General features: G+C 46.4%; 2 protein-coding genes and 1 pseudogene across 9 annotated transcripts in view; all 3 read left to right on the top strand.

Moving 5' to 3' along the window:
• The window catches only part of ASB11 (ankyrin repeat and SOCS box containing 11), a 24,816-nt gene extending 12,647 nt beyond the window's left edge, over window positions 1–12,169 (top strand). For 4 of the 5 annotated variants that reach the window (XM_027054546.2, XM_053202099.1, XM_027054548.2 and 1 more), the window contains 4 exons: window positions 2,794–2,944; window positions 7,168–7,302; window positions 8,411–8,602; window positions 11,588–12,169. In XM_027054546.2, coding sequence (XP_026910347.1) covers window positions 2,794–2,944; window positions 7,168–7,302; window positions 8,411–8,602; window positions 11,588–11,712 — 603 coding nt within the window. In that variant the 3' untranslated portion in view covers window positions 11,713–12,169. The remainder of the gene's footprint in view (window positions 1–2,793; window positions 2,945–7,167; window positions 7,303–8,410; window positions 8,603–11,587) is intronic. The other variant, XM_027054547.2, reaches the window with a different exon arrangement.
• An 8,044-nt stretch (window positions 12,170–20,213) lies between these two features.
• ASB9 (ankyrin repeat and SOCS box containing 9) lies at window positions 20,214–47,725 on the top strand. 4 transcript variants are annotated; one of them, XM_027054539.2, is made up of 7 exons: window positions 20,214–21,084; window positions 28,413–28,492; window positions 36,613–36,720; window positions 39,813–39,963; window positions 41,846–41,980; window positions 43,692–43,951; window positions 47,501–47,725. In XM_027054539.2, the coding sequence occupies exons 1-6, from the start codon at window positions 20,994–20,996 to the stop codon at window positions 43,913–43,915; spliced, it is 789 nt and encodes a 262-aa protein (XP_026910340.1). In that variant the 5' UTR covers window positions 20,214–20,993; the 3' UTR covers window positions 43,916–43,951; window positions 47,501–47,725. The 4 variants fall into 4 exon arrangements, with proteins under 4 accessions (XP_026910340.1, XP_026910339.1, XP_026910338.1 ...); XM_027054538.2 differs by having other exon boundaries at window positions 20,218–21,021; window positions 43,692–43,883; XM_027054537.2 differs by having other exon boundaries at window positions 20,223–21,084; window positions 43,692–43,883.
• An 18,099-nt stretch (window positions 47,726–65,824) lies between these two features.
• LOC106974223 (beta-hexosaminidase subunit beta-like) overlaps window positions 65,825–70,977 on the top strand; it is an 8,298-nt pseudogene continuing 3,145 nt past the window's right edge.

Here is a 70,977-nt window from a genome sequence, read left to right as displayed (position 1 = left end):
AGTACAATTTAAAAGAGCGACAACAAAAACGCTCTTAATTCAACACCGTAAACCAACGACTATTTTTATTGAGCAAAATCATCAAATTAAATAAGCTTTTAATAAGTAATACATTGAAAAAACCCGACAGAATTAACTTTATCTTATTTTAAAATTCTATCCTTATGTACCTTTTTCTCTTTTTAGGTTTATTTTAGTTTTAAATTATCGTTTTTAACTCTGGTATAGTTAACATATAGTGTTTTATTAGTTTCAGGTGTACAATATAGTGACTCAACAATGCCATACACCCCCCAGTATCCTTATTTCAAACATGAGTGGCTGAGGTGCTGTGTGTAATTGATATCACAACAGAACTGTGAAATTACAACTTTTGAAAATCTCAGTGACATTCATTTAGTTGCCAGATACCATTTTGTTGCTAATTTCCACTTTTTAACTCAGTCCTCGTGTTGTTTCACGAGCTGCAATGTTTTTAGGTGCTTAACTGAAGCTGTTCTTTGCATTTTATATGGAAGTTGGGTCTCTCTATGTCGAACTGAATATAAAAGCCTTTCTTGGGCAAAGTGATTTTCCCCATGCCACAGTGGTCGTGTGTTTTTATGCGGTGGTGCTTCCTGAAGTTACTGGGTAGTCAACTCACATGTAGTGACGGGGTGAGGCTGGGTGAGGGCCGTTTCCTTTCGTTGGCGGGAGATAGCAAACCACATCGGGTTGTGGAGGAGTGTGTGCTGGTACAACTCTGGGAGTTTTTGTGGGAGACAAAAAAAAAAGAGTCAGACGCAGTCCCTTGTGTTTGGCCATCTTTTGAGGAAACAGTCGATGAAGATTGTGTTATTTAACATTTAAATCAGAAGGAGACAAGGAATAAAAGAGAGTTGGTCAATCAGTAGGAAATTCCTCAAACTTGGCAGGCCCGTGGGTGCCTCAAACTCCGTGCATCTGAAACTTGTGCTTCTGGTGTCCTTCCCCGGGGGACGGGCTCCCCTTGCAGCCGGTCTCAGAGGCCAGGTGAAACACATTCCTGCGTTCCCCCGTTCCAGAGCTGGGATCATCCTACTTCTCCCATCTCCCTGACTAATTAATCACCACATCCTGCTAATTTTGCTTCCTCAGTATTTCTCAAGTCTGTACTCTCTTTTGCCTTGCGCCTGTGGTGCTCGAAAGCATTTATTATTTTTTAAAACATTTTTAATGTTTATTTGAGAGAGAGACAGGGGGAACAAGAGGGGGAGGGGCAGAGAGAGGGAGACACAGAATCCGAAGCAGGCTCCAGGCTCTGAGCTGTCAGCACAGAGCCCGGTGCGGGGCTCGAACTCCCAGATGGAGAGATCTTGACCTGGGCTGAAGTCAGACGCTTAACTGACTGAGCCACCCAGGCGCCCAAGCATTTATTATTGTATCAAAATGATCTCTTTCTGTGTTTGTCTTCCCTGATAGAATTCACCCTGTTCAGGAGACGCAAGTTGCCTTACTCGCCTTTGTTTCTGAAACACTGGAACCTAATAGGTGCTCAATAAATGTTTGCTGCCCTGACCTGAGAAATTGAGGAAATCAAATTAGAAGACTTCGGGACTGAGGATGAGGATGATTCTCAGTAACAACAAATCAAACCAGTTCCACCAAATATTTTTTCAGTACAAATGTAAATAGGTTAGAAAATCCCTAGGCTGTATGAATTTGCACACTACCTCCCCTGTCCTTGTCTGTCACCGCCACCTTAGCCTCTCCTCCTTCACTTTCCAATATAATGGGGGCTACCCTGGGACTGTGGAGAGGGAGCTTTTTTGTTTGTTTCTGAGACCAGAAAATTTGGGATCCTGATTCTCACACGCCCGCATCCTCAGTTGTTGAGGCAAGAGCCTCGCCACCGGAAGGCCTTGGTCCCCTGATGTCCTGGCCAACCTATTGCTAATACCCAAAGATGCCCTCCAGCTGTGTTGCTTCTCAGGTGCCTCCCGCATCCCTAGAAGGCACCCGGGGTGGTTGGAGACCCCATGTTGATGGCTCTTTTCTTTGTGCCTTTGGCTTGATCGTGATCTCTTTAGGAGTCACTGCTGGCACACGCAATCGGTACGGACTAGAGCAGACCAGTGAGAGAACTTGTGGCAAGACGGACAGAACTGCGGGGCAATTGCTGAGGAGATTTTTTGCAAGCGCAGATTTGGGGACCTGGCTTCTCCGGTACTTTCGGTGCCCACCCCATTGGTTCATGATTGGGATGGGGAGTCAGCCCCGTAGGAACGGCCAATGAAAATAACTGTCGTTGTAAATGTTTACTAAATGCTCACCGGGCACCAGGCAGTGTTCTTAGTGTTGAACATGTGGTGACTCACTTGATGCACCCAATAACTTCATGAGGCAGAGTCTTTAATGATCCTCATTTTACAGGTAAGGAAACAGGCACAGAAAGTTAATAACCCGACCGAGGCTTCTGAACAAATAGAAGAGAGAACGCTGGGATTTGAACCCAAGCTAATGGTACCAGCGGCCATGCTCCTAACCACCAAACGGGCCCCCCCTCCTCCATGGTTAGGAGGCTCGTAAGAAGCTCTGGAATACCCATGCATACATTTGAAAAGCTCTGTCCCATTTTGTCCCACTTGGGATATTATTTGTAGGTGAGAGTTGACAGATTGCTGGCATTTAAAAAACATGGTACCGTAGTGACGTGGAGTTCCCTCGCTCATCCACCGGCATGGGAAATTTCTCCAGTCAGATGCATAGGAATAAACACTTGGCAACGGTGAGAGAAAAATCGCAAATCCTCTGGGCCTCTTCGCTCATTGTTAGGTCAACGGAGTGACGGTCCACGGAGCCACGCCCCTCTTCAACGCGTGCCGGAGCGGCAGTGCTGCGTGCGTCCACGTGCTGCTGGAGTTTGGAGCCAAGGCCCAACTGGAGGCGCACTTGGCTTCACCCATCCACGAGGCAGTGAAGAGAGGTGAGTCGGCCGTCACAATGCACACCAACTGGTGGGCTCGCTCCGATCTGCGCGAATCAGTGGTATAGTGTTCGCCACGCCCTTTCTGCCTGCCATGTCCAATTTCCTAGGGAGTCGGTCTCTCGGCAGGCCCCTCTGGAAACTCTTTGCTGGTGTTTTGGTGGCTCCGACTGCAGGGGTGACTTCCATGAGTCGTACGTTGCGTATGTCTTGTCTTTACTAGGAAAGAGCAGCTCATTTCCCAAAGCCCATAAAGCATCAGGCACTAAAATAAATTATGAAAGTGTCTGAAAGCCAAGGCTGATGGTATCCCTAATGGACGATTCAACATAACTGCCCACAACCAGCAGTATACTCTAGACGAGCTGCTGACTTCAAGGTCATTAGGTATTGAAAAAAGGTTGCAACTTTAAAAACATCGCATTAGAAACCTTCAGGTTGATTCTAGCTTCCCGTGTTCTCAGTTACTTTTGAAATGAGGGAAAAGAGTAAAATCGAGGTCTTTAAAAACTTGATGCATTGGCTAGACAGAACAAGAAGACACCTTTGAAAGGTCAAGGCCATTTCTCAAAGGTCACACTGACAGAGCAGCATTTCTGTCACCCACTGGTGGAGTTATTCTCTTATATTGAGATCAGAAATACAGTGGGGAAGTTAGAATGCTGTAGAACAGTGATCTTTGCGGGTCTAATTCGGGATGAAAGTCTTCATTTCAAAAGGCAATAGTGAAAGATTTGCCCCAGGTTATTAAATATGTCACTTGGTAATTTTTTTTTTTTTTTTTGCAGCGGACTACTTTTTTCCTCTGCTTTTATTTTTGTTCCATTTCTTTAACAATTGAAGTCTAATTAGCGTACAGTGTTCTATTAGTTTCAGGCGTACAATATAATGAGTTAACAATTCTGTGCATTACTCAGTGTTACTCCTGATTGCCTTCATCTCTTTCACCGCCCCCCCTCCCCCCCCCCCCCCCCCGTAATCATCAGTGTGTTCTCTGTATTTGAGTCTGGTTTTCTTTTTGTCTTTTTGCCCCCTTTGTTTATGGATTACTTGAAATGCAACAAAAGACCTAAATCTCAATGTATCCATGGTTTTGATGTCTTATACATATTTAATAAACATCTATTGATTAATAACCGAGGTTGGTCATTTCCCAAACTTCAAGTAGATCCTTTAAGTTGAAGGAAAATGGTCTCCTTTGGAAATGATTGATCTAAAAGTTTAAAAAATTGTCTTACTATTGATTTGAAGTGAAAATTAATCTGATATTTGCATTTCCATCCAAACATTTAAAAATGGATACATATTGGGAATGGTTTGAATTATTTAATTCGTGGATGGTTTTATGTTGGGGTGTTTGGTATCTATGGACCTACAGAATACATACGTACTTATAAATACACTAATTCATGTGTCTCTACATACTTTTTTTTCTGTATCTAAAAGCATGTTAGGAACCAACATCCACAGAATGGAAGAGAAAATAGCAAATTCATTATTTTAGATACTGTTACATTAGTGTCCATCATTTATATATTAATTTTTTAAAACTTCTGTGAGTACTTAAATTTAACTCAGACCAGGCTCAGTTTCTTCCACAAAGAAAAAGAAAAACAAAAGTAAAAGGGCAGGAATTATTTTTTATTTTAAGTTTATTTATTTTGAGAGAGCAAGTGAGTGGGGGAGGGGCAGAGAGAGAGAGAGAGAGAGAGGGTGAGAGAGAATCCCAGGCAGGCTTCACGCTGTCAGCATGGAGCCCGATGTGGGGTTTGAACCCATGAACTGTGAGATCATTACCTGAGCTGAAACCAAGGCGCCTTTGGACAGGAATTATTTTAAAATGTTTATTAGAGAATTTTTACATCCATATTCATCAGGGATATTGGCCTGTAGTTCTCTTTTTTTGCTGGGTCTCTGTCTGGTTTAGGAATCAAAGTAATGCTGGCTTCATAGAATGAGTCTGGAAGTTTTCCTTCCCTTTCTATTTTTTGGAACATCTTGAGAAGGATAGGTATTATCTCTGCTTTAAATGTCTGGTAGAACTCCCCTGGGAAGCCATCTGGTCCAGGACTCTTATTTGTTGGGAGATTTTTGATAACTGATTCAATTTCTTCGCTGGTTATGGGTATGTTCAAGCTTTCTATTTCTTCCTATTTGAGTTTTGGAAGTGTGTGGGTGCTTAGGAATTTGTCCATTTCTTCCAGGTTGTCCAGTTTGTTGGCATATAATTTTTCATAATATTCCCCGATAATTGCTTGTATCTCTGAGGGATTGATTGTAATAATTCCATTTTCATTCATGATTTTATCTATTTGGGTCATCTCCCTTTTCTTTTTAAGGAGCCTGGCTAGAGGTTTATCAATTTTGTTTATTTTTTCAAAAAACCAACTCTTGGTTTCGTTGATCTGCTCTACAGTTTTTTAGATTTTATATTGTTTATTTCTGCTCTAATCTTTATTATTTCTCTTCTGCTGGGTTTGGGGTGTCTTTGCTGTTCTGCTTCTATTTCCTTTAGGTGTGCTGTTAGATTTTGTATTTGGGATTTTTCTTGTTTCTTGAGATAGGCCTGGATTGCAATGTATTTTCCTCTCAGGACTGCCTTCGCTGCGTCCCAAAGCGTTTGGATTGTGTATTTCCATTTTCATTTGTTTCCATATTTTTTTTTTAATTTTTTTCACGTTTATTTATTTTTGAGACAGAGAGAGACAGAGCATGAACAGGGGAGGGGCAGAGAGAGAGGGAGACACAGAATCGGAAGCAGGCTCCAGGCTCTGAGCCATCAGCCCAGAGCCCGATGCGGGGCTCGAACTCACGGACCGTGAGATTGTGACCTGAGCTGAAGTCGGACACTTAACCAACTGAGCCACCCAGGCGCCCCATGTTTCCATATATTTTTAAATTTCTTCTCTACTTGCCTGGTTTGACCCATTCATTCTTTAGTAGGGTGTTCTTTAACCTCCACGTTTTTGGAGGTTTGCAGACTTTTTCCTGTGGTTGATTTCAGATTTCATAATGCTGTGGTCTGAAAGCATGCATGGTATGATCTCAATTCTTTTATACTTATGAAGGGCTGTTTTTTGACCCAGTATGTGATCTATCTTGGAGAATGTTTCATGTGCACTCGAGAAGAAAGTATATTGTCACTTTGGGATGCAGAGTTCTAAATATATCTGTCAAATCCATCTGGTCCACTCGAGTCTATTCGTTGGGCAGCCTCTCCGAGGAGAATGCTTGTTTATGTAGTTGTTGTTAAGCCCTGAATTTGAAAGTGCAGTTACACGTATATTCTATAGTTGGGGCTTTACATATTCTCATAGGTGTCTTCCAGGTTAACCAGAATAAGGAGGTGCAGCCGTACACGGGCCTTGGATTTGAGCACTGGCTTTTGTGGGCCGTTTACCCCTGTGTGTCTTGCAGCCTCTGTTTGTAAACTGGTGGCTTCACCGTGAAGAATGATTCCAGCTGTGCTCCTTGGAGCCCATAGTTTAGATGGAGGCACTGTAAGGGCTGCAAAGAGGAGTTGAACTGGGGACGTATGGGCATTCTTTTCTCTTTAATGGTTTTTATTTTGGACTTTTCTAAGATTTCCAAAAAGATATTTTTTTTCTGCCTAAAAAAAATATCTAGTTTCTCTCTTTTGCTTTTTACACTTATTTATTTTTGAGAGAGAGAGGGAGCGAGAGAGAGGATGTCAAATAGACTCTGAGCTGACAGCGCAGAGCCCGATGTGGGGCTCAATCTCACGAATCGTGAGATCATGACCTGAGCTGAAATCAAGAGACGCTTAACCCACTGAGCCACCCAGGTACCCACCCGGCTAGGCTCTTCCTTTCTTTCTTTCTTTCTTTCTTTCTTTCTTTCTTTCTTTCTTTCTTTCTTTCTTTCTTTCTTTCCTTCCTTCTTTCTTTTTTAATGTTTATTTATTTTTGAGAGAGAGAGCGAGTGAGCGAGCGCGTGCAAGTAGGGGAGGGGCAGAGAGAGGAGACACAGAATCCAAAGAAAGCTCCAGGTTCTGAGCTGTCAGCACAGAGCCCGACGCGGGGCTCGAACCCACAAACCGTGAGGTCATGACCTGAGCCGAAGTCGGACGCTCAACGGATTGAGCCACCTAGGCGCCCCTGGGCTAGGTTTTTTCTAAAGCCCATTCCAGGTAAGCACTTCTGTAGTTCTGTAAATAGTCAATATTTCCCTTACTTGAGTAAGGTTGTCTTTTGTGCCACCAGGTCATAGAGAGTGCATGGAGATTCTTCTGGCAAATAACGTTAACATTGACCAAGAAGTGCCCCAGCTTGGAACTCCCCTGTATGTGGCCTGCACCTACCAGAGGGTAGACTGTGTGAAGAAACTTCTAGAATTAGGTAACTTCCAGAAATCTTTTTATGAGAAGAACCTGTTAACCTTGTTGGTTTTCCATGGCTTTAAAGACTAAGTTCTTGTCAGGCTGGACAAAATTCTGACAGTATTTGCTGTTTGAATGTTTAAAACAGAACTTTTCCAGAGAAATGAGTGTCCACTTCCTTTGGTATTGGCTCCATTTACCTGGTATGGTTCTCTTTGGTGGTTTCAAGAGAGAGCAAGAGTCTCTTTCCCATGAGTCCTAGTGGGAAAAAAAGAATTTTATTGCGTTGGCTCTTTTTGAGTTACCTGCCCATCTCTGAACCAATCATGGTGGCCAAAGGAAATACAGTACGCTGACTGGCTTAGATTTCAGTCTACCTTGTAGTTGTCGGGCTTCCCTGGAAACACGTGAGCCGGGAATCCCAGGGGATGGTTCCTCAGAGGGAGACCTAGGTGTGGTTATCAGGAGGATGCCGGATAGCAAAAATAACAGACATTTGCCATAGACTCCCTTAGATCAATCCTGCTAAGGTATTTAGTAACTTCCTTCATTCTAAAAGGTAGATACAGACACTGGGAGTCCAGGAGGGAAAGTAAAATGTCTTGAAACTATTACTTGATTAAAGATTCCCCAAACTTCACCGCTGACATTAGAGGCTGTACTAAGAACTTTTAAATAAGAATTTTTATCTCCAAGATTTTTTTTTTTTTGTCTTTTTCATCCCCTATCATTTACTACTCCCTGTCGGAGTTGAGAAAACTTTTTCTTGGAGCCCGGAATAACATAAGTACCAAATAATCTTAACTTTATCCTTTGCCAAAAAACAAAATAATTCTGTGTAAAAGGCGCTGCAGGTATTTCATTTTGTCTGTTGCACGGTTTGTATGGAAAAGCAAGGAACGTATTTTAAGTGCCTAAAAATGTCTCTCTTCACTCTTCTCACCCAGATCCTTTGAAACAGTTTCAGTAGCCACTGCTGAGGCTCTAGGCTTGGGTCAGACATTTTCGAAGATTGGCCCAGCATGTCATGAGATTCAAGATGCTTTCCTCCACAGCTGCTGTATTTTAGGCCTGTCGTATTCCCACATCAACGTTCAGCGTTGACTCGTGTCATTTGCTTTCTCAAGGAGCCAGCGTGGACCGCGGCCAGAGTCTGGACACCCCGCTTCACGCCGCTGCGAGGCAGTCCAGCGTGGAAGTCGTCCACCTGCTAGCGGACTATGGGGCTCCCCTGAAGTGCAGAAATGCCGAGGGGAAAAGTGCGTTGGATCTGGCGGCTCCAAAAAGCGGTGTGGAGCAGGCCCTCCTGCTCCGGGAAGGTAACGAAGGGCTGGGTGTCCAGTTCTCTCCCGGAAGCCCATCCTCTGTCTCCCCTCCCTGTCTTATCTCCAGACTTCCTTACCTCTTTTCTCTTTCTCCTTGGGAGTGGCATGTGGGAGGCAGCAGGCGTCGCTGGCGTCACCGAGATGGGATTCGATAGGCGTATGTGTTCACTTGTAACGGAAGGGCATTTATGCAACCGGGAGGTTGCTGTGTATTTTTCGTGATGAGAAAATACTCTGAGAACTCTTTTCACCACGAAAAGGTGAACTGCCACATCTGGCTTGGAATAATTGCCCAGCGGAGTGGACCAAGACCCTGCTTTGTCGTATTTGGAGAAATATTTGTCAGCGGAAGCTAGCAATACTTGAGTTAGAGGCTGTAGGCTGGATACGGAGTGTGTATTTCAGACACTGGACTAGGTGGCCGAGTCGATTGCCTGCCCTCGAGATCAGGGAGCAGGCGGATCTGTGCCCCCCATTGCCTCACTCCCCTTTCCATCGTGGGCCAGTGGAGCTACAGATGCCCGAGGAGACCAGGCGGGTCTCTAAGAGGCTCTGCATTCCAAATTGAGAAGTCAGTCATGCTAAGTCTATACAGAAAGAGAACATTATCCAAGCCTGTACTGATCGTTTGTATGCTTGGGAGACTATTAAAGGTAATGGTAATAAGGGGCACCTGGGTGGCTCAGTCAGTTAAGCATCTGACTGTTGGTTCCGGCTCAGGTCATGATCTCACGGTTTGTGGGATCGAGCCCCGCGTCGGGCTCTATGCTGACAGTGCAGAGCCTGCTTGGGATTCTCTCTTTCCCTCCCTCTCTGCCCCTCCCCTGCTCATTCTCTCTCTCTGTCTCTCACTCTCTCTCAGAATAAATAAACTTAAAAACAGTGATAGTCATTATTCAGTTTTACACGTGTTAGGCGCTGAGCTAAAAAATTTGAAACCTGGATTAATCTCCCTGAATTCTGAAAACTTTAAAGCCGCGAGCACTTTGCAGTAGCTGGTGCTGTCCCGGCTGAAGATAGGACAAGAGAGCATAAAGATACTGGCTTGCAGAGGGTCATATGACTGCTAAGGAGAAGTAGGACCCCAGCCAAGCAGTCTGACTCCAGAACATGCGCTCAGTGTTAGGATGGCCCCGCGCTGAACCTTCTGAAACACTTTCTGGTCAAGAAGGGTTTTATTTTACTCACCAGTTCCGCTTCATGAAACCACCCTCGTGTCTTATACCTTCCAAGTAGAATGCTCGGTTCAGTCATTTCAGGAATGCTTTCTAGGTCAGTGTTTCTTTTTAAAAAAATTTTTTAAATGTTTCCTTTTGAGAGAGAGAGAGCACGAGAGCACAAGCAGGGGAGGGGCAGAGAGAGAGGGAGACACAGAATCCAAAGCAGGCTCCAGGCTCCGAGCCGTCAGCACAGAGCCCGACGCGGGGCTCGAACCCACGGACTGCATGACCATGACCTGAGCCGAAGTCGGACGCTTAACCGACTGAGCCACCCAGACATCCCTCGGTCAGTGCTTCTTAAGTTCTACCATGAGTACGAATCACCTGGTGATCTAATTAGAATGCAGATTTGGGTTCAGGAGGTCTGGGATGGGGCCTAGACTCTATGCACCCACTGGGTTCCCAGGTAGTGCTGTTGAACTGAGGCCACACTTTGAGTACCACTGGTCTAGATTATTCCCAATAGTCGATGTCATTAATGGTTGCTCTTTTATTTGAATCTCCACTTGAAGAACTCTGATCTTCCTTACCGGCTCCCAGTTTGGAAATGCCAGGTCCTTTCCAACTGTTAGCCGAGAATATGGTTTATGGCAATTGCCACATTTCCTCTCTTCTTCCGTCAAAGATGTTTCCAGGTCCAGGATTTAGATTCGTTCTAAGCAGGTGCTTCTGTCTTCTGTCGTCACAAGTACAGCTGCTTGGTCTGGAAGGATGGACACCAGCTGTGTCACAGTTCACTCTGGTATCTGACCTTCTCTAGGCACGCTGGGCGATTTGTCTGCGTTACTGTTTTCCAGAGGAGCTTCGGTTGGGTGACAGGTGGAGATGCTTTCCACTCGCACTTCCCAAGATTTTAACGAAGGGCACTTATGTGCTCTGTCACATAGATCCTCCTTAGAAACCTCAATTCAGGTGTTATCTGGCTATTTGCATATGCAGTGCCCCATTTCTCATGGGTGGCAAGATCCTGTTACAGTAGGATTGTCTTGAGAAGGACAACTTTATGCAGTCCGGTAATCACACAGGTCTACTTGAAGGGATCTTTCCTGATACAGTGAGGCTAGGGAGCACTGGGACATTACAAATGCCTCTGTATAACTAGCGTTCCAGCCAAAGCCTCATTCGTCCTATTCAGCCATATCTGGGGCTCTCGTCACTTTCCTTCAACCACGCAAACCCATGGGCGTGATGACTCTGTGAGCCCCTTTGAGACTGAGGTTTGGGATATAATGGGGGTTAAGTGAGTTGGGTCCTTTCTCTAGATCCTTCATGGAGCTGGGAGCCTTGTGTGAATGGAGGGCCCTTCCGAAAATGACTTGGGACCCAGCCAGCACCGCCTCACGGGCAGCCAGAGCCAGGAGGTCCGGGAGGCCTCTGTGACCTTACAGGCCTTTATGCCCTCCTGGCAGCTGTCCCTCGCTTGGTTCTCCTTGGCTAGTATTATCCCGTTTGTTGGCGCGTGTGATACGTGAATGAGGCGCGTTCCCTTGAGGCCTCATGCTTCATTCCTGACTTGCCTCTGCTTAGCCTCATTCCCCACTATCGCTAACACGCTCACCTTTGGAGGGCTCACCCAAACATGTCGCCGCCCAGAGGGGCACACTGGGATCCCTGTGTGTATTTAGCGTCTGCTACATCGCTCTACGATCCGTGCACGGAGCCAGCTTGTGGAGCATTTCAGCCTCTTCCGGTCCTCTGGTCTCCCCTTCTCCCCCAGCCCCACCACCATGAACTTCACACATTGTAACTTCTTCCCCAGGCCCGCCTGCTCTCTCCCAGCTCTGTCGCCTGTGTGTCCGGAAGTGCTTGGGCCGAGCGTGTCGTCAAACCATCCGTGAACTGCATCTGCCGGAGCTGCTGGAAAGATTCCTGCTATACCGGTAGTCCCAGCTGGCCTTGGGAAGGTACTTGGAAGTGAGCAGGCTACTGCCTGCTGTACCCAGGGTACTTAGTGTAGACACCCAGTGGCTAGGCTCTGAGTACCTTCCAATGAGCAGAGTCAGCTAGTGTTGGTCCCCGAAGAACCTGAACACCCGAGGAGTAGAAACTCCTGGTTAATGCTCTCGTTCCCCAAGGGGCAACCGGAAGCCTTTTGGTTTTTAGCTTTTGTTGTTAAGACACTTTAGAAATCTGTGCAGCGGAGTGAAAATAATCTGTGTTTGAAGATTCGTGGTCTTTAATTATCTAAGGGTCAATATTATGCATATCTTGCAGATACGTGTGAATCTTGGGTGAATAAGAGTCTGACGAGTGTATCTCATGATGTGTTCCTGATGTAGTCCCTCCCTCCTTTGCCCTTTCTTTCTCTGCTTCCATGAATAAACTTCTGCTGTAATTTTGATTTCCTTGCCATTTATATATATACACGCGCGCGTGTGTGTGTGTGTGCGCGCGCTGAGCGCATTCGAAACATCAAAGTTAACAGAGACTTGCAGTTACTGAGGTCTTGGTTGATAAGAGAAATGTTGCTCGTCACTTCTGACATTAAAGGCTGTTCGTTGAAGCACACGGTTCTAGAACAGGGCAACACTGGCTTCTCCCCTATTACCTGAACCCGCAGGCACTGTTTGATGCATGTTGCAACCCAAGCATCCATCAGCTTATTTTCAAAGTCAAGAGCCTCAGGGTTGTTTGAAATAATTATATGTTAATGCCAGTCGCCAAGACACGCTCCGTGCCGGGTCACTATTATTTCTGTGAGCCTGGGTCCAAAGTAAGCATGGCATTTTTAATTGGAGCAACAGCCTTCTCCTCCCCCTCCCTTTTCTTCTTTTCCACTCCCCCCTTCTGCTCTTCCCACTTCTCACCTTTCTTTTCCTCCTCCCCCTCCCTTTTGTGAATTTAGAACTTCGGTAAGTTCTGACGTGGATAAACTTTTAATTGTTGTAAGTACTACTGTCATGTAAAATTAGCTTCTAAGAAGAAAATTTTCTCTCAGCTGATCCTAAGGTTGGTTCCAAACGTGTATTTTTTTTTCTCCAGGTCTTCTAGCCCTTTGATTCTCCACTGGGGATAATTTTGCCCTACCTTCACCCCCCCCCCCCCTCCCCGCTCGGGGACATTTGTCAGTAGAGACACCTTTAGTTGCCACAACTGAGGGAGGGGTGCTACTGACATCTAGTGGGTGGAGGTCAGAGGTGCGGCGAATCATCTTAGGTACACTGGGCAGCTCCCCACAGCAAAGAATTACCAGGCCCAAAATGTCAGTAGTGCTGAGATTGTGAAACACTGCTCTAAATCTGGGCTATTCAGTACCTAAGCCACTAGACACATTCGGCTATTGAGCAGCTGAAATGGTGGCTGGGCTGAACGCAGATGTGATGGAGTATAAAAAATACACCATGTTTTGAAGATGCGGTACAAAATACGTGACATATTTTATTAATAATTTGATGTTGATTACACATTGAAATGATAATTTTTTTTTAAATTTACTGTTTAGAGGGAGAGAGTGTGAGCAGATGAGGGGCAGAGAGAGGGAGACACAGAATCCGAAGCAGGCTCCAGGCTCCGAGCTGCCAGCACAGAGCCCCACGCGGGGCTCGAACCCCCGAACTGCGAGATCATGACCTGAGCTGAAGTCAGACGCTTAATTGACCGAGCCACCCAGGCACCCTTGAAGTGATAATATTTTGAATATATTAGGTTAAATGAAATTCATTATTAAAATTAATTCCACTTCTTTTTTTTACTTTCTTTAATGTGACTGCCATACGATTTTAAATGATACATGTGGCTGGCATGTTTCTGTTAGTGCTGTTCAAGACCTTTTTCTGATTTTCACAACTTTGGAATATCAAATAAGTTAATTAGGGGGGCGCCTGCGTGGCTCAGTAGGTTAAGCGTTTGACTTCGGCTCAGGTCATGATCTCACGGTTCTTGAGTTTGAGCCCTGCGTCAGGCTCTGTGGTGACAGCTCAGAGCCTGGAACCTGCTTCGGATTCTGTGTCTCCCTCTCTCTCTGTTCCTCCCCCACTTGCGCTGTGTCTCTCTCTGTCTCTCAGAAATAAATAAATATAAAAAAACAAGTTAACTATTTGAGGAAGAAATATTACATTCTTTTAAATTCTTATTTAACGTCACATTCCAAAGAACAAATCTTGGTTTTTTGAAAATGTTAAAAAATTTCAAATGCTTATACATTCCAGAATAAAAGGTTCATGAATGTATATGCAAAGGCAGGTCTTTTCTAAGCCTAACATCAAAGTCAGAAACTTGACAAGAAAATACTGGTAAATTAAAATACGTATTGTAGACATTCCAGAGTTAAAATATATATCATAGAACACTCAGGAGTTGGAGGCTTTCTGTCTTCAAAGTGTTCTCCTGAGTTCATTTTTTGGTCAGCTTGCATCTTGTCGGATGTCTGAGCTCCGTGGTAAACCCCACGATGTCCTAGGATAGTCAGTCTATCTATAGCCCCCAGGGACTTGAGAATCCTGCCTGTTCGATCTGCTTTCTGAAACTGCAGACCATGAATTTCATGAATCATTTGTATGGACCTCTCAGCTCTGGTAGGTATGTTTTGTGTCGCGGGGAGCACTTTAATTCTGAACTGAGTCCCGAGAGACCCTTTACCAGACTGATTCTTCTGATTCCAGAAAGATGTGGATGCCGAACTGGTCCAGATCCCTGGACCTTGTCTTGGAATTGTAATGTTTTATGACTTATGACTACAGAGATAGGACATGAAATAGTCTTTAAATTCCCGTTGAGTCCCACATTCCATCAAGTTAGAATTAGGCCATCAGATGGAATCATCTGGTTTATATTGCTTGCTTTTGGAGGTTCTGGTTTTTTTTTAATTAAAAAAAATATTTTATTTATTTTTGATAGAAACAGAGCACAAGTGGGGAAGGGGCAAAGAGAGAAGTTGACACAGAATTGGAAGCAGGCTCCAGGCTCCGAGCTGTCAGCACAGAGCCCGACGCGGGGCTCCAGCTCACAAGTTGCGAGATCACGACCTGAGCTGAAGTCGGACACTCCACTGACTGAGCCACCCACGCGCCCCTGGAGGTTCTTAACGCTATTATAGTTTATTCCATTTTTCACAGGATGTGTGATGTTTTACTCCCCAAATGGTGTAATTCTTTACAATCTCAATCACATCTGAAGTGCTCTAGGGTGACTTTTCAATTAATTCATTCAACACATTTTTACCCAGCATTTATTTTTACCCAGACACTAAGGCTGTGGAAAAGATAGACAGGGTCCTTGCTCCCAGGGTGCTTTCATGGGACTAAGCAACGCACACACATATATGATCGTGTCAGGAAAGTGATAAGAAAAAGAAAGCAGATTAGGGTAAAGAGTGGTGGTGAGAGCTACTGTTTTAGATAAGGTGATTAAGCGAGGTCCCTGTCAGGGTGACTGAATTTTAAAAGGATTTTTCAGGTAGGTGTCTAAAATTGGTTAGTTAATTTTTACTATAAGGTTTTAGTGACTTCTTGCGGTATATCAGGTTTCTTTTGTTTCGTTTCACTTCCTTTGCCTGGTCTGACGTAGTGATGCTGTTTTAAAAGTGTTTTTGATGCCTACTTTCCCCAAAAACCATACTGTAATGATTTTCTAAGTTTCAGACCTTTCGAACCTATCCTATTAAAGGGTTGTGTCCTGTTCTTCAGCTATGTCCGTATTGTTGGAATACTTAGATTTTTTCTGATTTCTGACTCTTACAAACAACACTAGTGTGAACTGGTTTATTTTTTTATTTTATTTTTTTTTAACGTTTTTTTTTTATTTATTTTTGAGACAGAGAGAGACAGAGCATGAACGGGGGAGGGGCAGAGAGAGAGGGAGACACAGAATCGGAAACAGGCTCCAGGCTCTGAGCCATCAGCCCAGAGCCCGACGCGGGGCTCGAACTCACGGACCGCGAGATCGCGACCTGGCTGAAGTCGGACGCTTAACTGACTGCGCCACCCAGGCGCCCCAGGAAAACTATTTAAAATAAGAGTTTAAAATAATTTGAATTTGACACAATGAATCACTTGAAGGGAAAACTATTTTCAAAACTGCATTCACACCCAATATCAGCGATCCATATACCATCTGTTTCTCTATATAGACATCTAATATGCTGATCTGTATACCCTGTGTCTATCATCTGTCTACCCGTTCGTCACTTATCTGACGGTATCCGTCATCTGTCTTATTTCAAAAAAAGTCAGCTTGCCTGTTTTATTTGAAGTTTAAGCCTCAACTCGTTCAAAACCCCTTAAGTTATTTAAAAGGTTCGGTATGTCATTCAGCGTCTCTGTTTTTTGTTTGCCTTTTATTAAGGAGCCATTTCTCCCAAAGTAATTCTCCTCCCTAATACCTGTAATATCGCCGTGTCACATAAACCTGAGGTTTACAGACGGTAACTTTTTTCAGTAACAATGCTCATTGCCGAGCCGATTTGGCGCCCTTAACGTGGTGAGGGATGAATCGTGGAATAATTACAGCTCGTTAGGGAAGGGTGCTCCCAGCACTGGGGGATCTCCCAAGCTCCCCCATCACATGTGGTCACCAGGGACTGCTCCCGCGTGGACATTTGCACGTGGAGTAATCTCCTTCCTTCAGCAGAGCCATACTAGGACGAATACATGGGTCACGCTAAAAATCGCAGCATCCTATTTTAACATGAGTTGAACCGGTGAAAAAATGTATACCTGCTTTGAATTTTTATGTAGTAATTTCCCCCCCAGCACTGTTGTTTTGAAAGTTGTCCAGCTTACAGAAAAGTTACAAGAATAATACAGCGAATATTTGTGTACCCCTCACCTCAGTTCACCAATCGTTAGCATTTTGCCACATTTGCTTATCTCTGTGTATATGCATACACGTGTGTATATGTACATACACATATGCATGTGTGTACACACACCTGTAGAATATATATGCATGTAAGCCACGTATAACTAATACGTATACAAATAATTTTAGATGAGCCATTTGTGAATAAACTGTGGACATCATGATTGTTCACCAGGGCCAAGATTACAGGAGGTGAGTGGGGCAAAAAAATCTAAGGGGGCGGCACCAAGAAACTCTATCATCAAAGTAAATATTTTTAAAAAGTATTTATTTAATTTTGGGAAAGCGCAAGCAGGGGAGGGGTGGAGAGAAGGGGACAGAGGATCCCAAGCGGGCTCTGCACTGACGGGCTGACAGCAGTGAGCCCGATGTGGGACTTGAACTCATGAACTGCGAGATCGTGACCTGAGCTGAAGTCAGATGCTCAACCGACCGAGCCACCCAGGCGCCCCAAAGTAAATATTTTAGTGCAATATTAAAAAAAAAAAAAGATCCAGTGTTAAGGAAAAAAGCCCACGATGACCAAAATGTCAAAAATTTTAACAAAGACAGGTTATTGTTTGTTTTACGGGCTTACATAATTGTGCAACAAGAAGAGTGTTTCCACTCAGCCGAAGGTTCTGGGACTTGTGGCTGTTGGGCGCGTGAGGAATGCCACTGGCTTGTGAACAGATTGGGCAATGTGGTCTTTACGTATACTCCTGGGTTTTGACTGTAGAGCTTGCGTTGGCTTCTTCCATTGGGTGTAAAACGTGTACAAAGGGGCACACATCTCTCCCTTTGTGTCAAGCTGCACGTGGCTCTGCCCCCAGCACTTCAGCGTGCATCTCCTAGGAACACAGAGACTCTTCTGCACAACCTCGGGGCAGCAATCACATGCAGGAGACCTGCCGGCGAGGCACTGTGATGATCTGATCTCAGTCCATATTTAAATTTCAGCGATGGTGGCATTGATGCCTTTTACATCTTGTCCCTGCCCCCCTGCCACACCCCCACTCACGATCTGATCAAAGATCACGCATGTATTTAGTCACCAAGTCACTTTTTTCTTCTTTAAGCTAGAAAGCCTTCCCACCCCCACTCTGGTCTTTCGTGCCGTTGGCATTTTTGAAGAATCCAGCCCCATTGTGGATGTCGACTCTCGGTTTTGATTTGTGAGATTGGTTTCCTCAAGAATACTGCATTATGCCAGCTTTTAAAGGACACATCCTTGTTTGAATCTTATTGTACTGCTAGATGGAGTGGGGACGAGTCATTGCCGTCTCAAGTAGCAACACCAGCTAGCTCAGCATGCAGACAGTTATGCAAGAGCAAGAGAAACAGCGAGGCTTTTTGCGGGAAACACAGATCGTTCCAAATTATCAGAGGGGAGGTGTACCTTTTGGGTTTTAAGGGTCTTGTGCTAGAGAGGTTGCTGGCTGGAATGACCAGAGGTTTCTGCTCCCGGGCCGACTTTGACTGATTGGAGGGGACTTTCCAGGCTCCCCAGGGCCTCGGGAGGAAAGAGTCTCAGAACCCATGAGTGATGTCAGCCGTGGACATCTAGGTGAGGGGGCCGCAGAGGCCCTGGCTAGTGTTAAGACTGTACTGGATAAGGAATGACTGTGGCCTTACCGCTGTAGGCCATACATCAATCTTTTTTCTTACCTAACCTGGACCAAGTTTCCTGAACACATGTGCACGCGCACACACACACACACACACACACACGCACACACACAGGGACGACTAGAAGTCCGTAAGCTTGTTCTCCTCTTGTGGCTTGTCGTAAGCCAACCTGTTCTCCTATAATCACGGCTCATATGCTTGCCATTCAACTTTGTCCTGAAATCCCTATAAATGCATGACTTTGTCTTGTAATCGTTTTTGAATTCCTGACTGGAAGTGTTGTTAAACAGTTAAAAAAAAAAAAAAAGTCAGTTCCCATTCTCCAATATTCACGAGGGGTGACCAACATTATAAATCCAGTGAGAAGGTTAAAAGCTGATTAATTCCCTCCCAGGTACTAAGGCAACAACTCGGAAATCCTCTTTATTGTCACGTTGGACAATAAACTTAAATTTGAATCTGGGAAGATGTTATCTTCTCGGAGTTTAATTAAAAGTAAATAAAGAAGCTGTACCATGAAGATTTTGCTCAAAGAATGGCGATAATAGCCAGGTTCCCCATTGTGCCTCTCTGTTGAACTCCTTATCATTCGGTCTACGTTGGGAGTAAATTTCTCAGTCTCTGCCAAAGACAAGTTTGATAGTTCTTCAAATCTTCTCCTGATGGAGTAGCGTACAATTTATCTGCTTGTGGCCCAGTTAATTCTGCAGAGACCTGGAGGGCAATTTGGCAGTATGTCTGTCAATTTTATCATTTTTTTTTTTTTAGAGAGACGGAGAAAGTGCACGCAAGTGGGATAGAGTGGCAGAGAGAGAAAGAGAGAATGAGAGGGAGGGAGGGAGAATCCCAAGCAGGCTCCATGCTCAGCACAGAGCCCGAGGCAGGGTTTAATCCCACGACCCTGGGATCATGACCTGAGCCGAGATCAAGAGTCGGACACTCCACCGACGGAGCCACTCAGGCGCCACTCTCTCAGTTTTGAACGAACAGCCTCTTTCTTTCAAAACGCCATCTGTATTGAGATAATTGTAGATTTCACGCGGTCGTAAGCCATCATACAAGCAGCTGTCCTGTAGCTCTGCCCACTTTCCCCAGTGACAGCTTTCTGCAAGCCTGCAGTGCAGTGGAGATGTGCACGGACACTGATACAAGTCACTGATCTTCAGAATTCTCCCGTTTGGCTTGTACTCACTTCTGTGTGTGTCTTTGCTCCCGCAGCAATCATGGCATGTGCACGAGTGCACCTGCGAGCCAGCATTTCCACTCAGGAATCTCTCCTCCAGAAACCCTTGCACCCGTGCACAGAGCCACTTAAACAAAATTATGGACCGCGGTGGTAATATAGTAACAGAAGAGATGGTAACATTCTGCCTCCATCATGGGGGAACAGTAAAGTAGTTTTGAGCCATATGGCATGCAGCACCGTAATGGAGAGAGGGACAGCCATACGTGCTAAAATGGAAAGATCTCCAAGACAGAAGAAGTGTCACGGGCAGAGAGCGATATGGTAATGCAATGGCGTTCGTGTGAAAAATTGTAAAGGGATAAATGCGTATACGTGCGTGTGCACGGAAATGCATTTTGAAATATGGAGGACACGCCTCCAACTGTGAACGATGGCTGCCACGTGTTCCAGTTGAGGACCCATAAATCTGAAATAGTGAGGCTGCGTCTTTGGCGTTAAAAAAAAAAATCTGCAGTCACTTCAGAGACAGACCATGCTCGACACTAACTCAGGGACTCCCCTAACTGCAAGCAAAGGTCCCCTTCCACCCAGAAAAGAGGCGCACAGCGAGTCTAGGGATGGCCTCAGCCTGAACCAGCACCCGGGGGTGGGGGGAAAGTGGGTTCCCCTGAGAAGACAAGTGTACTGCAACCCACTGTTCTGGAAAGGCGAACAGGCGAAAACTTTTTATAATTAACAAAGTAGCAGGTTTCTTCCACATACCCGGGGCCACCTGGCAATCCATTTTCCAGCAGCAACTGTTAATTATTTATTTAGAAGTCAAAATATAATGTGTGGAGGGAGGGTGAAGGGACATGTAGTGAAGTCCCTGTAGTCAGAGGGAAGAAAATAGAAGTTCTTTCCCAAGGAGCATTTTTGTAACATATAGGCACATTTTCCCATAAGAAACTCCCAGAAAAATTGAAACCACATGTGCAGATGGCGTGTTGCTGTGCAAGCAATTCAGCGGGGCTGCAGCGAAACCAGCTTTCTCAGCTCTTGGGTTCTGGGGCTTTGTCAACAATGAGAAGCCCCCCCCTCACCCCCCAGAACAAGCAGATCCCAGCAGAGTGAACACAACAGTGCAGCCGGGAGTGGTTTCCTTCACCCCCACCCTGTTCCCTGTGCTCTCCAAAAGTTACAAACTGGCTTTCCTTCCTGATAAACCCCAAGGCTTCCTCACTGATTGGTCTCAGATTGGGAAAGGACGTGACATCAGCAACTTTGCAGACTTGGGCTGGGGGGCTGTTGTGAGCTTTGGCCAGCCTCCAGCCAGCTAGGTGGAGCGTGTGTATGTGTGTGTGTGCGTGCGTGTGTGTACACGCGCGAGCGCACGTCTGGGCGCGTGCGTCTGTCTGACCACAGGTAGTGCTCAGATTACCCTGCCTGTACTGTTCTCTGCTGTTCTCTACCGTCTGCCCAGGACGGTGCGGCTCAGCCAGCCACAGCACTGGAATCCCAGGAGCATGGAATTTGGAGTTCTGTGAACAACTGAAGTGGAACACGGACCTCTCCTGGCCTAGGAAACAGCACCATGGACGGCAAGCCAGGGGGCAGGAGCAGTAAGTCCTTGAGACCAGAAGACAATCCTGACACCAGTTTCTTTTCAAACCCATGGATGGGGGGTGAGTCCAGGGGCTCCGGAATCAGAGTGCTGGGGGGCTGGCTGATGCGATTAGGAGAGAAGAGGGCGGGGTGATTTCAGTGGCTCCATCTGAGGTGTGTCCAGGGGGCAGCTACCGGACAGATGGCCACCGCTTGCTGGTATATATCCTTCACATGCTTGTCAATAACACCTATACCTCTATCTGCAGAGTCCTAGAGACCACACAAAGTCAACTGTCACCGTTTACTCACCAGTAAAAACTTGAACTCCGAGGAATTATACTGTGTGGGTCAAATGTATCACATATATCACACTGGAGGCACAAAAGTTCCTTATAACTAGGACATTTTTACTGCCAAAACATTTATGAAAAGGTCTTAGGTATTTGGCGTTTAGGTGGGGCTGGCTTTATAAATGATGTTCAGACATTGAGCACTGATTGATTCGCCTTGAAAGCAGACTGTTGTTTGTTTGTTTTAACTTTGGAGAAGCGTCTTTCAGGTGTGATTCTCAACTGTTAGGTGGTGTCCTTGCCAACTATCAAGATTCATGCCTCTGGGCAACTGTCATTTCTTGTGAGCGTTCAGCAGGTGCCCGCTGACCGAAGGGATGCCAAAAAATGGGTCTAAGCATTAGAGGCGAGATCATTACATTCAGGTTCATATTATCAGCAAAACTGCCCACAATGCTTGTCTATAGCGGTCAGGTAGGACTTACCCCTCTCCTAGAGTGCGGCAGCTGAAAGGGAAAAAACAGAAAAAAATAAAATACAACATGCCTTCCCTCTGACTAACTGAGCAGAGAGGACTGCTCATTCATTCATTCATTCATTCATTTTTCCGATTTTGCTCGTCAAAGAAGCAGACTCACTCCACAGTGAGTAGGATTGGGATCTGCAAAGGGAGAACTGGATTAATCAGATTTATTGAGCACAAACTTGGAGCAGTAGAAAGCAGAGTGGCCCCCAAAATTACTTCACAAAAATGAATTTGATAACTGTACTTTTAAAGCAGCAAATTGTATTTCCAGGTCAATATGGGAAAGAATCCATAATTTGGAAGACTTCCCCACCTGATTTTTTTACACCTAAGTATTAGGTTTATTTTTATTTCCACTCAAGAGAGGGGTGCCAAGCCATTTTCACTGATTAGGGTTTCTAAAGATCCTAATCCAACTCCGTCTGGGGCCCAATTGGTGGGTAGGGGAGGGCGGGTGTCCACATACTCAAAGGTATGGTGCTTAAAAAGTGGACAAAGTGTCACAACTAGAATGCAGAGAGTCTTAGGGAGGCTGCTGCTGAGAACGAGTCTGGAGAGATGGAACTAGATAATGGAGCTACAAAGGCTAGGTGGCGTTTAGCCTTCATGAGGCAGGCAATTGGGAGCCATCGATGGTTCTGGAGTGGAGATCTGGCAATAATGAAAACCGTAAGTAAATGAATCTGGCAGCCGCAGCCAGGATGGATTGTGGGGTCATGGGAAATTGTTGGGCTAATCCACTGGTTCTCCAACTCTCATGCATATGGAGAGCCACGGGGGAGCCTGCTGCACCGGTGAGTGAGAGAAGCAGGGAGGGGGTCAGGGGTTGTCATTCCACAGGAACTAAAAGGAAGACAAGTTTCCGAAGAAGCAGAAGTCACAAGGTAGTGGCAGGACACCTCTGCTCTCCCACCTCCTCCTCTGCGTCTGACTGGCAAAGTCCTACTCGCCTTCCACACGCAGCCCCGCCGCCGCCACCATGCAGCCCTCCAGGGCTTTCTCCCGGGTGGAACCTCTCTCTCCCCTGCTTGGCGTGAGGCCTGCCGCCGGGCCACCACCTCCATTCCGGCCCAGTCGCCTCTGTTTATGCTTCTGAAGTCTTGACCGTGGCGAAGTGTGGAATGTGAAGCACCCGGAATGCTGTTTCCAAACGGCCACGTAGAGAAGCTCCGAGAAGTTCGGCTCAGGTGAGGCTTATTCCCGGCACGGGGCCGATCGGAGGGGAACCAGTGGCCGGCCTGGGGGAGCTCTGCGGCCCCGGCTCCAGCCTCTCCCTGCGGGTCTGTCTCCACCTCCTACTCTGGAGGAAGGGAGCAAAGGCTGTGCACGAGGCAACCGGCTCCTCGTCGAGATTAACGCTTGAATCCTCTGCCCCAGGAGCAAAATAAGAATGTCTTCCTCCTCCCCCGCCGAACATACCTTGTTACGGGTTGAATTGTGTCCCCCCCCCCCCACCAAAAGACTCGTGGCAGCCCTAACCCCCAGCACCTCAGCATGTGACCTTATTTGGAAATAGGATTGCAGATGTAATTAGTTACCATGGGGTCATACTGGGGGAGGGTGGGCCCTGATGCGACGACTGGTGTCCTTGTAAGAAGAAGACGGGAGACACAGGGAGAAGCATTGTGACGGCACAGGCGGAGATTCGGGTGGTGCGTGTGCCAAAAAGACCCAACGACGATGGCGGCCACCACCTGAAGCCAGATGAGGCCAAGAAGGATTCTTCCTTAGAGCCTCTGCACACGGCACGGCCTTCGTTCCTCACCTCTAGGCTTCAGATCTACACGACCGTGCCTTTCTGTCGTTTGAAACCAACCAGTGTGTGGTACTTTGATACGGCGGCTCGGGTGAAACTAATTCACATCCACTCCTGGAAACTTTTAGTGGCGCCCGGGTGGCTCAGTCGGTTGAGCGTCCGACTTCGGCTCAGGTCGTGATCTTGCGGCGCGTGAGTTCGAACCCCGCGTCGGGCTCTGTGCTGACGGCTCAGACCCTGACACCTGCTTCCGATTCTGTGTCTCGCTCTCTCTCTACTCCTCCCCTCTTGCATTCTCTCTCTCTCTCTCTCAAGTAAATACATAAGAAAAACATTTAAAAAATTAAAAAAAAAACTTTGGAAAATACGTTGAAGGAGAAACTAAACACCACCCATAACCCACTGAGCAGGTAACCACGGTTCCCGTTTGTAGTGTCGATCCAGCAGGTTTTTTTGCAGACATTTCTTTCCACACAAGATCCAGCCCACCCTGGAGAGAGTGGGCTCCCATTTTAAACAGAAGACAGGCAAGCACAGGCAGGGAAAGGGAAGAATTCTGGGCTCTCGTGGCGGATTTTGAGATCTTGGGGTTCCTCAGCAAGGACAGCTTTTCTGGAGCAAACCTGCCCGAGCAGACAGAATGGGTGATGACGTGAGGTCCCTGCGCAGAAAGTGGCCCGAGGGGGAGAGAGACGGAGACAGATAAAGAAGAGGCTGGGGTCGGGGTGGGGGTGGGGGTGGGGGACCGGAGCAAGAATTACAGTGGACAGGCCTCACTCGCCCAGCGTTGCCTCAGTGGGCCTTTCTGTTTCCTGTTTCTGTCCGTGAGACTCTGTTTCTCTCTGTCCTCTTTTTTATTTGTCCTGGAATCCAACCAGGGTCCCCACGGTAGCTGTAAACCCGGCGCCCGGCTCTCTGCAGTGCCATCGACCCGAGGCAGGTGCTCTGCCCCCTCGGGGCAACCCAGCCTCCCTTTTTGCCCCTTGACCTGGCAGAATGTTGCGTGTACCGGTCTCCTCTGAAATGATGGAAATTTACAAAGTCATTCCAGAGATTGCAATAAAAACGAAATGGCCTCCTTCCTAATGTGCTGTAGGGTTTGACGGAGACTCGACTGAAAAGAAAGGTAGGTTTAATGGCACTAATTGGAGGGCGTGTGGAGTGGGTTCGTTAGGAGAGCCGCCCGCCCCTACTGCATCTGTGGCATTGCCAGTGACCCCGTTTGGCATCTAGTGTTTGGCAGTAAAACCCTTAGACCCTGGCTGAGCAAGTGTTGGGGAGGAATCTTTAATATATACTCAGGGCTTGGACGAGGGGTTGGATACAGATCACGGCCCTTGAATTTCGAAGCCGGTGGTGGGGTCAAGTGGAAGGGGGGGGGTGGTGACCTTGAGTGGCCTCTTCATCCAGCCTCCTACTGGGAGCATTTCCGTGTTTTGGCAGGAATAGGTCCCCTTTCCTGCCCTTCCTGCGCCCTCTGGTTGTTAGCAGGAAGGCGGGCACAGCTGCTTCTGGGTTTAATTGCACGTATTGCCTGTAGCTCATTGCCTGCTCGGGTGTGGGCTCTGGAAACCCCTGGAGAAACCTCTCCCTGAGCTTCCCAGGCAGGATCACACAGGATGGACTTCTCAGCCGTCTCTTCAGTGTTTTCGAGAGCTAATGAGAGTGTGTGTTTGGACTAGTCCATGTTGCAAATTATGGTGTTTACGAAACCGTGTGTGTGTGTGTGTGTGTGTACACATATCTCCATGCTCTCAATGCTAGAAAAAAAACCCCTATATCCGCTGTCACATTTTTAAGCTTTTACATAATCACCCAAGTGTTCAGAGACCTGTTGAGGTCTCTGAAGTTTGGCTTTCCAAGGACCCCAGTTTTTCTCCTGGGCAGGAGCGACGGACACCCTATGATAGGTTCACCAAACGCTAGTCCGAAATGACTTTAAATTACGAAGGGAAGTCTCATACACTTCTCGTGGGAAGATACGTTCGTACAACCGTTTTTGGAAAATAGGTTGGAAGTTCCACAAAAGGCTGAACGTCGGGTTCCCGTGTCCTAGAGCACTTCTACTCCTAGGTACGAAACCAAGAGAACTGAAAACGGCCACCCAAGAATGGGCACATGAATGTTCACAGCAGCATTATTCATAACAGCTAAGAAGTAAAAATGACACGGATGCCCGCCAACTGATGAATGAACAAATAAAATGTGGTTTCTCTATACAGTGGGTATTATTTGGCCATCAAAAGGGATGAATTACTGATGCATATGGTAACACGGATGAACCTTGAAACATTATGCTGGGTGGAAGGAGCCAGTCACCAAGGACCGCATACTATGTGATTCCATTTACGTGAAATGTCCAGATCAGGCCAATCTATAAGGACGGAAAGTAGATCGTGGGTTGCCAGGTGTAGGGGTGGGAAAGAGCAAACATGGGGAGTGACTGCTGGTGGGCAAGGGGTTTCTTTTGGGGACGATGGAAACGTTCTCAGATTGACCAGAGTGATGGTTGCACAACTCCACAAATCTTCTGAGAACTGATGAATTATGCACTTAAAAAAGATATTTAATTTTTTTTTTTTTGAGAGAGCATGGGCAGGGGAGGGGCAGAGAGAGAGGGAGACAGAATCCGAAGCAGGCTCCAGGCTCTGAGCTGTCAGCACGGAGCCCGATCTGGGGCTCGAACCCACGGACCTCGAGATCATGACCTCAGCTGAAGTCAGACACTTAACCCACTGAGCCACCCAGGCGTCCCCGAATTGTACGCTTTAAATGAGTGAATTGTATGTGGATTATAAATCAAGCCGTTAGTCACATAGATGGGTGCAGACCGTCAGCCCCCCCCCGCCCCGGCACATGTACTGGGGCAACGGCCTGGGCTTCTCGGTGACACAAACTAGTCTGCTTTGTAAATACGACATTCCGAAGCAGGGGTCCACAACTTCAGGTATCCTTTTTTTCCCTCTTAGGGAAGTACAGAATTCCTTATTTACTGTAAATAGAAGGAGTAATGGTTTCATGATAAATGAATCCAAAACAAAACCCATTTTCGTCTCCACTGGATAATACCGTTGTCTCATTTTTATGGCATCTGAACAGAGTTCGAGTTTAGGACCCAAATTACCTGCCTGGACTGTTGAGGCTGTCAACTCTAATCATCTGAGCTTGCTTTAAGAGACCACGATCCATTAGGGTCCATTTGCACATTTATTTAAAACTGCTTTTCCAAACCTTTCTCCATTTTTGGCTCTTTCTTCTCACTCAAGATTTTGTGCGGGTGGCATTTTGCATTCGTGCCAACAGTGCAGAATTCGTTGTCCTTTTACTTCTAATTGGGAGAGAAATCTTTCCACATCTGCAGTCTGAATTGTAGGCCCCCGGCCACTAGAAACAGCGATATGTTTCCTGAGAGGCTCCGGATCCTCAGAGGGCGCCGTGAGTACGTGAAGTTTGTGTTGAGCATATGGTTTTGGGAGGTCGCGGAAAAGCCGTTTGACCTTAGGTACTCTTAGTGACCCCAGAAGAAAGCACTGGGCGGACAGTGTGTGGGCAGGTTCATTCAGCCTCCTCTCACCTGTAAATGCTTCATGAATCCGTCTGGAAGGATGGTAATTGCTCCCTGGGACAGATTTTCCAGGGCATTGGTAGCCCTGTCTGGACAGCAGGCCGACCTCAGCCAACATGTGTTAAGTACAAAGTGTGCTAGCCTCCTCCTTTCTGGCTTTTCATTTGGTAAGGCACTAGCAACTTCTCTGGTTCCCTAGGCGTCCTTTGCTTTTAGGAGACACCAGTTCCTTTCCAAGGCGTGCCTCGTATCAGATGGGCCTCCTCACCTTCTGACTTCCTGTGTTTGTTCTGGAAATCAGAACACGGCTCGAGATGAGGAAAGCTCCACTCTATGCCTCTTGCGGGTTACCTCCACATTCAGTTCAAGAGACCAGAGCATTTAATTTCATATGTTGGCATAGGGCTTATAGGCTTCCTTCCTAAGAGTGTGTATTCTTCCCATACGGTTGTAGAATAATTTTGCCATTTTTAATAGCAGTGCTGGTGGGGTATAATCCAGACGCTGATTAATGGTAGGGCAGGATAATGATAGTAGCTAATAGGTATTGAGTTATGGGTAAGTATATTGCTGTCCTCACATGACAGGGAAGGAAACTGAGGCTCAGAGCCTGTCCCGGGACCCACAGCTCAGAAGCAGCCACACAGGTCTGAATCCAGGCCTCTGTTTAACCCCATTGGCGTGCTGCCTTTTGGGGTAAATAATGTCCCCCGTTACAAGGTCAGAGCAAACTCTAATTTGTGCCTGATACTGGGACAGGAGGTAATCCATAAACAGATAGAGTTCTGTGTCGATCTGATTTCAAACCTAATGGTGCGTGTAATCACACAATTACTACCATCAGTCTGTGGCGCTGTTTGCTGAGACACCAGAGTTTGTATGTCATACAGGAAGCTAGGCTGGCAACCGCAGCTTAGCACACTAATGCTGCTAATTAGTGAGGCTCTCACTTACCTAAACAGACCGTTTGCCTTTGAAACCACTGGGTAAATGGGAGTCCAGGATTCTCCCATCTCAACCCACCCCTTTTGTCCTGTTTGGATACTGGCTGTAGTTCTTTCCTTAGCTATCTAGACCTTTCAAATAAAATGCATACTAGCCGCATCAATGGAGGGGAGAAATGCTGAAAGGCTCATGGGAGTTTTGGTTGGTTGGCTCCGATGTCTCCATCCAGTAAGACCCCCTCGGGCTCTTACCGACCAGCAAGGATGAGCCTCGGGTCTGTCGTGCATGAACAGGAGGTAACCTGTTCTTCCCTTTCCATGCAGATATTGTGTCTGATTGGTCTCCTATGCATGAAGCTGCTATCCAAGGACGTCTGTTGTCTCTGAGAAGCCTCATCAACCAGGTACGTGGCTTTGGGGGAAGCAAAAAGAGAGATAAATATGAAGCGTATCCTACTGTTCACCACACTGAGAAAAAAAATCATTTAGTCGGATATTAAGATATAAATTTCCTCGTCGGCAAAATGAGGTGATTCCTGTCCCCTTGAACCATTTCTTTGGAGGCTGGCGTGATAATAGAATTTAATACAATCCTGCGCACACAATAGGTGCTATAATATCTATCGAGTGAATAACAGGCAGATGAGTGCGTTCAGGCTGCCTTCGCTTTATTCAGTACACCGCACTCCTGAAAATTATCCCGTGACACATTCTGTTCTCAACTGGGGCGGTTTTACCGCTGAGGGCACATTTGACAATGGCTGGAGACATTTTTGGCTGTCACAGCTGGGAGTGGGGGCCGGGGGGGGGGGTGATACTGGTATCTAGTGGGTAGAGACCAAGGATGTTTCTGAACATGGACGGAGCACAGGATGGCCCTCTACATCAAAAAACTCTCCACCCCCAAATGTCAGTAGTGCTGAGGTTGGAAACCCCTGATGTGAAATAAATGCTTGAAATGTCTCTTTAAATGCGTAATCTTGAAATTTTGAAGACATTTTCAGTGTTATTGAACCTCTAGGTGATGGTGGCTCCACCCAGTTTGAGATTCGTTTCTCTGCTCCTCAGGTGTCATCTCAAGTCCACACTGATTTATTTTTTTAAATGCTTATTTATTTTTGAGGGAGAGAGAAACAGAGTATGAGCAGGGGAGGAGCAGAGAGAGAGAGAGGGAGACACAGAATCCGCAGCAGGTTTCAGGCTCTGAGCTGTCAGCACAGAGCCTGACCCAGGGTTCGAACCCACAAACTGTGAGATCATGACCCAAGCTGAAGTCAGATGCTCAACTGACAGAGCCACTCAGATGTCCCTCAGACTAATGTTTTAAATGCATAAAGCACAATACCGAAGACCTATCAAATTGTTACAAAAATCAAACGTGACATAGTGATATAAAATGCATTAAATAAGATGTAGTTGGTGATGCTAATAACTACCCTATTTTCTAAGTAGGTTGAGCGTGTATTTTGAGATATTTCAGACACCTACAATAGTTATAATGTGGGGCACCTGCGTGGCTCAGTCAGTTAAGCTTCCAGCTTCAGGTCGGGTCATTGTCTCACAGTTCGTGAGTTCGAATCCTACCTCAGGCTCTCTCTCTCTACTGTTGGCGCTGAGCCCGCTTTGGATCTTCTGCCTCCCTCTCTCTCTGCCCCCCCACCCCCCGCTCACTCGTGCTCTCTTTCTCTGTCTCAAAAATAAACATTAAAATAATAATAATAATGCAATATAAGTATCTGTTATTCCTCTCAGTGATTGTCCTATATACTGCTATTACTACTGTGGTTTGTTGTCTGGAGTCATAATGGAAGGACATCGTACATCCTAGGTAGTTGTTAGTGAAAATAAATGTTTTAAATTTAAAAAAAAAGTCCAATTTCATGGGCCTATCTAGACTGAGAAATCCTTCTATGAGATAACAATTTCTAAAGAAAAATTTGAGACCACCCTAAGCCACTGTCTTCAGCTGTTTATGGTACCAGCGGCCTATTATCAATAGAAATATAGGTAGGAACACATAACTCTAGCTTAAAGCCGTTAAGCTGCTTCCCAGATAAAATGAAACATTTACCTTGTTTTGATAGGATGAAAAATGATCGCTGTAGCTTCTATATATCACTTATTAAATTGGACTGACATGCATTTATATTCAGTATTTATATGTTTAGTGCGCATCAGACAGAACCATTTCTTTATCTGAGCTCTATCGCATTATGTGAGCAAGTTGTCTTCTTGGAACCTCAATTTCTGCCTTCATAAAATGAGCATTCCAGTAACTACCTGTATTAGTCAGATCCTGCTGTGCAACAGAGCACCCCACACTCAGTGCCATCGTGCAATGAACAGTTATTTCTAGCTCACGAGTCTTTGGGTCAGCCAGCCGAGGCTGGGCGTGGCTCCAAGCTGTGGGTTGGGTCCAGCTCTGCTACATGTGTCTCCCATTCCTCTTGTTCTCATGGCAAAAGGCCGGGCAAAACCCCACCATGCATGAGGACTTCCAGTCTGTTTACGTCACATCTGCCAACATCCCGTTGGCCAAAGCAAGTCAGACGCCCGGGTCTGAAGTCAAGGATGAAGGAATTATATTTTGTCAACTATGAGGTGATGGCAAGGGTGTGAATGTTTTATACTGCTAGAGGGGAATACAGAATTAAGACCAAAAATTCAGTCTGTTATGTTACCTTATGTGGGTTTGTGAGAATGAACCCAGGTGACGTCCTGTAACTTACCTACTCCAGTTACCGTCACCACACATGGTATTTATTCTCTGACTACGATCTAATGACACTTCCAATAACGATCAAAGAATAGTGACAAACACAGGTGCTACACCAAACAGACACATTTTAGGAAGGGGAATAAGACCAAACATTGAGATGGCTGTAAAACAAAGAGAAAAGAAAAAGAAATTCTCATGTGGCCCAAGAAGGGAGAAACTGAATCCGTAACTCATTATTCTTCACGGTGGCTTCACATTAAAATAATCCAGGCCATTTTTTAGCAATGACAATGCCTGGGCCTCACTCCAGCTTTTCTGATTTAACCTAGGGCCATCTTCATGCATTGGTGGTTTTTTAAAAACGTTTATTTATTTATTTTGAGAGAGAGAGCATGAGTGGGGAAGGGCAGAGAGAGAGGGAGGGCGAGAGAATCCCAAGCAGGCTGTGCACTGTCAGCACAGAACCATGAGACCATGACCTGAGCTGAAGTCTAGAGCCAGACGCTTCACTGATGGAGCCACCCAGGCGCCCCACACTGGTAGTTTTCTAAAAACTCCTGTAGAGCCACTGTGTTCAAGGAATTTTTTTTTTAAAAAGTCCATTTTGACAGTGTAGGAGAGAGAGAGACAGGCATTTGACAGGAAAGAAATAGTATAAGGAAAGGAACAAAAAGACTGATAAGTTGGATTTCTTTAAAATTAAGAACTTCATCAAAAGGCAATGTTTAAAAAGCAAGGAGACAAGCCACAGGTGAGAAAACATTTTACATATATAAATATACATGTATATGCATATACATAAATATATAAGTAAATACACATATGTATATATTTTTATATTTACATATACATATGTACATATATTTATATACATATGTGTATACATATACACACACACACACACACACACATCTTACAAAGGGCTCATATTCCTTGTCTAAAATCAATACAAAAAAGATAGGCAACCCAACAGAAAAATGAGCAAGAGACTTGGACTGGCATTTCATAAAAAGGGATATCCAAATATTCAACAAATAAATCAAACTATGCTGGTTAGTCATTGGGATAATTCAGATTACAAGTGAGAGATTGTATTGCCAGCTTCTCCCACCAGAAGGGTTACATTTCAAAAGCCAGATAATACCAAGTATCGGCAAGAATGTGGGGCAACTGGGACTCTCGTATGCTGCTGGTGGGAGTATAAATTATACAAATCACTTTGGGAAGTTGTTAAGCGATATTTACTAAAGCTGAAAATATCCCTACCCCATAACCCAGCAATTCTACTTCTAGGTCTGTATGCAGCAGACACAGATACGGTAAGACCTTCGATTGCAAGTAACTTGTTCCGCGAGTGATTACAAGACGAGCAAACATTTCTAATAAATTTTAACTTGATAAACGAGCCATGTCTTGCAATATGAGTAGTGTGATGCCGAATGTCACGTGATCACAACTGAGCCAATGGTTCTTGAGGTTTGCTTTGACCTACGAGTGCTTTGGTTTACAAGCATGTTTCTGGACTCATTGTGCTTACAAACCAAGGTTTTACTGTATGTGTGTCTGTGTGTTCAGCAAAGGGCACAAACAGGTCTATTCATAGCGGCATTATTCATAAGAGCAACAGAACAAAAACCTTGAGAGCAACCTCAGTGTCCATCAAAAGTAAAATGGTTAAGCATATGATGGCATATTACTCAACGAGACTCTGTATGGCAATGAAAATGGACGAATAAATGAGTGTGACAAGCATAATATTGAATGAAAGGAGCCACGCGCACACCCACAAATACATACTTCATGGTTCAATGAACATAATATTCAAATCAGGGAAAATTAACGTATGGTGTTACAGATCAGCATCGTGGATGCCTTTGTGGATGAGAGGTGGGTCATAATTTGGATATTGTGTATGTGGGCTTCTGGTAGTGTTCTTTTTCTTTGCCTGTGTAGTGATGAGATGTATATTTCCTTTATGATAATTCCCTGAGATTTACGCTTAGGATTTATTAACTTTTCTTTATTGCACTTCCATAAAAATTTATTTGAAAAAAAAAAAAACAGCAGTTTGTTAGGCCAGCAGAAAGCAATTAAGGAATCACTTGACCATAGTGGGACCTTAATTTGGTGGTTCTCAGTCTGGACTGCACATTTGGAATCACCTTGAGATGTCTGGGATAAGGTGGAGCTCTTAAAAATACTGATGCCCGACTTCTATGTCCTTTGATTATATTGCAAGTGCTCTGGGATGCAGCCTGGTTATCAGGACTTTAAAAGCTCCCCGAGTGATTCCAAGGCACGGCCAAGACCGAGAACCTTAGCAATAAGGTCTCGCTGACAGCGAGTGGTGAAGACTGGCTTTTCAGCTCCTCGAATAAAACTCCTTATGCTGTCCCTGAAATCCTCAAACGGCTAAGTCACTAGTGAGTGGATACTAGCAAAGATGCTGGTGTTCTAAAACATCAGATCTTTAGGATGTGGCAGCTGATTGAAGGCTAAGTGATAAAGAATAGGAAGAAATCTCAGATGATGACGGCCTACAAGTTACCGAGCGCTAAGCATTTTGTATACACCATTTCTTAGTGCTCATAACAACCTTATAGGGTAGGTACAGTTGGCCCCATTTTACAAATGAGGAAGCTAAGGCTGAAGGAGATAAGTAACCAGCTCAAGGCCGCACTGCTTGTTAGGGGATGGTGCCAGCGTTTGAACTTGGGAATCACTCTGCTACCCTCCCTCTGAGGTCTCCATCCGAGGTATGGAACAAGAATAGTGGTGCCATTCAGAGAATGAGGGCTGGCAAGACAAGGAGCCCTTTTCAGGGAGAGCTCGGTTGTTGGCAGAGGGTGAGTTGATGTGGTTAGTTGGGTCCCTAGGTGGTTGTGTCTTAGCAGGGAGTTAGAAACACGTACAAGGGGTAGAGATTTTGTTTTGAAAGCTGTATACCATATGTGGGGAGAGTATTGAGAGACAAAGAAAGGATTTGAGGGCAAATCCCTGAAATGTCTGTATGAGGAGATATTTGGAGGAAAAGGACAGAGTTAGTGAGAGAGGCAGTAAAAGGACAGTAGGAGGCCAGAGATAGAGCCTGATTTTTTTTTTGTTTTGTTTTGTTTTTGTTTTTGTTTTTGTTTTTTAGGGAGAGCTTGGTTTTAGAAGCCAGAGGAGAGGTTTCACAAGGTTGGGATGAACCCATAGCAAATTCAGAGGTGGAAGGAGGCGGAGGTTAGAGCGATGTATATTGGATTCAATAAGGAGGAAGTCTCTGGTGATCTCTAGAAGCAGTTTCAGTGGGATTGTGTTGGTAGATGAGAGAAGGGCTAGAAGTTAAAGAAAGGGGGGCAGGCTATTTCTGAAAAAAAATGGCAGGGAGAAGCAAAGGGAAGAAGAGCATTGGATGCAAGTTTGGAAGAGGGTGAGGAATGAGGAAGGGAAGACTTTGAAACGCAAAAGGAAAGTCTGCCTGAAGAGGAGAGAGTGGGGGAACGCATGTGAGATGTGGCCGAAAGAAAGTCGTGACGTGGCAGAGGGACCGGGTGAGGTCCCGTGAGGCTGTTGGGGTGAGCTCACCTGTTCCTGCCTCAGAGAAAGGAGCAATGGTAGAAAAGACTGGAGTCATGCAGAGAGTGGAATGTAGGAAGTCCTCCCATCAAGTGGCTTTGATCTCCTTGCTACAGAAGGGACTGGTGTATTCTGATGAACATGAGAGACAGGTATTCATGACCTTCCTCTGTGCTGAGTGTAGAGAACAATGTGTCAGTTGAGTATAGGACAAGGGGAAAAGTGTAACCTTGTAGTCTGAAAGTTGGGGGCGTATGATTTGAGGCTGGGACAGAAAGCTGCCAGGTACCGAGCACTGTGTCCCTCCCCATGGGTGTTCCGATACTGCCCAGCCTCAAGGACCCATCAAAAAGAGCGTCTGATTATAGACTGAGAGTAGGGACAATTGATTATAGAAAAATTAAAGTAAGCCATTTAATCCATTACCCCCCCCCCCCCCGAGAACCTATTGCGGACTGGATCCCGTATGAAGTAATGGGTTAAAAATTACTTCACAATATTATACGATTCAGATTTGTCGATAATTCAGACAAATTGCCACCGTTCATTTAAAGTGGAGCTGTAGCTCAATGACGAACTGTACGTGGAGTCCTGAGTTTGCAAAGCGAACCTTAACGCAAAGGAACCTCTTTGTAATATGAATATGTAATATGTGGTGAAAGGTTTTTGTATGGCGATTAATTTCTTTTTTGCATTTTCATTTACCTGGGTGTTTGTATAAGTACCTAAATGATTGCTTAGAAATGGCAGTGGTCTCAAAAAAAAAATGGCAGTGGTGACTGCAGGAGTACATTTCATCTCATGATCTGTTGCACAGGGAAAAACGCAAGTAACATTTTGCGGTGAATTTCTTGTGTGCTCTAGCAGTGCGAGTGGAAGAGATAGGACAAATATAGAGCACTGAGAGGAGGGTAAAAAAGGATTTGAAAACAAATCTTTGAGGGGATGCCTCCAGTTAAATAATAGTAAAATCAAATAGCAGATGTCGCCCTAAAGTCCATGAGCAGTACTTGTAAAGGGAGAAATGCAAGAACTCCGTTCTTCTTGAGTTGCGGTCAGTAAGCATTTCTGAAGTGCACATTGGGTACAGATGGGATGTGAGGTTACAAAGGGAAGGAAGATATTGTCCCTTCCCTCTCTGGGAATAGCAGAGCTCGCGGGGGGCGGGGGGTGCAAAATGCTGAAAGGGATGTTGGAATCTCTCATTTACAAGTGGATTGTTTCTAGTCTCCCAGAACCATCCCCCCGCCCCAGGCCCACACAAAGAAGGGCTCTGGATTCAGGGTCCTGTGGACTCAGGTGTTATGTCCAGAATTGTTGGATCTCTCAAAAATCTACGAGGTCACCCATCAGAGAGTAAAAGCCAACAGGACAGGGTGATCGGGAGGTTGACTGACTCATAAATGTCCACATAAGTGGAAGAACGTGTGTTAGGAATGATGATGTGGGACGCAATTTATTGGAATGGTTTTAGGCAAATTGTAACTCTTCTGGGAAGAAAAGCTAAATGTGTCACTAAGTCATCACTTTAACCGGGTTCTTAACCGATGTGTCCCGAGGAAAAGAACTTTTACTGTACTCAGTTTCCTCCTGTTAAGGATAATGTAGTCCACCATCGGGGGTCTGTGGAGCCTCTCCTGGAGCTCTTTTGATGTTTTGCTTGGGTTTGGCTCGTAATCCATCTCCTGGAGAGCACATTTCCCCAGAGGCTGATGAACCCCAGGGCCTTCAGACAACTTTCTTGGTTCTTTAGTCCTCGAGCACCTGGAGCAAGAATGTACTTGCCCCTCTCCTTTGGGACTTTCTGCCTCTGCCTGTGGGGATTCACCTCATGCTTTGGCCCTGTGTTAGTCATCTCTTGCTATGTAACGAATTACCCCCAAAGCCAGCGGCTTAATGTAATAGACATATATTAGCTCACAGTGTCTGTGGGTCAGGAATCTAGACACAATTTGCCTGGGTGAGGGACTCCTATGAGTCTGCAGTCAAGGTGAGGGCCAGAGACATAGTCATCTTAAGGGGCAACTAGAGGCGGACCTAAGTCCTAACTCACTTACATGGCTGTTGGCGAGCACGAAAATTCCTTGTTTGTTTGTTTTATGTCATCAGGAATACCTTAGCGTACCGTCAGATTGTGAGCCAGGTTGACTTTAAAAGAATTGTCACAGCTCTGGATCTGTGGCTCAAAACCAACCCTACGGAACTGTCGCTTTGCACTCATTACTCTGCTCATTTCCTCTCCAGGGGTGGCCTGTGAACCTCATCACAGCAGATGGTGTGTCCCCACTCCATGAAGCCTGCCTTGGAGGTCACGTCTCTTGTGCAAACATTTTATTAAAGCATGGAGCTCAGGTAAGTGCAGCTCAAATAATGTCTTAGAAACCATGAATGACAAACGAGTACTTCTATCCCTTTTGAATAATTTCCAGCATTTTTGACTAGCCTGAGTTGAGGTTTGAAGGGGGGTGTTTTCAAAAGTTGAATGTCCATCAGCTTCTTTGCTTTAGCAATAGATGAAGTATTGAGTTTTTAGCTAGAAAGTAATGATTTGTGTCTATATCATATTCTTTAACAGTCACTACTGAGAAACACCTGTTAGATATCTGCCTTCGTTCCTGAGGCTGGCAGGTAATGAAATATTTTGGAAAACATAGACCATTTGGCTCCATAAGACCTGAATAATGGACTCAAACCATGTCTACCATTTCCTAATATTGGAAACTTGGACACGTTACTTAGGCTCCGAGCTTTAAGAGTCTGTGTCTGAGAAAAGGGAGAAAATGACAAGGAAGTTATGTAGCTTCTTGTGGTTTCGTGAGGATTGAGAGACGTGAGGTATAGGATTATTATTTGAAGGGCGAGAATCAGGATGGCATAATGAGGTCCTAGAGAAGGAAGACACAAAGTCATTACGTTTGAAAGTAGGGACCAGTAAGTCTTCCATTAACTAAGTCCCCCATGTTCGAAAGTGATGGACGAGTCTGATCAGAAAATTATATATATACATACATATATATATATGTATGTATATATATACATATACATATATATGTATGTGTGTATATATATACACATATATGTAGATATACACACATATATGTGTATATACATATACATATGTATATACATGTATGTACAATACATATACATACATATACATATATATATGTATATATGTATGTATGTGAGTTTCTCATATTCTCTCAACCGGCATTCACTGAGCACGTATTATGTGCCTAAACTCTGGATAAAGATTCTTAGGACCTTTGTAAACTACATGAGGGCACAGCCAGATAGGTAAACAGGTGAATAAGTGAATATAACCCTCGTTACTTTAATAGATAAACCCTGAAATCTCAGTAGCCTGATGCAATCAAAGTTGATTTCTTGCTCAACTGAAACTCCCGTGTGGGTGTTCTCTGTTGGGTGGCACTCTCTGGGGGTGATTCAGGCACGCAGCCTCCTTTCAGCCTGTTGCATCCATCTTCGACAAGTGGCTTTCACGTGTGCTCCTAGTGGTGGCCGCCACTCCGGGTGGCCAGAAGGAGAAAAGATGCAGAAGATTGCGCATGGAAGACGTTCAAGGGCCTATCTTGGCGGTGACATCTATTGCTTTTGCCCGCACCCCGTGGGCCAGAACTCAGGCCACCTGTAACTGCCCGGGAGGCGGGGAAATGTAGTATGGCCGTGAGCCGCAAGGAGCGGAAGTTGGTTTGTTGAATGCACAGCATCTCAGCCACAGCAGGCCATTACACAGCGCTCTTTTTGCCCACTATATCCTGCGGTGTAACAAAGCGCCCCAACTTAATGACTGAAGACAACAGCCATTTATTTATGTCACAAATCCTTGTGTTGGCCAGATAGTTCTTCTGGTCTCTCCTGCTTCGGCTGACGTCAGCTTAGGCATTGGAGGTTAGCTGACCGGTTGGCTGGGGCAGGCTGGTTCGTGATGACCTTGGCCAGGATGGCTGAGGAGACGGAAAATCCCCGCGTGGTCTCTCATCCTTTGGCAGGCAGCCTGGGCCTGTTCACGTGGTAGCGGGGATTCCAAGAGCATCAAAAGAAGGTGGGATCTCAGCTTGCGGCACATTTGCTGTTGTCCCATCGGCCAAAGCAAGTCCCCTGCGCACGCCCCGATTCAAGGAGGAAGAGCGGTCTCCGTCCTGTGAGGGGAGGAATTGCAAGGCTACATTGCAAAGGGATATGCATCCTGTGTGGAGAATCTGAGGCCATTTTTGCAAACTACCACCATGTGATAAGCTAAGGTGGTTGCTGGGAGCACACGGAAAGGTTCCTGGCCCGTTCGTTTCTGGTGGGGGAGAGAGGAGGCCCGAAGAGGATCCCTAGGGGAAATGATGTCTAAGTTGAAACGTAAAGGACCCGTTGGAATGGGCTGAATGCTGGGTTGTCCGTGCCAGGAAATGGCTTTCTCCTGACAGTAGTCGTAGAGAACCATAGATGAGTGCGTCATCGGGTTTATATTGGGGTTAGGTTTCCACACATGGAAACAGGGCCAGGACTAAGGAAAGGCAGAGAGGCACCTAGGGTGCAAGCTTTAAAGAGCCCCTCACTCTCAGGGCTGTTCAGCATCACGTGCCCCTGGGAGTGAGTGTCTCCTTAAACTTTGCACCCTCACATCTTCTGTGCCTCCCTAATCCTAGCCTTCCTTGGAAATGGCTTGTGAGAATGACTTCATTGTCTTCATAAAATCTCTGCTGAATGGATTCACCACAGAATTATTTGACAATGTAGAAAGATTGCATTTGGCTTTGCTCTTTCCTATTCGATTATAGCCCAAACGCCATGAAGTCGGATGTTAACTTGTAAGTTTCTGTCTGCTTTCCAACGTTTGGAAAGATCGCCCCCAAAGACAATAGTTTTATGGCCCTGTAGGACATTAGCCGGTCTTGTATCTATTAGCAAATGTATTTCAGCATTTAATTGGCTGACTGTATATATTCTGCTTTGAGCCAACCTTACCCCCTTACCGGTTCCCTCATCGATGAACGAGTTGAATAAAATCTTTGGCACATACTCACCCTACATTTCTGTGAAAGTCACATTTAAAAATTTTTTAAAGATGTTATGTTAACAACTCTAAAAGGTTACTCTCACTGCTGTGAAGGAAACTGGAATGGTGTGGGATGGGTCTAGAATGGAATGTTTAAAACGAGATTCATTTGTAAACTATTGGAATTAGCCTAACTAGTTTCAGAGTTCATGTTCTTGGGGGCGTGGAAATGATAGACTATGCCGTAACATTCTCAGTGCCGTCCCTCATTCAGTTTTTCAAAACCTTGTGGAATTTGGTATTTTTGTCCTCATTTTATAGCTGTGGAATTTAAGGCTCAGAGGAGTTAAACAGCAGCTTGAAAGTAGGGCAGCCCAGATTTGAACCCAGGACACCCCTCTGCCTGCCTTCAGCCTGGAGCTTTTCTTTCCAGGTGAATTGTGTCACCGCCGACTGGCACACTCCTTTGTTCAATACCTGTATCAGCGGCAGCCTGGACTGCATGACTCTGCTTCTACGTCACGGTGCCAGCCCCCACCCGGTGAGCGACCTGGCATCTCCCATCCATGAAGCTGCTAAGAGAGGTAAATCTGAATTTAAGTTTTCCGCCCCTACTTCAACAGACATCCCCCTGTTGAAAGGAAGAAGGAAGAGGAGGGAGATTAAACATTTTTTTTTCAATATTTACTTATTTTTGAGAGAGAGAGAGAGAGAGAGAGAGAGAGAGATTCTTAGCTTATTTCTCGAGGTTTATTTTTGAGAGAGCAGTCAGCACAGAGCCCGATGCAGGATTCGTACCCATGAGCCGTGAGATCGTGACCTGAGCTGAAGTCGGAGGCTTAACTGACTGAGCTGCCCAGGCGCCCCGAGGAGGGATATTTTTTGAGGGATATTTTCTCAGTGTGGGATCCTGGGACCAGACACATCAGCCTGGTCTGGCATGCCGTTGTAGATTCTTGCCCCTCACGCCTGACCCCCTGAATCAGCAACTCTGGGGTGGGGCCCAGCCATCTGCATTTTGTTTCACAACCACCCAGGTGATTTGGATGCACCCACAGTTTGAGAAGCCCCCTTTTGCAGCCTCTGGAATGTGGCTCACTGCCGGATTTCTGGAACAGGGTCTGGCACATGGTAGACTGTCCGTCAATGTTTGGGGAATACCTTGTTGAACACATGACCCCACAAAAATCAAATGATTTTATAAAACAAGTTATATCCTTCTATTTTAGGGCCTTAAGGAATGTTGTCACAGGGCCACCTAGGATTTTTAAGTGGAACAAACTTTCAGTTTTTGGAAATATAGGATGTTGTATACAGCTTGGGGTGATTGTCCACCACGCCTAGCCTTATTGAGGTATAACTGACAAATAAAATTGTACACAGTTAAGGTGTACATAATGACGTGATACACATGTACATTACGGAATGGTCACCACAGTCAAATTAATGAAGACATTCATCACCTCATATAGTCGCCATTTTTGTGTGTGTGGTGGGGAGCACTTAAGATCTACTGTCTCAGCAAATTTCAGGTACACAGTACGGTATCCCAAACAGTCACCATGCTGTACGTTAGATACGCAGGACTTATTCAGCTGGGGTAATACTCTCCACAAAGTCGTAATTTTTCCGACATTCTTCACTCGGGCACAAAACACAACATGGCCAGTTTTGCTCCTCCCAGAGTTCATTCCCGCCCTCATCACCATCATGACCACACATCGGCGGAAGGGAGAGTTTTTAGCTCCCCGGTGGCTTTCCCAGGATGGCTCCCCGGGAGCCTGACGGCAACCCCATGTGACTGAATCCATCCATATGCTAATTAGCTCCCAGAGCATTGACATTTATTCCTTAAGAGACGGGGCAGCTCATCATATTCGCTGGGTGCATAGAACTCAAATGATGTAAAAAGCGAAACGCAAAGGAGCAATGTTTTAAAGTACAGCCTCCTAGACCAAGCAAGGGTGATGCGGCTTCTGCCAGCCCCCCCTCTGCCAGACTGGGCCCCGCTCCCGTTGGATTTGGCGGCTGAACCCCTCCTGGGCCCACGGTGGCCTGTTTCTCCCAGGGCCTGCCCTGGGGGACCCTGTGGGCTGCCTGCCCCATCCCATGGCCCACACCGTGCCCTTTCCTCTTCAGGTCCCCCCCGCGGTCCTGTCCCTCCACACCCCTCCCGACCCTCACTTCGGTTTCTATATCCGGGCCGATTACAAGGCCACCAACGCTTGGAAAAGGTTGCCGGTCGCTTACCGGGGCTGGTAAACCCAAGTGGGGCTCTACCCGGAGCTGCAGCTACCATCTCAACAGTCCACCCATTCCCTGATGGCCGGGATTAAACTCATTCCCTATTCCCCGCGCTAGCTTCTGGTCCCGGGGAAATGTACGCACCCCAAACACAGGGAAGGTGCGGTTTCCCCCGCTGAGGGAATTTGTGCCATAGCGTCTTTCTTCTGCTTTGGGCTGCAGGCCACGTGGACTGCGTCGAGATCCTGGCAGCTCACGGAGGCAACCTCAACCTCAACATCAGCCACCTGGGCACCCCTCTGTATGTGGCGTGCAGGAAACAGCAGGTGGCCTGTGTCAGGAAGCTTCTGGAGTCAGGTAAAACATTTTAGAAAGCACGCGAAACAAGGAAAGAAGACGAGAAAGAAATGAAATGCATTTGAAAGCTCTCTGTGTTGTAGCAGGGGACACGGTGGGGGCAGTGGACTCAGACAGGATCAGGGTTCACGGTGACTGTGTTCCCGTGGGGAAATATTTGAACCTGTTTGAATGTTCATTGTCTCCCTTGTAATGCGGATAACGATGATGATAGTATTTCCTCCCAGGGTGGCCCTTGCTTCCCCTCCCTCCCCTCGGCCACCTCCCTCCACAGTGCGCAGGCACGTTCTTAGCCCTGCTGACTCCCACAGCTGCTGGACCAGGCCTGGGTCTTCCCCCCGGGGCCTCCTTCACCAGTGTGCTTGGATCCGGAAATTCCACCTGTCCCGTTTGTAGCTCATTGTAAATCTTCTGTTATCCTCAACAAGGCCTATGTAGTACTCTTCTTTTTCACCTCCCTGCTGTTGTCCAGTCTCTTGTTCAACCTTGGAAGACCCATTTCATCACCCCTGTAGTTATCTGAGTCCTGCTTATTCTTCAAAACTCCAGTAACCTTTCCCTTCCCTCGAATGTTCTTAACGTTTTTTGTTGTTGTTGCCTTCTACTCATTTGGCGGCCATTGCCATGAGTTAGAAGATTGATTCTTATTTTCTCTCTATTTCTGCCTCCATCTCTCTCTCTCTCTCTCTTTCTATCTCTCCCTCCCTTTTTCCCTCCTTCTCCCATAATGCTCTAGGTAGATTTTAAGCTCTCAGGAAAGGGCCAGGTTTCACATCCCTCGCAAAGCCAAGAACAATACGGGAACAATCCAGTTAATATCTGTTCAATCCAGTTAATATTTGTTGAGTGGACGTAGTTTCCCATTTTACTAGAGGGGCAGCAGCTCAGGCAAAACCACACGTCTCCACGTGTCCCTGTGGGAGCCGGCATCCAGCTGGGGTGGGGATTTGTAGAGACTGTAGAGACAGGATTGGCTTGGGATGGGCCTAGATATCCACCTCACTCCTGAAGAGGAGGACTTTGCCATCTTTCCTGTGACCTTGGAATTGGCCATCTTGTTCTATGAGATGCCCTCACAAGCTAGTTGCTGTTTACAGTCCATATCACACAGTCCCAGGTCCTGGGTTTTACACCCCATAACAGTTGCTCAGTGTGTGAATATGGTGCTCGGTATAGATGAGATTTCACCGTCTGGCCTCACTTCCAGTTTGTACAAATATTTACACTCCTTTAATAGTGAACGTGCAGCTTTCACACCACCAGGATTCTTGTTGTATGTAACACACCTATGTATAGCACTCAAAGGCAAGGTGTTTTGTTTTGAAGTTTATTTATTTATTTTGAGGTAGGGGGAGGGGCACAGGGAGGAGAGAGAATCCCAACACGGGGCTCGATCTGGCCAACCATGAAATCATGACCTGAGCCCAAACCAAGAGTCGAACGCTTAACCGACTGAACCACCCGGGTGCCCCAAAGGCAAGGTTTTAAGCCTCATGTGCAGTATAGCTCATTGTTGTGCCGTCAGTCACATCGTCAGATGGCATCTTCCCCGTATTGTTAAACGGATTCCAGTCATGCCCATTTTTGCGGAACTGCCCTGCCCACTGCAGACGCCCTTTGGTTAAGGACTTTTGCGGCACAGTCGTTTGAGGAGGGGGATGCTGGGACTTGGCTTCTTGGCTGACTCTCCGTTCTTCTTGTGACGGCACAGGAGCAAGTGTGAACGAAGGCCGAGGTCTGGACTCCCCTCTTCACGCAGCGGCCAGGGCATCCAATGGGGAGCTGGCCATCCTGCTCATGGATTTTGGAGCGAACCCCCAGGCCAGGAACGCTGATGGCAAATGTCCCTTGGAGTTGGTGCCTCCAGAGAGCCCTCTGACTCAGATCTTCTTGGAGCGTGAAGGTGCTTCCCCCTTGCCCGAGCCTAGGCCCTAATCCGTAGAGACTCCTGCGGGCTCTAGCGGGAGACAGGTACTTACCGAGTTCTGACTTCTGACACCGTGTGGGAGACCGTTCTCTGCCATCCCCCATTGTGGGGTGCTGAGAGAATCTAGTATTCGACAAGGTACGGTACCGGCTATGTAGTAAGGAACCATCTGTCGTTTGCGATGTTGGAGACAGGCTATCTTGGGTGATAGAGTATTCAGATATGGGGTAGGCCAGCTTTGACAGCATTAACATATCATTAAAAAATGTTTGATATTAAAGTTACCTAAAACATACTTTAGAATGATGCAGTGGAACCCTCTTTGGGGCTGGACCGTGCCCCTGGATGCCTCACTGCTCTACAGATGGGCCAGGCTACGGGGCGCCGGGTTTGTGGGGGCAAGAAGGCAGCTCATTGGTGATGAGACACTTACTGTTATATGTCAGGGACCACTGAGTCCACACTCCTTCACAAACGAGAACCAGCACTCTGGACCCAAACAACTAAACATTGTCACTGAGCGCCGTGCAAGGGGGTAGGGCTGTGGGCTGGGGTGGGGCGCAGAGACCCCTCCTCCCCTGGCATTCACAATTGTCCCTGGAAATGGAGAGCGGCCCGCTCAGGACCTACTTTTTCACCAGAGTGTGCACTTTGTTAAGTTTTCGGGATTGTGGGACCCTGCATGTGGCCGCCCTGGGAGAAGAGCTCTGACGGCATGTCATCCGGTTATATTCTCCTCGCGGGCTGAGCATTGGGCCTAGCTCTGTGCAGAATCGTATCGCGCCCGCCGAATCCTTCCCGCCGCTCCGATTGCCCCGGGTACTTGCAGCCAAAGACCTGCCTCAGGGCCCCCCAGACAAGGCCTGCACTCTCTGAGCAGCGTCAGCGGGCTAGGGAAGGCCAGGCCCCGGGCGCAAGGAACGGTTCAACAGAGACCCCTTTACATTAGGCAGCGGGGTGATCGCCAGGCCATTCTACCTGCGTTTTGGTGATTTGTTTTTTCAAAAAAATTCTATCATCTATCTATCTATCTATCTATCTATCTATCTATAGGCCTACTTCTCCAGCAGGTCCAGACCGCACTATGCTTGGGGCCCATGATGTTTTTAGGGACCCACAGAAATGTTATAATTCCTTTTCAAATCTGAAGGAAAAAAATGGATAAAACTCAACCTGGATTATGTTTGTCTTTATACCCACACAGTTGTAAAATACCGTTTTTTTTTTCCCATTGGGAAAGAGGGCCACAAAAGCAGAAGGGCCTCCTGGGCCCCTAAAGTCCCCAAGTCATGTACATAGACACACACACACACACACACACACACACGCACACAATCCCCTCATCTGACTCAGCAAATAATCCCAGCAGATTTTCCAATCACGTCCACAGGCTCTTCCTTCCACTTTCTGTCCCTAAGCCCATTCGTAGGCTCCTACATTGCCTTTCATTCCTTTGATTACATTTTGGTGACGGTGTGATCGATGATCCCGCTGGTTTGTAAAATGTCATTTGTCACTGGAGAGAATTACTGCTGCTTTTGCCTCCATGAGTCATTTTTGGAGTCATTTGCCCCTCTCAGCAGCCTGGAAGCCCACAGGAAATGAGGCCAGGCAGGCACAGAAGGCCAGACCTGCAGCTCTAACACAGCAGATTCTGTCTCTGGATGTCCCTGGAAAGGAGTTCAGGAATAGTACCACCCCACCCGCCTTGAAAAGCGTCTAAAGCAGTGTTTACTCATGGCGCACAAGGAAAACTAAAAAAAAAAAAAAAAAAATGCCGGTCAGCCCAGTGCGACAGGAGCCACGCCCCACATTACTTTCGCTGTACAGCATCGTGTGAAGCGTGAGTGTTGCTGGGCGAAAAAAAGAAATCGAGACCCAGAGCGACAGAGAGTTCGCAGAGAGAAATTAGCTGGTTTTATTACTGAGCAAAGCAAACTGCTCGAACGCTCGCAGGTGCCAGTGCTTTATGGAATGAAGGCTGCAGTTGTACGTCATCCTACTTACAGTAAACGGCAGATATGCGATTGGTGTCGGTAGCTGCACTGAGCTAACTCCGATGTCCCGCTTTTCTGCATCGTCCCACAGTTCTTTATCGGTTCCTCCTCCAGCCGTTCCTGACAGCGTGTCTAGCACGCGTGATTAGTCACGTCCCTCACCATTCCTTTACGAGGTGAACCGAAGTTCAGTTTCCCCACAGTGTACTTTCTGCCGCTTGTTAATGTGTGCCTCGCGCGCGCTGGGAAGCAGTTCGTTAGTACATGGCTCCAGTGGCACTGAACGTAGTCTGGAAGGTTCCCTCAATCCCGACGGGGGCCTTCGGAGTGTGCCGCGAGGTCCCGCTTGAAAATCCCGCATTCATTTTCGTTGATGGTGCGTGCGGCTCTTTCCACCCGTCCTTCTCCATCACCTGAGAAACAGGCAACCGACTTGTAGGGACGCCATAGGAAATCCGAGGCCTCTGGATCTTTCTGCGTGCGTTCTCAACCCTGGCTGCACAATAAGATGACCTGGGGCACGTGCCTTTAAAAAAGCCAGATGGACAGGCCCCACCTAACGTTCACTGACGCACCACCTCTGGGGTGGGACCCAACACCGTGTGGTTTCAAGCTCCCCGGATAGGTGATTCTAAAATGCATCCTGGATTGAGGGCCACTGCCTTCCGGGATTCTTGACGGTGCATAGCTTGGCTTTTTTGTGTGTGTTTGATAAGCAAAGCACAATTCCCATTACAGTTTGGTGCAGGGGGTGGGGGAGGGGTGGGAAATTGTTCCCCACCCTTTTACTCCATAACGGGGTTTCTCAGCCTCAGCTCTGTTTACGTTTCGGGCCAGGTGGGGCTGTGCTGTGCACCATATGGTGTTTAGCGGCCTCTCTGGTCTCTACCAGCCAGTTGCTAGTAGCGCCTCTCCCCCAGGTTGTGACAAACAGAAGTGTCTCTAGGCTTTGCCAACTGTCCCCTCCTTTTCCCCTCCCCCCCAGCCCCCTGTTGAGAACCACTGTCCTGAAATGTAAACTCTTGGCTGGTTCCCCGTGCCAGGTTTGTGCTGGCATCGGGTTAGCCCTGAACGCAGAATAAAAAAAACAAATATGACTTAACTCAGGTAACATACACTTACTTGGGCCTCACTGATCACTCACTTTATTTGAATATCCCGAAACTGCTAAATTATAAAAATACACGTTTGTATCTCGAAATACCCTATCTTTTTTCTTAAGGTAAAAATACAAGGAAGCTGTTAAACATGAATTTTCTCTCCATCCTGGGGAATTTTGTGCGGCTTCGTCATTCCAGACCTAGCTGCCTTAGGCCTCCATTAGCGGGAGTAGGCTTTGACTTTTTTTTTTTTTCCAGTCTCTTCTAAATCAAAACCTAACAAGCTCATTTGCATGAGATTCCGGGTAAGAGAGACCATGGCCTAAAAATGCTGCCCTCCCCCCCCCCCCCAGACCAGAACATGGTCTTCGGGAGTGTGGCGTTATCTCCTTGTGACCGTGGTGCGGCTCGGGTGCTGTATAAGGAGGAAAGAGCAAGTAGTCTTGGGTCGCTGGCACCAACGTGTGGCTTGGCTTGTCTCGCCGTCTCTCTGCAGGGCCTCCTTCTCTGCTGCAGCTGTGCCGCCTTCAGATCCGGAAGTGCTTCGGAATCCAGCAGCATCATAAGATCAACGAGCTCTTTCTCCCAGAGGAGCTGAAGCGTTTTCTCCTACACATGTAAATGAGCTATCTCAAAATCTCTGGGGGATATCACAGGCCGCACACGAATGTGGTTGAATGTTGTGGCCACCGGCATTGTGAAATAAATCCAGGTTTATGAAGCTTGGCTAACTTGGTGTCCATTCGATTTTTATCTTCGATGGCAACACGCTGGGCACTTCTGTGTTATGGGTTGGAAGGCGTGAGGACACCCCCCTGCCCACCCCCACCCCCCAAGAGGGTGGCCAAAAGAACAGCTGTCGTTTGAACCTCGACTGCGGCCGAGCACTGAGCTAGGACCGCTTAATGCGCTAATTCAGCCCTCACAGCAGCCCTGCCAGGTGGGTACCCCCCCTCCCCTTCTGCAGGTGAGACGCAGAGACTCGGGGAGGTCAGCTTGTCCGCTGACTCACAGTGGGTTCGAGGAAGCCAGACGCCGGGATGGCTTTTCGGAGGCTAACCTGGGGACTTTCGTCTGAGGCAGAAGTTGTTGCCACTGCTGTCTTGGTTCCGTCCCTGTTGCGTGGCAAGGAGGAGAAGAAGAAAGATTTCTTTGTCTACACCTGACTTTTTAAAAAAATTTGTTTTCAGATGAACAAAACATTTTTTTGCGTTTATTTATGTATTCATTTCTTAAGTTTTATCTATTTATTTTGAGAGAGAGAGAGAGCATGCAAGCAGGGAAAGGGCAGAGAGAGAGAGAGACAGATTCCCAAGCAGGCCCCGCACCATCAGCACAGAGCCCAGTGTGCGGCTCGAACTCAGGAACCGTGAGATCATGACCTAAGCCGAAAGTAAGAGTCGGATGCTTAACCGACTGAGCCACCCAGGCGCCCCCAAGTTTGTTTATTTGATTTGAGAGAGAGAGAGAGAGAACCAGCAGGAGAGGGACAGGGTGGGGGGACAGAGAGTCTGAAGCGGGTTCTGTGCTGACTGCAGACAGTCCGACGTGGGCCTCGAACTCACTAACCGTGAGATCACGACCTGAGCCAAAGTTGGACGCTTAACTGAGCCACCCAGGTGCCCCTGACTTTTCTTTCTAAAGCTTCCCTCTTATGACAAAACCACGACTGCTGTACCACAGCGTAGGGGCCATTTCTTTTTCTCAATGTGTGGCACATACATGTTAGGCATATTCTAGAACCATGCTGTCCAATACAGTAGCCATTAGCCCCAGTGGTTCTCAACAGGGCGTGGTCTTGCCCACTAGGGGACATTTCTGGGGCATGTCTGTAAACTTTTTTGGTTGTCCCGCCTCTGCGGCCGTCCTGCTGGCATCCAGTAGGTAGAGGCCAGGGCCGTTGTGAAAGTAGCCTACCGTGCACAGGACAACCCCCACAGCAGAGAATGATCCAGTGCAAAATGTAAACAGCGCCAGGGTTGAGAAAAACCACACTTGCCATAGGTGGCTATTTTTTTAAGGTAAATTAATGAAAATCAGATAAAAACCCAATCCTCGGTGTCATTGGTCACGCATCAGGTGTTTCGTACGCTACCGTATTGGACAGCACACACGGATATAGATCACTGCAGAAAGTTCTAACCCATTGTTGCAAAGATTTCCATTGGACAGCACTCTTAGATGCTTCACGAATGGATTGTAACTGCCTTTCGGTTTCTGATTTACATGAGACCCGTGATACAATTCAGTAAGGATGGCTGTAGCGTGTCTTCTCCCAGAGAGAGAGATTTGGGGCTCCATTGTAGCAACAGAAAGAAAGAAAATGTTGTACCTACTTAAGGCAAATCCTTACCTGTAAGATGACACAGGGCCTAGATTATCTCTAAAGATATGTCCGATGTAATTTCTGTGGTTCTAAATTCAATTTGCTTTCTGAAAAAAATAAAGAAAAAAAACCCCTCTAGAATATTGTTCTAAAATGCCCAGCTAGCTACCCAGCAGGTGGCGCCGCTGGCACATAGTCGCTTAAGCAGAAGGCTTGCTCCTTAATAAATGGCCCATTGTAAGAAGGTTTACAACATAGGCTCTGGAAATTTCCATTCAGGAACAAAAACTTTGTAGTGATAGATTCCATTGACACTGCGTTTCCTTCTTCCCTCCCAGTGGACCCAAAAAGGCACATGTGACTTTACAGAACCTCACTTCCCTGCTCTTTTGTTTTGCCTTCTTGATCTGATCGTGTTGACATTTATAACTGCTCAGAATTCAGACAGACTTTGGCCAGCATCCTGCCCCTTGCTAACTCACGTAATTTCGTTAATTCATTTATTCGGGAAATATTTAGGGCCTGTGTCTGTCAGGCACTATTCGAGACCCCAGGGTAGCCACAGTGAAGGAGACAGGCCAAGATATTACATTGATTTTCTGGATCTTAACACTCTAGTCGGGGGAATCACCTGTTAGGGGTAAGGAACTGTAGGTGCTTTGCTATAGTTTTCTTTTTGAAAACATTGGCTTAAAAAATAGCCTGCTTCTCATTTAAAAATGTATTGGACAGATTCTTGCTTATGTTAATCTTCCCTCAGCCAAATCCTCTGAGTACAGGACTGTACAGAATTACTAGAACAGCATTTTTCTTCTTAAATCTTCCAGACAATTAACCAATTTGCAAATCCATATAATAGATGGTCATCTCCACAAATGGGAAAAATACCACGCTCGTTGCAATTTGGGGAGATTTCAAATTACCTCACTTAGCAATGCTCAGAAAGGAGATTCGATTTAAATAGAAAGTCTATTTTTATGAGTCTAGATGTGGTTATATGTATAAGTGGTATATACCTTTGAACACTTTATCACAATATGGGACAACCACGTAAATTATATCATCAAAGCTGGTTCGGTGACATTCAATAGACTCCCCCCCCCCCCCCCCCCCCCCCCCCCCCCCCCGCTTCATGAATGAGGGATGTAAATTTTTAGCCTCATGAAACCATCTTTTAAAAATAGTTATTATTGGGGTACCCAGGTGGCTCAGTCGGTTAAGTGTCCAACTCTCGATCTCTGCTCAGGTCATGATTTCGCAGTTCATGGGTCCGAGCCCCGGGTCAGGCTCTGCACAGACAGTGCGGAGTCTGCTTGGGATTCTCTGTCTCCCCCTCTCCCTGCCCCAATCCCCCACTCACTCGCTCTCAAGACTAAATAAATACACATTTAAGACATAAAAACATAAAAACAGTAATTACTGTGTCTGGTTGTAGAGGGCAGACTTAACACATCTTTATTGTAGCCCTGTCTCCTATTGTCAGTTTCATTCTCGTTCTAATGGAAAAAGCAAGCAGGAAGGGGAAGGCAGGGAAGGACAATTGATTTACTCTGGGTTTGTGCTGGGGTTGATTGACACAGTCTGGTACTCCGTGTACCAGGTTGGAGTGGTTAGTCATTAAGCAGACACCCAGGGCTCAGAAGCAAGGGACCAAGATGTGCTCAGCTGTCTGCTGTGGAGAACAGGTGTTGGGCATTAATGATATGAAAGCTTCAGATTAGGGCTCGGGTATAAGACCCAGGCAACACTAAAAGCAATTAAATACCACCTCCCATTTTAGAGGGCTTGCTAATGGCTAGGCCTTAGGTATCCGTGATTTCTTTTTTTTTTTAATATGAAATTTATTGTCAAATTGGTTTCCATCCAACACCCAGTGCTCATCCCAACAGGTGCCCTCCTCAATGCCCCTCACTCACCCTCCCCTCCCTCCCACCCCCCATCAACCCTCAGTTTGTTCTCAGTTTCTAAGAGTCTCTTATGTTTTAGCTCCCTCCCTCTCTAACCTTTCTTTTTTTTTTCTTCCCCTCCCCCATTGTCTTCTGTATCCGTGATTTCTAAGCCTTACTTCAAACCCTCACAACTCTTATCCCCACTTGACAGGTGGGGGCACAGAGGGGTTAAGGAATTTACAAAATCTCACACAGAAGGTGGTAATACCAGAGTTCAATGCCGAGAGCGAGACCAGAGCTCTTAACCATTCGCTCTTTGCCTTCTATCTGCTTCAATAAATCCCAGAGCTCTGATCCCTGGGTCCTAAAACTCCCTGCCAATTTCTGGCAGGTCTTTGAAATGGAACTGAGTGTAGGTCAAAGGTCTGGGCACACCGGTAGGTGGCTGTGCCAGGTTAGGCTGGACATCCCCCAACCCTTTCACTGACCCTATGAACCAGCCCGGGAGGCCCCAGACTTGCCGCTTTTGGGTCAGGCAGCCCAGCCTTCCCCGCCAGGGACGCTGGTAAGTACAGAACATTTGGCGTGGCCAATGACGTTTCTTTTTTTTCTGAACTGAGGGCATTTTGTACTACCTTTGTCATTGTCAAAAATCTATCTGTAATGTGGCAGGGTGGAGGGGAGTGCCTGGGCTTTGAACAAAATCGTCTAACTGCTCATTTGTTAGTTGTATGTAATTTTTTTTTCTTTTTGTGCTATGTTAGTGTTCTATTGCCGCACAATAAATTATCACAAACTTAGTGGCCTAAAGCAATACAAGGTTGTGATCTCATAGTTTCTGAAGGTCAGAAGTTCAGGGACAGTGTGGCTGGATTCTCTGCTCAGGGTCTCACAGGGCTGGAATCAAGGTATTGACCCAGGGTACAGTCTCATCTGGGGCGTGGGGCTCTTTCTCCAAGATCACCAGCCATTAACAGAATTCAGTTTCTTGCGGTTGTAGGACTCAGGGCCTTGTTTCCCTGCTAGCTGTGAGCTGAGAACTGTTGTCGGCATCTAGAGATCTCCCACAGTTCCTTGCCGTATGGCCCCCTCCCTAGGAATGTCACGGCATCTACCCTGGATTTCTTCTGGGCCAAATGGCATGCATGTCCCCGGCTCCTATGCCGCAGCCAGCTGGAGGGGACTCTGCTTCTGGAGGGTTCTCCTGGTTAAGTCAGGCCTACCTAGATAATCTCCTGATTGGGGACCTTAGTCACCGCTGCAAAATTCCTTCAAATGACCACCCAGGTTAGTGTTTAATTGAATAACTGGCAGAAGGAGTGTGTATAGCAGGGACCCAGAATCTTGGGACACATAGGAGAATTCTGCCTATGACACCTGCTGATGGCTAATTGCCATCAGTTTTCTGTTGATGTGTCTAAAGTCCAATGTATAACAGCATAATAATGATCATTTTTGTTATTTTTTTATTAAAAAAATTTTTTTAACATTTATTCAGTTTTAAAAGGCAGAGAGAGACAGAGCGCAAATGGGGAAGGGGCAGAGAGAGAGGGAGACACAGAAACAGAAGCAGGCTCCAGGCTCTGAGCCGTCAGCACAGAGCCCGACGCGGGGCTCGAACTCATGGACCGGGAGATCATGACCTGAGCCGAAATCGGACGCTCAACCGACTGAGCCACCCGGGCGCCCCTCACTTTTGTTATTTAATCAAACGTGTATATACTGCTTACTCCATGTCCAGGCATGGCTCTCAGATTTTCACAAACATCACATAATACCTACAATAAGTCTTTGATACGGGTTTGTTACTATGTCCATTTTACAGCTAAGGAAAGGGCCCCAGAGCAGTCAAGTCACTTCCCGAAGGTCACACAGTTCTGTCGGGGACCACATAGTCCTTTGGTCGCATCAAGCCTAGATCGACGAGTTTGGGAATGACAAAGGAAGGTCCAGGTGGGGCCAAGAAGTGGGATTTCTCAGCCTTGACCCCACTCCCTTTGGAACCTGCCAGAGGGGTGAGGTGGGGGTGTGCCGTTCTCTCTTAGGCTGGCCTTCGTGACTCTTCTGTAAATCTAGGTGTGTTATGGACGGAATGTTTGTGTCCTCCCCCCCCCCCACATGTGTGTTGATCAGATGTTGAAATCCTACCCCCCAGGGGGATGGTATTACATTGGAATTACAGTGTGGTGGAGCCCTCATGGTGGGGTCAGTGCTCTCAGAAAAGAGACCTCGGAGAGCTCTCGCCCCTTCTGCCACGTGAACATACGGGGAGTAGGTGGCACATCTCCAAACCAGGAGGCCGGGACGTGTTGTTTCCAGTCTGTGGTGTTTTTGTTACAGCTGCCCAACTGGACTTAAGACGAGGAAGGACAGTTTCATCCAGGCTGTTTTCCGGAAGTCTTCACTAAAGTTGACAAACACCGAAAGGGAGACCAAGTAACATGCTTACACGATGCAGCTAAGTTTGCCACAGGTCCACCTCCTGGCCTAGACCCTGGCCGCCTCCCCTCGGGTAGGGGACATGGCTCCCTTACCTCTCCTGGCTTCCCCTTAGCACTCGTCTGTGATGTCTCCTCCACATGTAGGAGAGTGAAGCCGAGACAGACGGGAGCCCTCTGCTCTGCCTTCCACTCAAGGCCCACCTTCCGTCCTCTGGTTTCCTGTCTGATTCCCTGGTGACGTCACCAGGAGTGACCAGCCCCTACTCACCAAAGCATGGACGTACTCTGTAGCCATAGGAGGTTTGTCTTATCAGATGGCTCAGTGACCCCCAAATGATAGAGACATTCAAATCAGAGGGAGGGTAAGGGGGCCTTCTGTTAATGTAATCTGGAAGCATGTTCTGGTGAGTCAAGAATAGGCACCCGTAGGACTTCCTGTGTCTTAGTTTGGGACTGGAATAAGGGAGCCATGCTCATCCTTGGCACGATCCTTCCAGTACAGAAAAGGTCCAACCTTCATGCCGTATTCTCCATGATGTGATGGAGAATGTCCTCCTGCCTAATACACCCTCCAAGACCTTTAGACTCCTTCAAGTGTATAAATGCTCACTGATTTGACAAGATTGATTTTCTCCCCTTTGCTTTGCAAAATCCATCGTGAGGCCGAAGCGAGTAAAATTGATTTCCGCTCACTTTCCTCCCCACCCAAGGCCTCTTTGCTCGCTTCTGGTGATAAGAGATTTTTCAACTTTATACTCTTTTGAAAGCTTGGGGGTTTTTTGGAGTACAGTGAAATCGGGTGGTTCCACAGGCCTGTGTGGGAATTTTAATGTGATGTTTTAGGTGTTTAAGCTTCATTGGCTTAGAAGATACTGCTGTTGGAAGCCTAAGTATTTACATTGTAAATGTTGGGCTATGACCATGGAAACTGGGGATGGTATTACCCTGCTTTTCATCTAATTCGCATTCTGTGCCTTTTACTTAAATCAGAATGCGCTTCGGAAGGCCACCGGTGGAAATTTCTTCCTGTGAGTTGCACTGTACAGAATCAGATGGAGTGGGTGTGTGGTTTACTCTTCAATTTATGATCTAAGGAACATCCCGTTTATTTTCGTTGTCTAAAGTGGATTTAATTGGTGGATATCAGCCTGGCTGGAAATTCAACTTAGCCATACTATGAACCCCACTGAGGAGTTAAACAGAGATCTCAAGGGTCTTATGTTGCCCAGTACATGCAAAGAGGGCCTCCTGGTCTTAGACGAGGTGGTCTCTGATGATGTTTGTTGTCCAGACTCATGTGGTTCCTTGGTGACGGGAGGCTCGGAGGCAACCACGTAACTTAATGCTCAGGCTGAGGCTGAGAGTCGTAGTGCCCAGGACCTAGCCTCCCTAGAGAGTGCCTGTAGCAACACTCAATGCCGTTGGGTGGGAAGAAGACATGGGCACCTGCTTCTGGCACCTGCCCCAAACCCACAGTCCCCTTTTAGTCTTGGGAAGTAAATGTATTTATTTGTTTATTTATTCATTCATTCATTTGAAAAGTTTATTTATTTTGAGAGAGGGAGAGCGTGCACGTCAGAGCAGGGAAGGGACAGAGAGAAAGAGAGAATCCGAAGCAGGCTCCACCCTGACAGTGCACGGGGCTCCATCCCATGAACCATGAGATCATGACCTGAGCTGAAATCAAGAGTTGGACGCCCCACCGACTGAGCCACCCAGGCACCCCAGTCTTGGGGAATTCATGTCTCCTTATGTGAGCAAACTCCACCCTAGGTCTCCAAGTGCTCTCTCCCTTCCAGCCCTCCCAGCATGATTTTCCTAGAAAACTGTGTGTGTTTCAGAAACACAAACCAAGAACTCAGACACTTGACACAGAAGATGCCTGCTTTTAGGGAACCCCAGCCTTCAAGCCCACATCATAAATGGCCATGGACTCTGGGAAGTATGGGCTTGGGTGGTTTCTCTTTTCCCAATGAAGCAGGAAGAGTGAGCAGGAGGAGGGTGCAAAACTGGGAAAGAAGGACAAGACCATCAAGGGACTGAAGGGGAGTAAACAAGGGGATGGTTGCTGCCTAAACTGGGCAGGGAAGGGTGGGGGGACACTGGTGGGCATGGCTGGTGGACAGTGAAAAACTGGGAAGGCCAGTGGACTGGTAGTCCCAGTGACCTCAGGGACTCAGAGAATTATTTGTATCTAGAGTCAATGGGTTAGAGCAGGAGGGATTGTTGTTAGTGAAAGTCCCCAAATCAAGATTTTGGAGGTAGTTTGGTTATTGGAGAGGACAGGCTCTAGGAGACAGTGAATGGGTTAAGGAAAAGATCATTGGAAGTAGAGGCTGCAAGGGACAGAGAAATGAGACTGTAGAGTGAATTCTCTTCTGCAGGAGTGGAATATTTCCAAGAACAATGACAAGCATAAAAGCTCGTGAGGAAGACAGAGCCAGGTCTAAAACCCAGGCATTTGTTGATGACCATAAGCAGAAGAGGTGGTGGCTCGTGTCTTCTGGTGGTATACACTTAGAAGGAGCTAGAGGCTTGAGGGAGAAGGAAGAGAAATGATCTAAGGCAGAGGTTGGGAAACAATGATTAGCAGACCCAACCCATCTTGCTTCCTGTTTTAATAAGTAAAAGCTTCTTGAAACATAGCTACACCCATTCATTTACATGTTACTTATGTTGGCTTTGGCACTAAACCAGAGTTGAGTAGTTGGGCCAGATACCCTAAGGCATGCAAAAGCCTAAATTGTTTATTTATTCATTTATTTTTTAAAGTTTATTTATTTTGAGAGAGAGAGAGAGATAGCACACACATGAGCAGGAAAGGGACAGAGAAAGGAAGAGAGAGAATCCCAAGCTCAGGATTCTCTCTGCATCAGCTCAGAGCCCGACATGGGGCTCAAACTCAGGGACCCTGAGATCATGACTTGAGCTGACATCAAGAGTCCTATGCTTAACCGATGGAGCCACCCAGGCGCCCCAGCCTAAATTATTTACTATCTGGTCCTTCACAGAAAAGGTGTGCTGACCCCTGAACTAGAATTAGCCATGAAAAGCATTAACCTTACATTGAGAGGTAAGCACCATTAATATCACGGTAACTTCTTGTGCCACACAAATGTCAAATCCTTCTGTTCCTTTCAGTTTCAGTCTGCTCTGGGTCACCCGGTCATCCATTTTGACCCCATTGATTTTGTTTCAGGCACTCACATTCCTTCTCTGGAAAATTTGAATCAAGCAATACAAAGACTCAGAATGGTCAACTGAGACAATCGACCTGTGGGACAGCAGAGTAAGTATTCACGTGTGCCTATTGTTAAGCTTCTTGAAACTATTTTTTTTAAACTTCGGCTCTTCTTGGAACCTGGACTCTATACAGCTTCCTCTTCCATGAGATCTTTTCATTCTTTTGTGTAAACTAAATCTTGAGTAGATTGTATTCCTTGGAACCAAATGGTTACCGAAACAATCAAAGGGCCATGTTCTCGGTCCTAAGTGGGTCCGTTGTCTTGTTTCTTCTAGGACTTCAGGTAAGATGTGCTTCCCAGGCCGGTAATGCTCTATGCCCTTTGTCATAAGGAGAAAGGATACAGACTGTGTGGCGCAAATGCAAGTCAGTCTTGGCTCTTGGGGAGACCACTGACAGCAGGAACCCAACTGAAGGAAGGACTGACACTCATGGCAAGAGCCACTGGTGTTATTTGGCATCCAAAGATAGCCTAGGGAGTCTCTCAGACAAAGCTAAGAGTGAAGCATTTGAAGTGCAAATGGCTTCCTTGGAAGATTTTTTATTAACTAGAGCGTCACCTTGGCTGTTTTCCTCCCTGCATTTTCCAGAACTCACATTAACCGTGGTGTTCGTAGAAATGTATTTCATATGTGGTCTTATCAGTTACACTCTGGACCTGTCAAACTGTGGGTAATGGAGAAAAAAAAAAACTTGAACAAAAATCCCTTCACAGCCCCCAGCTACTGACGGTTACGGATGGAAACTGGCCCTGTTGTGCCCTTTGGCTCAGTAATGCTTTTCTGATCCAGTCGCTGAGTTTGTTCATTGGGTTTAGTGAAAATGCACTCTGCTGTTTGGAAATTTAGCAGCAGAGGGAGGAAGAAGGAAATATGTGTACTAGGACCAGCTACAGAGATTTGGAAGGATTTCCACCAGTGGGAATACTGATGTCTTGGGTTCCAAGGCTCTAAGTGTTCACTCTTTGCCGTGCCTGGTCAATGATGACCACTTCCTGTCTGATTAATGAATAAGCAATTCTCTGTCTTTGGTTCAATCAACTGTGAACCGAAGGCAGCTGTGCTGGTGATGCCAAATTGGTGGTTAAATGAGACTGGCAGATAGCTTTCCTTGGGCTGTGAATTTTTGTGTCTCGTGTGATTTCCACTCTGGGTCAGGACAAGAGACAGCTAGCTACTCTGAAGGGAGAAAGACTTTAGTTTGATGTGAGACTTCCAGCTGCGCTATGCTGGACAAAGTCATCAAAACAAATGACTTTCTTCTGGAAACCTTTCATCTTCTTAGGTTTGTCCTAGTGGGGCAGAGGTCCCCCTTTGAGTAGAAAGTCAGGGAATAATGAGCTTCTCTGAATTAGTATTAGTCATGTAAAGAATGGCTCAGGAATTAGGGAAGGGGCTTCTTGTCCCCTGATGTGGACAATTAGGACAAAATTTGATATTTGGTTGCTCTCCATGTAGAGGATCCCCTTCAGCAAACATCTCGCCCGACTATTGGAGGCAACATAATGACATTTTGCCTTTGTCTACCTTGACATGGACAGTGGCTTTTGATAAGTGGTATGCTGGTAAATCTTTAACATTCAGGTCTCCAGAAAAAAAAAATCAGACATCGGATTTGCAGTGTTTACCAATGTCTGGGGTAGATAGACACCCACTTCGGCCAATTTCAGGCCACTGGCCTGATGCCATTGAATGCAGAGTTGGGAACAGACGTGCACAATCAGCTTCGAGCATTTGTAGGAATGATTAGACCGTATATGACGAAGCCGGCTCCTGCTGACTGCCTCAGGAGACTACCTGTTGGAGAGGAGAGTTAAGGGGATATGTTCTGAGAGTGTCCCTTTTAACTGTGCCTCACCTTTGTGGCTTAAACGCAAACGGAGGAGACACTGTCTAATGATGCAGATTCATTTGGCTACTCTAAAATTGTATGTGGCCTCCCGCTACAGTTTTTCACTGTGGCGGTACAGAGTTGTTAGAGCTTCATATGGGAGCACAGGGGGACCCACCGGGCGGAAGATCTTTCTTTTCTCTCCAGCTTTTCCGATAATTGACTCTTTTTAAAAAAAAAAAAATGTTTATTTTTGAGAGAGAGAGACAGAGTGCAAGTGGGGAAGGGACAGAGAGAGAGGGAGACAGAGGATCCAAACTGTGAGATCATGACTTGAGCTGAAATCAGACACTTAACTGGCTGAGCCACCCAGGCGCCCCTTGACCATTTCACTCTTGAACAAATCATATGTCACCTACCCACTTCTTTGCCTCCCCAACAACTTACGAATAACAACCAGGCACCAGCTTCTTCCAGACCAACTCAAAAGCAAGCCGACATTCCTCTTTACTCTCCTTCTGGAAGTTCAAACAATAGGACAATAAATGAAAGGTAGAAACAAGATGTCAGCAAACCCACCAAGCCCAGAGCAAACCGCACAGTCTTCTTTGAAAAGATGCCACCACCTTGACGCTCAAAAATGTAACGTACAGCGTGGTAGTTAATAATAGTTAATAATACAGTGTTGTGTATTGGAAAGTTGCTAAGAGAATAGATTGTAAAAATTCTCATCACAGGAAAAGGAACTTAACTATGTGACGCGATGCACGGTTCATATATCAAATCCTTACGTTGTACCCCTGAAACCTATGCGGTGTTGATATGCCAATTATATCTCAATAAAACTGGGGAGACATTAAAAATTAAAAACAGATGCCTTGATAGAAAAATGAACATAAAAAAGGTTTCCTCTATAATTCAAAAGAACTGAATACAATTTGCCCATTAAAATCACAAATCCGTTTTGAATTCATTAATTCTTTATACTACAATTTAGAGAAGGTAGTCCCTAACTGTAAAATCACACACAGAAGTTCTAGACATGCTGGTTTCCCACGTCAGACCTGATGATTTAGAATTCCATTTGGGGTGGGGAGCGGAGACGAAGGGCAGACCCTGTGTTTAAGAAAACTCACTCCCGGGTGGCTCAGTGGGTTGTGTCCGACTTCGGCTTGGGTCATGATATCGTGGTTTGTGGGTTCGAGCCCCGCGTCGGGCTCTGTGCTGACAGCTCAGAGCCTACAGCCTCCTTCGGATTCTGTGTCTCCCTCTTTCTCTGTCTCTACCTCTCCCCCACTTGTGCTCTCTCTCTCAAAAATAAATAGACATTAAAAAAAATTAAAAAAAAAAAAACAACTCCTCCGATGCTCTAGACCAAGAAGGGACTTTGTCATTGTTCAGCTAAACAGCACTCAAAGATAAGTTGTGTTTTCCAGATCAGCAGTCCATAGGGGAGCCCAGAAAGACCGAGGGATTTACAAATTGATGTCGCCAGGAATAAGAAGCCAAACCTCAGTATCAGTGGCCCATCGAAATGGCTCCTCCTCAAACTGTTAGGTCCCCAAACTTTGTGGCTGAGGCCTCTGACTGACGAGCCCGGCGGTGTTTGCCAGCTCCCACCAGAGTTCATCATCCTGCCCCTAGAGCAAAGTCCCTGAAACACAGAAACTTCTGAAGGGATTAGGGAAACCAAAAGAGATGCCCCATCTGGGTGACTCTGATTGCCTTCAGAGGCTGGAGGAACTGTCAGAAAGACAAGTTCTTAGCCACTTGCGGCCCTTTGTGGACATTAGTTTTGGGTCTTTGAGTCAATGGAGATTAGATACGTCAATTTCTTTGCAGCCAACTGTCAGTTAACATCTCTGCCCCTTATGATAACTGACTTGAGCATAAATCAGCAGGTGAACACACCCTTTATCATTGTCCATCTTGCTAAGCTTCTGTGTATTGATTTCTAGCCTCCGAGCTGGGTCAAAACAGCCTTGAACTCTAAGTGATATTTCTCCTCTGCCTCTTTCTGTACTTATTTATTCATCAAATAACAAATGCAGAAGGTCTGCTATGGTCCAGAGATACAGCAACAAAGAAACAATTTTTATTGTCCAGTGGGAGGACAATAAAAAAATAATCCGCAAAGTCATAACAGATATGGTAATGTGATAAACAAAATCAATAAGTAAAATATATAGTATGTCAGATGGTGCTTAGTGCCACGGAAATGAGGAAGCCAGAGGGAGAGTTGGGTCGGGATCGTGCCCTAATGGTGGCGCTTAGACAGAGTTTGGTTGCTAACGGAGACTCGCGGGACCTTAAGTGACAATGCTGACCAATCTGGAGTTTATTACAGGAAGAGGGTACGATAGAAAAAGAGCTTTAAAGTGAGGCTGTGCATCACAGCCAAAGGCTGTCTCGTAGCAAAGGGATCTGGAGAAGTCCGGGCTGGGGCTGTGTCATCCTCCATCTGAAGGGCTGTGGCAGGATTCATTCTTGCTTTCCGATCAGGGGCCATGGATATGTGCACACGGTACCCCTGGAAACCAGGGAAGTCCAACTGGAGTCCTGCCTGGAGGTTTTTATATTTTGCTGGTTATGTGTGGATATTTCTGCTCTGTAACCAGCCTTACCATCAGAGACCTCTGAGGGTCTCACTCTGACCCGGTACAGGTTATCAATCTCACTATTATCAATAAATAATGCTGACAAGCTGGTATGAACTGCTCCAAAGTTCTCGAACCCGCGGTCACACAGCAGCACTATTAACTAATAGGTTTTGTGCCTTGGCCAGGAGTCCGTGCCGTATGGATGCGTTTCTTATTTCAACAGAATAGCTTAGGCCAGTTCGAGGCATGCTGCAAGTAATTCTCCTAGCACAGATTGCAATTCTAAATACGAAGTCAGGGAGTTTAACTGAGAAGGTGATACATTTAAGCCAAAATCTCAAGGTGGTGACAGAAGCGGCTATGTTAGAAATCTGAAGGCAGCTCCTCTCCCCATTCAGGAAGGGAGATCAGCAAGTGCAAAGGCCCTGAGGCAGGATCATGTTCGTGGAAAAGCAAGGGGGTGGGTTCTGAGGTCAAGTTTGAATGAACGATGGGGAAACTCAGTAGACGATCTAGAAGAGGTCAGGTGGAGATGCTGGGTGGAAATCTGAGTCATGTGGTCTGAAATATTTCTGGAATCTGCCTTGCTTTACCTTCCTGTTGCGATGTCCATTAGAACCGGAATTTTATACCATGTAACTGAAATGGAACATTTCTTTCAATTAGGCATTCAGGCACCCAGAGTAGTATTAGCAGTCCTCGTTAACTCTGCCATGCGCGGACCTCCCGGATATTTTTAGATCTGCCATGCGCGGACCTCCCGGATATTTTTATATCCCATTATAAGTTGTTACAAACAATCTGAAGTGTCTTTTATGTGCCTCCCGTCTTTGAAATTGCTCTAGTTGTTAACCTGCCAGATCAAATGACGAAGCTGGATATTTTCACAACTAGAGTTAAAGTCAGAAAGCTCTAGGAGGGTCAGTTTGAAAGTTGCTAAGAGAGTAAATCTTAAGAGCTCTCCTTATAAGAAGAAAAATCGAAACTATGTGGTGAGGATACATCGTTATGTTGTCCACCTGAAACTAATGTTACGTGGCAATTATACCTCAATGAAAAACACCCGACAGTACTACTGACAAAATAAATAATAATAACAACAATAGCAATGCTAATGACAGCTTAGAGTTACTATTTAAAACAAGCTCTGGAGAATTCTGATGTCTTTGAGAGAAGATTATCTTGACCTTATAAAATGAGCTATGGAAGTTGAATTTCGTTTGCGATAATGTATCTCTATGGGTTGGCTTTTCCACACGGGTAACCGCTAAAACACAGAAACGATGTCGGTTGGCTATTCAACAAGATGTGCCTCCAATCGCATCCAATAGCACTCCACAGTCTAGGTTTGGTTTTTTTTGTTTCGTTTTGTTTTGTTTTTGAAACTAAGCATCAACAACCTTCACGTTAAAAAAAAATGTCTTTTGAAGAACCCTGTACCTTGCACGTATGCATTGTGTTTTATTTCATTTGTTGCTATTTAGGGTGATAACAGAAAAGCACTTAAGTTTCTAGGCCATAAATTTATTCATTTTGTTAATTTTGGGGGGATTCACGGAGGTGTACGCTTCAGATGCAATGCAGAGAACTTTACCAGCTGCAAAAAACAAAAAACCAAAAACCCTCAGCAAGAACATTTCCTATTAGCTGTTCCAAACAGATATGCGAGGTCTCCAGGATAACAGCTGGTACCTTGAGAAATTGAATTTTCCGTGCCAGGTAAGGTTGATGAGGTATTAGCTCCTGAATGGAATATATCATATAAGATTTGACAAGCTTGAATTAATACCTAATGTTCTCGAAAGGGGCGGGAAGTGATTGGAGAGCAATCAGGGAGCGTTCCCAAAGAGGCCACAGACAATGTGCAAGCAGATAAATATGAAAATGCACCCCATTAGCGGGTCACGGGTGACCTGGCATCAGCTTGTTATTGCTGCGGTAAAATGAAAGCTTAAGATGTGTGAGCGCAGCGGGGAACCCACACCTCTGCTGATTTTTCCCTGTCAGGTAAGCAGAAATCTGTTTACAGGGCTTGGCTATTCAGAAATGCTTTGGGCGGAAGGCTCTACTTAAATAAAGAAAAGGGGTCTGCTCAACCACGCCCCGGCTGCTGAGAAAGACGCGCCTTGGTTGGCTTTCAGCTACCGGTCTGGGCTCTAACCACGTCTGACGGTCGTCTAAGTTCAGGGCTGACGTCCACCGTTGACTCCAGAAGCACTTTGTCCAGCCTGCACAATGCAGTGGAATCTCCTGGGGTCCTCATGGGCTCACTGACTTCCTGGTGAGGGGGTACTTAGCCCCTTCCCAGGGGACGTTTGAGTGTCTGGCGATATTTTTGCTATCAGAACTGGACGCTCCAGGCATCTAGCGGGTAGGGGCTAGGGATGCTGCTGGACGTCCTCCAATGTTCAGGACAGACCTCCCCACCCGCAGTGAAGAACCCTGGCCCAGAATGTGAGTGTAGACGAAGGTGTGCACAGCTTCGGGGTAGTGTCAGGCTTACAGAGAGGAGGGTCTCGAAGGAGGAGCAAAGCGGCCAGGTCGAGAAGAGAAGAAAAAGGGGTACCATTCTGTCTGTTCTGACATATCTTCCAACTATAACTCTGCTTCGGACTTCAGACTGCCTCACAGAAGTCATTCATCTCTGTCCTGCTTTCGTGTTTCTCTTGGCTAGAAAGGGGCAGCCAAGATCAGGGAGGGTTCTGGGGAAGGCTCTGGCACCAGCCGGAGAAGGACCCACGCTTGGAGCTTTGTTCAGTTCATCTTGTACTGAAATATTGATCCTCTGTCCATGAACGTTGACATTCTCTAGCAACATATTTGGAGATTCTGGGAAACAGACAAGTCCTCGAGGCACAAGGTAAAGTCCAAGGTACCCTTATGCAATCCCCCAGCTGTAGATGCCCCCTTAATACCAACACCCCCAAACAAGTCCTGAGAAGTGACTATCTGGTTTGGCAGCCACCAGTTCAATAATCAGACAGTAACTCGGCTTCGCTGAGTTTGAAATTTGATCATGGTGGGTTGAAAAGAAACGGGGGTAGGTTGAAATCGAATGGTAGGTGAGGGAGTAGAGATGGCCGTTCTTTCAAGAAGAAACCAGGGTGAAGCTCAGGGTCCTCTTTTGGAAGACGCATCTAATAACTGTGTCACGTCCACTTGGCTGACCTCTGATTTCAGAGGCAGCTGAGATGGACAGTTCCTTGCCAATCTAGACTCGGCTTGCCCTTACAAGGCCCCGCCTCCCTCTCCTGCCTTCTGCTTCAGGGTCTCTTCTGACATCTTGGAAACTCAGTAGGCCCTTGCACAAGCATAGCCCAGAAATATGAGGAAAGTACCCGCACCATGAGGGAAGGAAGCCAATGTATAAATTCTCTGACGCCCCACCTTTAGGGTGGTCATTTTTTTCTGCCTCTCCAGCAGAATGGAGCCCCCATTCCACACAGCAGTGACTTCAGTAAGGCACCTGGATGTTGGCTTTTCCTCCTTCCCCATCCCATTCTTTCCACTCATTCATTCCTGATGACTATCGCCTGGTGCTTTTTCTCAGATCTTGTCATCACCGCCATTGAGTGAACTCTTGGCTCTGCTGGGGTTTTAATAAAGACCATTCCCCCCTGTTTCTTGCCAAAATGGAGCTGTAGCATCTTTTTGAGTTCAACGACAACAGAAACAGATTCCTCCCAGAACACTCCAGTTCGTAATGTCAAACAGGAGCACACTGGTGCCTTTCTCATTGTTACCACCCGCCCATCTCATGATTGAGAGTCACCTGCCGTAGGTTTGCTCTCTTTTTTTAAATCACGGAGCACCAAGGTCTCGCTTTTCTGATGGTCCTTTCACAGCCTCAGAGTGAAGGGGCTCGGATGATGACTTCTGACTTTTCTGCGTTATTCTATCTGTTCATTTTATCACAGCTTTCAAGGGTCTGGGCTTTGGATTTGCTTTGGGATCCTATCAGTGTAATGGATTCTCGATTGTATACTTTTGGTCACCAGGCCTCCCTGGAATGCTGCTGCCTGACAAGAATAGTCTTAGTATATGGATCAACTCTGGTCAGATTTCCCATTGGTAAATTTTTCAAGCCATCTGGAGGACATCTGAGATGTCTGGCCCTCAGTTTCCCAGTAAGGCTGCAGCTCACCTTTAGGGCCCAGCGTGGCCCCAGAAGCCTGCAGAGGGTTGGAGTAGGCAGAGAACGGATCGACTAGATTGATTCGTTTCTGTTCTTTGGCAAGGATCGTGCCAGCATCAGCAGTCGCGGCCCGTCCCAGGGAAGGTCTCCAGTCTCTGGATAGCTCGTTCCAGTTTGCAGCTCCTCTCCACTGGTGCCCAAACACCATTCAACAAATTGTTTTTCTTTGAGTAGAGCTGACACACAATGCTACATGGGTTTCAGGCGGACGACAGTGATTCGACTTCTCTATACATTATGCTGTGCTCACCACAAGTGTCGCTACCATCTGTCACCATGCAACGCTGTGACGACGATGTCATTCACTCTGTTCCCTGCCACTGTAGCTTCCACTCCTGTGACTTACTCATTCCGTAACTGGAAGCCTGCACCTCCCCCTGCCCTCCACCCATTTTGCTCGGTATCCTCCCTCCTCCCCTCTGGCAACCTTCAGCCTGTTCTCTGTATTTATAGGTCTGATTCTGCTTTTTGTTTGTTTATTCATTTGTTTTTTTCAATTCTACACATGAGGGAAATTATGTGGTATTGTCTTCCTCAGTCTGACTTATTTCGCTTAGGGAAATAATACCCTCTAGGTCCATCCATGTTGTTGCAAATGGCAAGATCCCATCCTTTTTTATAGCTGCATAATATTACATTGTATGTGTATACACACACACACACACACACACACACACACACACACACACCATGTTTTCCTTATCTATCAACGAATACTAGGTTGCTTCCATATCTTGACTATTATAAACAATGCTGCAATCAACACAGGGTGAATACATCTTTTTGAATTAGTGTCTTTGTCTTCTTTGGGTAGATAACCAGTAGTGGAATTATTGCATCACGTAGTATTTCTGTTTTTAATTTTTTTTTCTATTTTTAATTTGGGGAGGAACCTCAATACTGAAAAACATTTTTTAATGAGCTGCATGAAACAGACACTGATAAGTTTTCTTCAAGATCTTCCGCTGTCTGTGCACATGGTTAGACCACTTGTCCACGTTCCTCGAGGTTAGTTGTGGCTGTGTGACCCCGGGTGACCGGCAGAATGTAGACGGAAGTGGAAAATACCACCTCCAGCCCCAACTCATGAAATGGACCCAACTCCCTCACGGTCCTCCATACTCCTCTTCTGGATGGCTCGAATGCGGGGGGCGCCTTGTGGAGGGCATTTTGGGAGCTACCCCTTGAAGATAATGCAGCCACAAGATGGAAGGAGTCTGAGCCCTGAATCACCACCTTGAGGGAAGTTGCATGACTGGTTGCCCGGCATTGAAATGTGCTGCTGGGGAGGAGGAACGTGTTACTGTGTTAAGCCACAAACTCTGGGGGATGGATGTGTTAAAGCAGCTAGTGTTCCCTTGTCTAGTCGATGGCGTGGGGAACCGGGCATTGTGCAGACTTGACTGATGCTGGAGAGATTCTGCTATAGGAGAAAGGTAGAACAGAAGGGAAATCCATATGACTGGCATCCACACTCCCCCATGTATGGCAATACTATTCGGAGGGCTTGTCCCAAATTCGAGTCCTTGAGCTTTGCACACGGGAGGATTTCATTCAGCAGAGCTGGGAAAAAACCCAGGAATATGCATTTTAATTGTTAGCTTCCGTGATCTGGGTGCCGGTAGACCAGGAAGACCATTTCGGGAACCGGGGAGAACATGGTCTCTCACAGTGCTAAGGGGATGTTTGTCGAATGAATAATTAAACCGACAAGGAACAGGAGAAGAGAGAGTGAAAATGAGATTACAAGCGGGCAGACGTGAAAAAGAGCAGCACACAGCTGGGGAGAGCCTCGCCCTGCGGCGCCTGGAAAGGTGGGGACATTTTGTCACAGGTGGCTGCTGCTGATGGTGGCAGACGAGGCATATGGAGTGTGTTCCTCAGCTTGCCAGCCCGACTTTCCCCAGGGGAAGCCCTCTGCTTTGAGGGGCCTGCTTTTTTTCAGGCGTTTTATGTACATCCTGCTGTCACTGTCCTCTAACAAGCTGCTCCTGTGCCGGATGCATTTTCATGGCTAATGGCCCTGACTTTCTGGGAGACGCTGGGAGCAACATAAAACAGGAAACACCGTGTAGATAGATTGAAATCAGTCGGCACATGCCCGCATTTGCTCATTTTTTAAACATTTTTATTGTCTTAAATGTAAATTCAAGTTAGTTAACATACAGGGTCGTCTTGGCTTCAGGAGCAGAGCCCAGTGATTCATCTCTTACACGGGACACCCAGCGCTCATCCTCCACGCCCGTCACCCATTTAGACCCTCCCCTCCCCCACCTCCCCTCCAGCAACCCTCAGTTGGGTCTCTAATGTTTGCTCCTTTGCGGCACAAATTTCAGGTAAGCCAAAGAGATAAGATCTCTCTGCTTTCCTGATGCGCACGTCATAAGGGGCCCACCTTTGATTTGCTGAAATAAATACCATTTTCTCATTGGGGGGGGCTGGAGGAGAATCCACCCAAGGCTCATGGCGCTCATGGCCCAGCAGACTCAGGCAGAGAGCAAAGGGGTTAAGCCGACACCGGGGGCGGAGGGGTCAGGGTGGCGTGCACCTTGAGTGAGGTGAGCAGATGCCACTCGGAGACTGGAAGTGACAGAGACAAATGACAGCACGTGAGGATGCGGAACATGGACTGGGGATGCCAGGTGGACCGTCAACCCCAGCAGGCTGCTCCAGGCAGGTGGGCGTGGTGCTCCACACACCTTTCCTAACAAGCTGTCTTCAAAGTCTTGTGGCCTGTGCCCAGTGTCCTCATCAGCCCCTTTCGAAATAAGTGAAACGCCTTCCTGTCCGCAGGTCACCAGTTGGTTATTCATATGGTATCTTCAAGAGTTCGCGGTATGCTGGTGACATTCCTAGGAATGTCATTTAGAATTAGTCTTCACTTCTTAAAACATCATGATGGAAGTATTGTCACTATAATATCACATTAGTCCATGATAACGAGAGCTCCAATATTTGAAGCTCTTAATGCGTGGCTCATGTTGTGCAAAGAACTTTTCCATATGTTGCCTTATTCAAGTCCAACAATAGCCTCGCGAGACCAAGGCCTTGACTCTATGAGGTTAAAGTCAAGGAAGCGGAGTCTTGGCAAAGGAAGAAACATGCCCACGATCTCAAAGCGGCAAAACCAGCCTTTGAGCGTAAGCAAGAAGTGAAATTAGCCAGGTAGAGAAAGGCAAATACTGTGTCATCTCTTGTATGTGGAATCTTAAAAAAAAAAAAAAAAAAACAATTTCATAGAATTAGAGAGTAGAATGTTAGCCATGGGGGTCTGGGGGTAGGGGGGATGGGCACATGCTGGCCAAAGGGTACAAGCCTTCAGCTGTAAGATGGATAAGGCTGGAGATCTAATATACAGCATGGTGACTCTAGTTACTAATACCATGTTGTGTATTTGAAAGTCGCTAAGAGAGTAGATCCTAAGTGTTCTCAGCACGCGGGCACACGCACACACACACGGTAACTATGTGAGGTGATGAATGCGTTCATTAACTCGATTGTGATAATCGTTCCACAAAGTATATGTATTTCAAATAATCTCATTTTACTCTTTAGATATATATGATTTCTCTCGTCAGTTATGCCTCAGTAAAGCTGGAAACATAAAATGTTAACTCAACTATTTTTCAGCTGACACTTATTGGGGGAGTTATAATGAACCTTTTGATACATCTTACCAACCACCCACGGAATAGACATCATGGTCCTCATATGGAGATGAAGGAAGTAAGGGGTAGAGAGATTCAGTGACCTGCCCAAGACCATACAACTCTAAAGTAAGACAGAGCTGCAAAATGTTGATCCCAAGGGTTTCTGCCCCAAATGCTGATATCCAACCTCTACTGTCCCAGCCCGTCAATCTGTAATAGCCTCCATTGAGGGAGGGTAGCCTTTATTATTTAAAACTCCAGTTTCTAAGTTGATACTGCTAGAGTTATATGAGGCTCTGGGGAGACAGTGTGAGGGGCCTGGGAGATTAATTTTGGTAGGAATTCTGGCGGATGGTGGATGCTTCAGAGATTTAAAATAAATTGCTGTGTGTGTGTTATTTCCTTCTCATAACACTCTTGGGGGCTGACTAAAGGAAACCTATGGGATGTTTGCCCCAGCCCCAGTGCTGTCCCAAGAGTGATAAAGAGCCTGTTTGAACTGGGCCAGGTATTTGCCTAAAAAAGGAAGTCAGGCGGGTATAGAAATATACACCCAGCGGGCATTAGATGGGGGGGGGGGGGGACTGTTTAATCTGTCTTTTGAATGGATTAACGGTTGGCTTTAAGAAGGCGCTTCTGACTTTTGGCTGTGTAGACCACGAGGAGAGGCCACGCTACATAATGAGGATGAGCACCGAGGGGGAATTAGTGGTGTATCTGCAATCGGCAAAAAATAGCCGTAAAATTATTTCCAGGGAGAGCCAGATTTCCTCATCTCAAACTGGGATGGAAAAATCACCCACACAGGACGCTTTCAATCAGTGTTGGAAAGCGTTTGCTTTCAAAAGCAGCATGGCACAGAGCTGGACCGTCCAGTACAGTGGCTCCTTAGCCCCGTGTCATCGTGGAGGGCATGAAATGTGGCCATTACGGTGGGCCGTAAGGGTAAAAGACACACGAGACTCTAAAGAGTCAGTAGGAAGAAAGCCAAGTATCTCCCCGATCATTTTTTAACACTGATGACATACCAAAATGAGCATGCTTTTTTTTGGATAAATTGAGCTAAATAAAGTATTAAGATGAATGCCACCTGTTTACTTCTTAAAATCTGACTACTAGGAGATTTGAAATTATGCATGTGGCTTGCCTTCTGTTTCTATGGGAAGGCAGTGGTCTAGACTGGGAGTAGGGCTTTGAGGTCCAAGAACACTGGGCTGAAAGTATCCCTTTTGCTCACTTGCTGTGCCGCTCGCGCACGAGAAAACCTTTCTGTGCTTGAGTTTCCACTGATGTGAAAAGAGCAGACGACTACCTCTACTTTCGGGTTATTATGATGGCCCACCCTAGATAAACATTAGTTTTCTTCTAACCTTCCCTCTTGCCACGTATTTTGGCAAACTTGAGGGAAATGATTTTAGATTTTGAATCCCATAACCTGGCGAACTACCAGTCAAGTGTCAAGCAAAATTAAGACTTTTGGGGAGCCTGGGTGGCTCAGTCAGTTAAGCATCAGACTCTTGGTTTCGGCTCAGGTCACGATGTCACGGTTTGTGAGATCGAGCCCCGCTTCGGGCTCTGCACTGACAGTGCGGAGCCTGCTTGGGATTCTCTATTTCTCTCAAAATAAATTAAAAAGTAAACTTAAAAAAAGAGAAGTTAAGACTTTTTAGATATGCAGAGACTCGTGGAGGCACTTTGAAAGGGCTAGTTAAAGATGTTACTTACAGGAGCACCTGGGTGGCTCCGTCAGTTAAGCGTCTGACTTCGGACTCGGGTCATGATCTCAGGTTCGTGAGCT

Source organism: Acinonyx jubatus, chromosome X (assembly GCF_027475565.1).
Source record: "Acinonyx jubatus isolate Ajub_Pintada_27869175 chromosome X, VMU_Ajub_asm_v1.0, whole genome shotgun sequence".
In the NCBI taxonomy this organism is placed as follows: domain Eukaryota; kingdom Metazoa; phylum Chordata; class Mammalia; order Carnivora; family Felidae; genus Acinonyx; species Acinonyx jubatus.
The sequence above is the reverse complement of the archived record's forward strand: the minus strand, read 5'-3'. Positions and strand labels throughout refer to the sequence as shown.

Excerpts from the sequence above, each read along its gene's own strand:
- ASB9 (XM_027054537.2), top strand. The coding sequence starts at position 20,994 with ATGGACGGCAAGCCAGGGGGCAGGAGCAGTAAGTCCTTGAGACCAGAA. Across the intron at positions 21,085-28,412 it reads TTCAAACCCATGGATGGGGG|ATATTGTGTCTGATTGGTCT; the intron begins GTGAGTCCAGGG and ends CTTTCCATGCAG. Across the intron at positions 28,493-36,612 it reads TGAGAAGCCTCATCAACCAG|GGGTGGCCTGTGAACCTCAT; the intron begins GTACGTGGCTTT and ends TTTCCTCTCCAG.